This window comes from Pholcus phalangioides, unplaced genomic scaffold, assembly GCF_987345545.1.
Source record: "Pholcus phalangioides strain wild (caught in Gottingen) unplaced genomic scaffold, Ppha-v1.0 ptg000008l_1, whole genome shotgun sequence".
NCBI classification, from domain to species: Eukaryota; Metazoa; Arthropoda; class Arachnida; order Araneae; family Pholcidae; genus Pholcus; species Pholcus phalangioides.
This window is the reverse complement of record NW_028301601.1, coordinates 51,486,814-51,547,761: the sequence shown is the minus strand read 5'-3', so window position 1 is coordinate 51,547,761 and position 60,948 is coordinate 51,486,814. Positions and strand designations below refer to the sequence as shown.

Here is a 60,948-nt window from a genome sequence, read left to right as displayed (position 1 = left end):
TAAATTTGTATATATTAAACCACGTAGTGTATTCGTTGTTGAAATGCAAAATATTTTCAGGGTTGAGAGAGGAATAGAATCACCAAAGACAGTACTTCGTATTGCAGTATATTTATCGCAGGTTATAATGATGTATCTCCAGGATTCACACTCTCCACAAGTGCAATGTATTCAAGTTCGCTCGGGTGAAAAATATGGGGCCTCACTCTCCCTCCAAAATAAATACATCGCTCTGGAATCTCAACTGAATAAGAACTCTTTTTATGCGTAGGTCAAGGTTAAAATTTAAATATTCCTCCAAAGCTGTATTTGTTTTTATATTTTTATAGTGAGGGGAAACGAACGGAATCATTTTAATTCGAGATGAAACATGCTGAGCATCTTGATCCTTACTGGTGAGATTATGAGATGGTTGCGACAGGTGGGAAAAGATAACGACATTGGGACGTTTGCATAATTTGTATCAGCCACATAAATATTCATAAGGAACGCCATTCGGATATCATAGTGTTGTTCCCACTGCATCAAGTGCCATGGTGTCTTCGGTGTTCGCGTTGCTTTTGTTCGGATATGCTACGTGTGTCCCTCTTGTGGACAGTGAGTTTCTTGACGTATTATTCATTGTAAATTTTTTTGTTAAATTTTAATTACTTCAAAGTAATTAAAATATCAATTACTTCAAGTCGAGATCAAGATAATTGTAATCAAACTTAACAACAAACTAAACCATGACGCGAAAAATAACTCTGATCGCTCTTGGAAATTTAAAAACTAAAATGATCTTATCTACTCGAAACTGAAAATATTATTATGATCAAAACCTTCTATTTATATGGTCATCTGATCTGCATCAAGAAAAATACTTGAAATCGAGTCACCAAGTGCGAGGGAAAGTACGGGATAACGTTAATTTTCTCCAGAAATATCGCCATCTGTGATTAATATCGCCGAAAAATTAGTGATGCAGGGAAATGGACGAATATACTAAAAGGCGTAGCGAGTGAAAATGTATTTCATGAAGAAAATGGTTGAATATATATGAGAAATGTATGAGGTGAAAATCTACGTCTGTAGTTATAATTACGATATGTTATAACTTTTTATAAGTTATGAAAACCATTTTCATTCAGGATTTAAATAAAGATTACAAATTCAAGTAAACTTCATCAAGATAACGGGACATATTTATAAAAAACTCTTGATGGTAAAAACGCGTAAAATACTGGAACTTCCTATAAAATACGGTTGATATGGTACACTCGTTCATTTATCTTATGAATATCCCCTTCACGTAAAAGCTTTTGTAAAAGTGAAGTAAAGTGAACGAAAAGTAAGAAAGAAAAGGCAAAACCACACAGTATAATAGGTAGATAAGAGGGTATACAGTAGATTTCTCTTTTCCCCCTCAACCTACACACACACTCCCCTATTTCGCTCTTACATATATATAGTAGAAAGATGCACAGATGTCTGCAAAAAACCACTAACTGAAGTATATAAAAAAGCAACTTCGGATCATACGGTTACAATGGAGCTTCGTGATGGCGAGGAGAATGGAAAGAAAACATGGTGAACTAGACTGAATGAATTTCACTGACGTTATGGGCGAAATATTTAGTTCGTGATTGCAAGGGGGGGGGGGGCTGAATCACTGGCTAATTAATATATCAAACATTCGACTAATCGATCAGAATTAATTGTGTAAAGTCCCTAAAACTACAGATTTTTGAAACCAATGAAAACTTGCAAACAAAACGATAAGAAAAATCGCCAGACAATAATGATATTTCATCTTTAATCGACCAATAAACATTGCATTTGAAAATCTGAACTCTCTCCTCAGTATGTTCTGTATTTCCCCAATTTGAAATTTCACCTCAAAGGATCCAGGGTAAAGTTATTTTTTGTATTTTATGAAATACGTGTCAGAAACTTTTTTGGAACTTTAAGTAACCGCAAGCCATTCGAAAATTGTCAGCCAAGTTGCCAAATATTGCTTATATACGATACTCGGCGGAGAAAGCAGTGCGCACACAACAGCTAAAGTCCGCGGTTTATTTAAATTTCATTTCACCGAGAAAAAAAAATTGAGTGAAATATGCAAATGACCCTGACTCTAGTACAGATTGGGAATTAAAGTACGCTTTTAGTTGAAAAAATTAGGGGAAAAAAACGGGATTTTTCCTATTAGAATAAAAGAGTAGTGAACAGGACTGGACAAATAAATTTATTGCCCGACATGCCCGTGGCAAGTGTCCTGACTACGATTTTTTGCTGCGCGGGCAACCATGATTTTGCCACCCCCCACAACTTTAAAATTTGACAATTTTATATCAGTGTTATTTGTTCCCACCTAAAACTGCCAGTCCCTTAAATTTTGCCACCCTGGTCAGTTGAGAATCTTGTATCCCCCTGGTTCCGGCTTTGGCCGCGACAAACGAAAATTTGACCAATCATGTATTTTTTTACTACATGCCCGGGACGAGCATATTGTTTTGACCTCTCCGGGACTTCTGCTGCTTCCTATTGAGTAAAAAAACCGAACTATCTGCTATAATTCTTGAAATAAAATTATTGTTGATTTCGAAGCGATGTGCAACAAAAAAAATTGGAAACATGCGGTAGGAAGTAATTTTTAATTTTATTTTCATGCTTCATACCGGTGGGAATTTTCTATTTTTCCACCTGCTTCCTGAAAAGAACCAGCTTATATCCCATGGGAGGGTCACGGTTGGTCTTGTGGAGGAGTGAATTTTATGCTCCAATATATCGGTTTTGCTACGCACTCGTATGTAGGGGTGCCGTAGATGAGGAAATTAACAGCTAATAAACCCTTCCATCATGACTGCCTATGCCAATTGAATGCGGTAGTGCATCGAAGCCATGGTTGGTATAAAAGAATCAGGATGATTACAATTTAAGAGTCATCTCTAAGATGGCGGAAAACTTAGAAATGTGGCTCTGTGAGTACATCTTCACCCCGGGAATTACCAGCCACCTCCACAGGAACTAATGGATAACTTATATTGATGATAATTAATGCTAACTAATTATATGCGATAATATCAAGTAGTTTGAATAAATGGTAATGAAGTCATCACATGATGAGCAAGATACTGAAGATGCAACATATCAATAGTGATGCGATTTATGCTATATGAATATGATAATCTAGATAAAAATCATAATGATGAATAGCATTTTATTTATATAAGGTAAAAATTCGGAATATAATATGTGTAATCATCAATTATTTACAATGACATATATGCAGTGTATATATTCAAGCAGTACTAAAATGAGAAGAGATTGAGTCAAATATACAACTACATGTTAAAGACCTTGGACATTGGGTCTGGACATCTGAAGAAAATATTTTGACTTTTTGAGTCTAAAAGTATCAGTGCAATTTTAATTGGGGATTTGTCGAAGATGTCTATAGTCAGAGTTGAGTGGCGAATCATAGCAGTTTCTAGAGAACCTTTTAGAAAATAATTCATGGTTGTTTCAATCGTGATATCTCTGCCGTGTATGCTTATTTCTGATGAACGAAAGAGGGACCTGGTAAAACTTCGGAGTGGTACGTTCAAGAGGGATATTATTAGGATTTCTAGCGTACATTCCAGGCAGGAGCATCGTAAAGTAATATAGAACGTAAATGCCATGCATTTTCTACTTTAAGCAATATTTTTGCAAATGGTTCTGTTGTATAAAAAACTGTTTTGCTGAAAGAAAAAATTTTGTTACAACTCAAAAATAAAGTGACCGATACTATATCGCATCGAATTTATACCAAAAAAAACCTGTCATTTAATTTTACACGTTGATCATTTACCTGCTGCACTAGAGTTTGAATCCAACAAAAATTTTATTTTAAGATATATATCATATAGTTTATTTAAATTCGATAAATAGCAGAAGTCCTAGCTTCACTGGGTTAGTCTATTTATAATTGCAAGGCGCTGTGTAAACGTAAAATGCTAGCTGTTACACGCGGCTTCGCTCGCGTGGATTTGGTGATCTCAAAATTGCTGAACGATGATTTCCTAATATAACATTTGAACTCATCATGACCCCCCCCCCCTTGGGGGATGAATTTTCAGAAATCCTAGCTTAGTGGGTATATGCATGATATATATACATGTAGTTGTATAATATATTTTCTGGCTGGCAGATTCATCATCGTCGAGCCGAAACCTTTGAAGGTTACACAAATATCAAATTTTATCAGTAGTTCCGTATCATAAGTGTAGACTCACTAAGAAGGAATTTTTTGAAATTCGACCCCTAAGGGGTGGGGGGGGAGGTAATAAAGGGAGGGGTTCAAAGGTACCAGATAAATCACACTGATCCGAATCTGCTGGAATTCATGAAATTTGCTCAGAAGTTTCGATTCATGACGTAAAGACTATGTAAAAAGGGATTTTTTTTAAATTCGACCCCTAAGTGGGGGTCATACGGGAGGGGGTGGGGGTTTATAGGTAACATAGGGAAATCACGCCAAGCAAAAACCGCTGAATCTATATAAAATTGACACTATTATGAAATATAATAATAACAACGTTTCATATTTATGGCGTCAGAGTGATTTCGGCTCAGTGATGATTATTCCGTACAACCTTTGAACAACCCCAGTTAGGGCGATAAATTTTAAAAATCCTTCTCAGTGAGTCTTTACATAACAATAAAAAAATACTGCCCAAATTTTCTATTTATAGCTTCAATGGTTTCGGCTCGGCGTGATTTCTCCATATGATTCCTTATTGGACCCTCTTATGACTTTCTCACGGGTCAAATTTCTAAAAAAGACCCCTTCTTAGTTAGTCTTTACGTCATTAAATAAAACTTCTATCCGAATTTCATGAATTTCAGCAGTTTCAGCTCGGCGTGATTCCTCTATGTTGTTTTGACCCTTGTGACCCCTCATGGGTACCAAATTTAAAAAAAAAAAACCTTCCAAGTCAGTCTTTACGTTATGAAACAAAACCTTTGTACGAATTTCAATCAATAGGATTATAGATTGAACGGTTTGAACTTGGTGTGATTTCTACATGCTACCTTTGAACTATCTTATGATCCTCTTAGGTGTCGAATTTGAAAAAAACCTTCTTACTTGGTCTTTACGTCGTGAAACAACTTCTGGCCAAATTTCATGTTTATAGCTTCAGTTATCGGTTGATTCGGATCGGTTTGATTTCTCTGTTACCTTTGAATTCCCTTTTGGCCTTCTTAGGCATCGAATTGCGTAAAACCCTTTCTTAGTGAGTCTCCAAGCCATGAAACCAACTTCTTCTTTTGATATCCATAGCTTCGGCTCGGCGAGGCGGAATCAGTCAAGACATGTTATTCTATATGCACGGAGAATAAAGTCTGAAGGTTACAGATATACAAAATTTCCTTCATAATATTTTTTCTCATCGGTAAGCAAACAATTTCTCGCATTTATACCGGTACGTGAAAATTTTCACTTTATTTCGGTGATCTGCAATGAGAAAAAGTTAGAAGAACACTGAACTAAACCGTACGAGACCCAGGCTTTACAGCCAATAAATTATTTTAGACATAGCCGTGCAATACGGAATCTTTCATTTCTAAAGATATCCCGGTTATTATCAGTGAATTTGCGTTATTGTTCAGTAGTTGTCCCGATTTCTCAGTCACATGATCTGGCTACCCTATCCTGACTTACGAAAGCCTGCTCCCATTCTGTAAATTCACTGTGATTCTATAAGCGATGTGAATCGTAAGTTGGTGACTTCTTTTCCGACGGCAACAACGTGGACAATTATAATTATCGGTGTGACTAATTTTAGATCTTTGATTGATGACCATTGTCTTAACGTAACCACACGTTAGGAATAGGAAAAAGAATCCGAAGACAAAAAAAAGTAGAAGAGGGAAGAAAAAAAATCACAAAAAAGAAAGAGAGAAAACCGTATTATAGATAAGTTGATAAGAGGATATGTACGAAATAGATTTCTTTTTTCTATCCTCACCCCATTAACCGAATTTGATTGCGTATATTTCTTCTCTTCCAGAGGATGATTTCGATGAATCGGCCATGTTCAATCCCGATCTGTTTGAAGGTGACATCTTGGGAATCGATCCAGAAGCGGTGAGTTTTGATGCTTGAATTGATATTCCTAATTTCGAATAGGTGAGAATATTTACAAGTAATCGTCATTTACTGTGCTTTCGGTGGATCACTTGGTGACTCAAATGATGTCTCATTTATTAGGACCGAAATGCAATGACGACGTTGGCGACAAGATGGCCAAACAACATTATCCCTTACAGCATCATGCCGGAATTAGGTAAAGATACAAATCCATTCAGTTGATGTAATATCTGAAGTTTTATGATATGTGTCCAATGTGCGTTCGTCATGTTGATGATTAATATATTATACTTTGGATGCTAGCCAATTGGGCACCATTGATCAGAGGTGCAATGAAACACATCTCGGACAGGGTGTGTGTATCCGTTTCAGACCAGCGACTCGACACGACGTTCACTACCTTCGAATTTTCGCAGGACAAGGGTAATTTTTCAAGATTATATAGTGAAGATTTTGTTTCTATCATTATATAATTATATGAAATCAAATTTGACGTTCTGTGGTGAAACCATTCGTCATAATTGAAATATTCTAAAGATATACAAATATAGAGCGGAATACAGAATCAATTTAGTTTCAAATCCTTATACTAGAAGATGCCATTGAAATTCTTGGCTATTGTCTGAAGGCAGCAATGCACTAACTCCAGGCTCTAGAAGCACGCATATTTAATCACTTGGTTTGGCATGTTTGACCATCTGTAGAAGATTTTGAGTGTGCAAGCCGTTTGAAACTTGAATGAATTTTGATTATGCATGCTTGATCTACATCGAGAAACACCGCCAGTAAACCCAAAGTACGAAGAGAACAATAGATATTTCGGTGTACTGACGTTTTTCGTGTTTCCCTATGTATATGATCTAACCCAAAATGTAATTTATCTATACTTATGGTTGGGCAAGCCGCGCTTGCGCAAGCATATTTTTTTAAATTTGTGACGAAAGCAATATTGAGCATGCTTATGTAAAAGATTGATTAAGGCTTGTCTAGCTTATAGTTGCGTGTGTAACCGCCTTAACACTCAAGTTTCTAGCACAGTGATTTCAAACGTGGGCGTTAACGCCCCCCCCCCCCCCCAGGGCGATGGAATGTTCCAAGGGCCGGTAGAAGCTATGGGTAAGATTGCGTTGGGTGGCGATGGGAGAACAAAATTACTGAAGAAGGGTATGATTGGACAAAAGAGGTTGCTTTGGCCTAAAGGGGAGGGGGGGGGGGTAACACACGCAACTACAAGCTTAGCAAATATGCAGTCTTGGTCTTTTTGTACGAACATGCTCAAGCAGGGCCGCAACTAGATGTTTGGTCACACGGGGCAAGTGTGCATTTTGGCGCCCTCTTGTAATGTTGAAGATAACGTTTGAGAAAGAAATTTGCGCCCCCTCTGGTCCAGTGCCCGGGGCACGAGACCCACCTGCTCCCTCCTAGTTGCGGCCCTGCGTTCAAGCGTCTGCAGGATAATTTTGCGCAATCATTTTGAGAGTAGAAGCCATTCGAAAATTAGATGGATTTTGATTATGCATGATTTGGCAAGCCGCGATTGCGCAATCGTATTTTCAACGAGCAGCAGCGAAAGAGATATTGTGTGTGACCATGCTTATGCGAAAGATTAATGCATGCTTGCAAAGCTTGCAGTTGCGTGCGTAGCCGCCTTTGCACGCACTCATTTTTTAGGCGGTAACACACGTAACTGCAAGCTTGACATGCATGCAAACTCAATCTTATTTTCCAATATGATTGAGCGTCTGTAAGAAACTTTTGCGCAAGTATTTTAATTGTGAAAGTCGTTTTAAAGTTGAATGAATACTTATTACGCATGCTCGCACGAGCCATGCCCGAGCAAGCGAAATGTAAGGTGCGTACCCAGCTTGTACCAGTTTTGGTCCTTCAGTAAGATCTGCTTGATGGTGATATTTTTTGTTGGCGTTTTTCTTTTTTGTACACGAGCACAAAGACGGCCAAAGAGAGCGCTTCATCTCGCCGAAGCTCGACATAATCCAAGCAATTGGGGGTGTTTGGGACAAACCCATTGAACATGCTCACAAATCAAGCTTACAGTTAGGTCTGCAGCCGCCTTTAACGAAGTAGCAAAGAAATAACAGGTTCATTGTGCCGTATTTTTTTTGCGTATAATATACAGATTGTACGTTGTCACAGGGAAGAATTGGGGACGCTAAAATGAATACTTGCCCCCAGGCAACAATGTAAAATTTTGTTTTCAGTTGCGGCCCTGAGCTAAAGTGGATTATTCGTGGGTAATTAAGGTAGCACTCTTGAAATCACGTTACACATTGCAGTAGGTCTTCACGTTATGCATGTAACGTGTTGAGGTGGCACTAATCGCACTCACATTTCACACTAAGAAAACCAACATCAGCCAGCCCTTGGTTTTAACTTTCTAAAAATAAACTTTATTCCAAATATATATATATTTATGCAAATATTGAATTGTTCTAGTTGTGTTGAATGTTCTCTGTCTCAGGTGCTACAGCTACATCGGCCGGGCAATGTGAGCACAACCTCTTTCACTTGGTGCTGGGTGTTACGTGCACTCGACCGTGGTTCACGAATTGATGCACGCAGTGGGATTCTACCACGAACATTCGAGATCCGACAGAGATAATTACATCAATATCCACTGGAACAACATTACTCCAAGTAAGCAGTTATCGTGATAATTAATTTGATATAAAATGAATTGTATGTTTCTTTTATTCACTGTTACCTTAACTATCACATTTTAAAAGCTTATATCGTACTGTGGCTATTATCTCGATCTCGAAATCAAGGGTTTTGAAAGCAAAATCCCAGGGGCCACATAGGGCTCTAGAAGCTTTTAGAAGTTCCCGCCGTCGAAAATGCTTACGTAGTTATAGAATGCATAGGAATGCTGCTTAAAAACTTTCAATGAAAAAATGCATTCCAGAATTACATACTGATAGAATACATACTAGTAGACCGTCTATGCGTACATATGCGTACGTGATTTCTGAGCTCCTGAGGATAGTTGTTATTTTGTGAAAATACTGGTAATTATTCAGGATTATGAATTATTAGTGTTCGTGAACAGCACAAGAGTGATACGTGAGAGTTTCAGCGTATGAAAACCATCCATATTTAGGATAATTGGAAATTAGTGCAACGGGGCGTAGACCTCGTGAAGAAGTGTGTTGTGTGGCGTGGAAAGCCATACCATCGGGCTTACCCCCTAGTTCAGGGGTCCACAGAAGCGCCAGGTGTCAAGCGCAGACCGGTGAGTCAAGGAATCGATTAATATCTATTGTCAAGCATATGGAACTGAATTATTGATATTAGTAAGAATTGATGTCCCTTTGTTTACATCCATTGTTTGTAAACAAACACTTGGCCGAGGAATATCGATATAGTGACAGAGAAAATTGTTGACCATATTCTAAAATTGAAATATCGAGACATGCGCTTATATGAGAGCCTAGGTCCCAGAGAACACAATTACGTTTGACCATATCTGACAAAAAAAAAAATTTAAGCAGGACAAAATACGGGACATTGTTCAGAGATAGGGGCAAAACGTTAAAATGAATGACAGTCAGTGTCAAACCGATGAAATTGAGGCGATAGACACCATTGGTAGGAAAATGGAAACATGCCAACTTAGGGTAAAGGAAATACTGAGTAACCTAATTACAAAAATTGAGAAATCAAGGCAGGGTGGAGCCAGCGAAACAGCGGCACAACTCAAATTGGTCAACGACCTGGTGGAAAGGCAACAGGAAATGCTCAGCTCTTGGCTTAGAGAAAAGAGACTAGAATCAACAATATGCCAACAAAGTGTTGAAACAAATAGATTGAGAAAAGAATTTGACGAATTAAAGAGGAATGTTCAAAGCCAGTTTGGGAAAACTTACGCAGATAAGGTTAAGGACGGAGACGCAGAAAAGGGCATTCAGAAAGTAAAAAATATAGGAACCAAAAGCAAACCCACAACTACAACTAGACACCTGATAAACCTCTCACCAAAAGAGGATGTGACACCAGAATTTACGAGAAACGTTATAAGAGAAAATCTCAAACTTCAGGACCTAAAGATGCCTATAAAACAGACATGGACGACTAAGAAAGGAGGCATGTTTGTGGAGTTAACAAAAGACAATGATATTGATAGATTAATAGACCACTTCTCCAGACAGGATGTACTTACAGAAAAATATACGTGTACGAAACCCCAGCGTAAGAAACCCCAACTGATAATTTATGGGGTGGACAACACCATTAATGAATCGAATATAACACAGTGTATTAAAATACAAAATGACCTAAAGGAGGATGCAGTGATCAACGTTAAATATAGTTATCCAAACAGAAACAGAGACGGTACATCTAATTGGATAGTAGAAATGGATCCGGGAAATTTTCGAACCCTAACTAATATGAATAGGGTTTTCCTGGGATGGACCTCAGTGACATGCAGGGAATACTTGAGAATACAACACTGCTTTCGCTGTTTAGCGTTTGGACACATAAGCAAGTACTGTCGAGGGCCAGAAAGGTGTGACAACTGTGGTGGAACAGACCATAAAAGTGACAAATGTACAACAGAAGAAACCTGCTGCAACTGCAAAAGACAGAACGACAAATTAGGTACAAAGATCGATAATAATCACCCAGTAAGAGATAGGAATTGTCCAACATATATTAAAGAGACCCAGAGATTAAGAGAACGCATAGACTATGCCTAACACACCGGAAATGAAGATAAAGTGTGGTCACTTGAACTTGAATCACTGTATCGCAGCAACAGACCAACTTAATAGAGACATAATCTCACAAGGATTGAAATTAGTGAGCATAAATGACCCATATATACTCGACAATAAAATAAATGGCTTCGATGAAGAAATAGAAATTGTGAGCGCAAGCTCAACTCCTAGAGCGGGAATTTTATTGTACAACTTGACAGAAAATGTTTTCGTGGTGAGGAGTGATGCAAATCTGGTGGCTATAGAGATGAGGGATAACATGAGATCACTTGTTTTTATCTCTGTCTACTGTGACCCCACCACGGACATACATATTTACCTAAATGTCATTAGAACAATTATATATAACTATGATCAATCAGAGATCATCATAAATGGCGATTTTAATGCAAAATCCCCTATGTGGAGCCCAAGACCAACAGACCCTAGAGGGGAAGCGGTGGAAGAATTGATAAACCAGTTAGGACTCATAGTTATTAATGACCAAAACAGTCTGCCGACTTTCCGAAGTACCAGAGGTGAAAGTTGGATAGATCTGACAATAATAAAGAACATGAATAGAAAAAAAATTGTGGAATGGAAGGTGTTGGACCAGGTAACCCTGAGTGACCACATGATTATCACCTATGAAATTACAACGGGCCTGACTAGAAATTACATAAAGAAAAATTTTAAAATTGGAGAACTCGATTTATTAAAACTGCGATCGGGTCTCTACGAATTAACTAGAAAAGATGAGAACAAGCCAAGTAATAATATAGACATGAACGTATTGATTGAGCGACTGCAGGGGGAAATCTATGGATTGGCTAGGACTTGTAGGAAAAAATGGACAAGGATAAAGAAGGACGCACCGTGGTGGAATGATAGACTGCAGGTGCAGAGAAGTTATGTAAGGGCTCTTCGGAGACTACACCAAAAGGAAAGAGATGATGAATTACGGCGGTTGAAAAAACAGAGGTTTATCATTGAGAGGAGTAGGTATAGGAGCATGCTACGTAAGGAAAAAATAGAGAACTTTCGAGGATATCTGGGAAGGCTAACGGAAAAAGACTCTCATGGAGTAAAAGATAGAATAATCCATAACAAACTGGAGAGAAACACCGCCAGGAGAGGAATATTTAAACCTGATGGGGGCCTGACTAACAACTATGAAGATACAGTTACAACCTTAATTAGACATCACTTTAGAATCGTAGAGAACATGGAATATAATATGGGAACTTCTTTAAATGAAGCAAACAATGAAGAAGAGTTTCATGAGATTACGCTTGAAGAGATCAAGCTGGCCTTGCAGCAAACTGGAAAAGACAAGGCTCCAGGTCCGGATGGCATCACAGCCGGAATAGTGGAAGAACTGTTCATATCGAATGAAACATGGTTTAAAGACATATATAATAAGTGTCTTGAGGAGGGGTCCTTCCCAACAGTCTGGAAAAGGGCAAGAGTAGCATTTATACCCAAGGAAGACAAAGATAGTAGATTACCGGGATCATATAGACCTATATGCTTGCTTTCAGTTTGGGGGAAACTATATGATAAAATTATAACGAATAGATTGATCTGCTTTTTAGAAAAACATGGTTTAACTTCAGAGAAACAATTTGGATTCAGAAGAGGAAGGAACGCGCTCTTGGCACTAGATCAATTGGTAGGAACCATAATGACCAACATTGAACAAAAAGGTAAACCGAATTACACTTGTGTCATTGGACTAGATATGAAAAATGCCTTCAACAGTGTCTCGACAGAACAAACTGGATATATACTTACGAATATGGGTCTTGATAAATACTCAAGAGGTGTAATAATGGACTTCTTGAGTAACAGAAGTATATTAAATGAGACCAATGGAACTATACATCACTACAATATGGGGGTCCCACAGGGATCATCCATGGGACCGATATTGTGGTCACTATATGTAAATGAACTATTACAAATGGAACTAAACGAACAAGAAACAATTCAGGCTTTTGCAGATGACCTAGTGGTAACAATGACTTCAAAAAGTTATAGCTCTTTTCAGCGATACAGTGAGGATATTCTTGAAAGGATATATCGATGGACAATAAAATACCAACTCGAAATAAATTATGAAAAGAGTAACTATTGCATATTCAAATATGGTAAAGAGGTGGAGAGAAAGCCACCAATTTATATGCATGGACGTAGACTGCAATATAGCAATAACATCAGATACCTCGGAATAAGACTTGATTATAACATGAACTTCACTGGTCACCTAAGGGAGGTACACAAAAAGGTCATTGGAATGACATACAAAATTAGAAGAATAATCTCAAATGATTGGGGTATATCCCCAAAGATTATGAAGGAAATATATCTAACTTGTATTCAAAAAACCATATTATATGGTTGCGAAATCTAGTATCGAGATCTGCTATACCTGAAAACTAAACTAACCCAAATACAAAGAAAACCACTATTGGCAATTACAAAGTGCTATAAATCCGTATCGGACGATGCTTTAGAAGTACTAGCAGGATGTATACCATTGTATTTAATAGCACAAAGTAATAAGAAAATTTTTTTGTTGTATACGCGAAGAGAAAATATTCGGGTACATGGAGAAGAAATATCCCCTAATGACATTTATCACGGGCCAATTCACTTTGAAGAGCCATGGAAAATGCGAAGCTTAACATGGAATAGTAAGATCAATAGAGAACAAGGATGGGAAGTATTCACGGATGGCTCGAGAATGGAGGAGAGAACTGCTTGCGCTTTTGTAATCCTTAAAGATGGAATAATATTTGAGGAAGAAGTAAAACGACTATCAGATAACACCACGGTGTATAGAGCTGAATTATTAGCAATTAAAATGGCTTTGGAAAGAATAGAATCGATGAGAATCGAAGAAGTAGACCTTTATACCGACTCCATGTCGTGTCTGAATACGTTGAAAAGACCAGACAGGTATGAAGAAGAAACTAAAATAATTAAAGAGATATGTCTCCAAAGGGTAGTAAATTTGCATTGGGTCAAGGCCCACACGGGTAACAAACATAACGAATATGTGGACAAATTGGCAAAATCTGGAACACTACATAGCCAAATTGATCTTGCAACCAAATATAGTAAAGCACAGATCAAGACTAAACTGAAGAAGGAAAACATCAGGGAATGGCAAAGGAAATGGGACACAACAACAAAAGGACGCTCTGTATATGCAATTTATCCAGGGGTTGGAACGAAAAGAACACTGGGCGACTTTTACATTAATCAACTCTTAACAGAACACGGTGCACTTGGTTATTACCAAGGTTGGCACCATGGGAGAAGTAGCTTATGTGTATTTTGTGGAGACACAAATACACGAAGAAGACACTATATTTACGAGTGTCAATACTGGAAAGAGGAGAGAGAGAAGACAATTCCTAGAAACATGAGAGACTTGGAACTGAAAATTTTGTTGAAAAACAGAAGAATAAAAGAATTACTGACCAGAATCATTAAAGAATCAATGATCATATATTGTGAGTACTGGCAGTGAATTCACACCAGCGCCACTTGTGTGATCGATTCGCAAATAATAAAAGTGACTGGACACGATCATGGAAGATTCAGGAGCAGCTCGAGTAAGGAAGAGGGAGAGGGGTGGGACAGTATGGATGGTATATATAGAGGATCAAGATGTCTGTTTGCTCTGTGACAAATGTCTGTGAATAATAATGTGATTGACAATTGTTCTCTCGATAATAATTTTTTTACATTTTGTAATTTTGTAGAATTTTATAATTTCAATAATTTGAATATGAATAATATTTAGCAGTAATTACTGTAAAATGATAATTGAACTGATGGAATCGTTATTTAAATGACTTAGGTATTGTGGTAACGACTTTCTGGGAAAGAAAATATGTGTGTTTTGAAGGATGTAATATATGTAAAACATTTTGTGAGCATTGACAATAACTTGTATTTCTTTGGTAAGAAACATGATTGATTGGTAGAAGATTACTAAGGTAACAAGGACTGGTAGAACCACCAGTAGATGAATGTCGGAAGATGATTAATGGATACTTTTAATGCACACAGATAGAAACTAACGGATGATTGTATTTATAAATTTAATATGTGAACTATATAAGGTAAATAATATTTGTGCTTTTAACATCTAACAAAAGAATGTTTAGATAGCAATGGTTGTAAAACAACTATTGCGACTACATATTTGAATACTGAATGGATTTGTTGCGACCATGTCATCATTGTCTTTGAGAATTGTGTCTGTATGATCTATGATATAATATGCAAATATGTATAACACAGGATATGTTCATAACATGTAAAGACCTTTAAAAGGATCGCTGGTGAAATGGTATAAATAACCACTAATACCTTGTTGCCCTTCATGGGTAGTCTTTGGGAAAGAAAATGGGTTTTTGCCCTATTCTGACCCTACAAACTGATGCAAGGTCTTTGATAGATCGATCATATATCTGGTATGTGGAGATCCTTAGTATAATTAACCGTCCCGCAACTTGTCTGAGAATGTGTTGTTGTGTTGGATAGTTTGTAACACCTTGTTCTTAATTGTTTGGAGAGACATTCTAATACATGATAATAGAACATTGCCAACCAGGTTAGATTCCAATTGTTGATCATAAATAGTAACGATTTTATGGGTTACATGAGTCTGACCTAGAATTAACAGGGAATTTTATCAACTTGGAACCAATTATAATTTTTGATAGTGAAAATGATTGTATCACTGTTTTAACATAGTCCCACTGATGAGTTGGTTCTCTGGGACGATGTTTATTTATTGCCTACTGAGATATGTTGTTTATAGGCGATTAAGCACCAGTATTGGCTGATTTGTGGCTTGGCGCCTGGGGAATATCACCCCGCACTAACACGTTTTACCAATTTGGGAGCCGAAAAAAAGGGAAAAGGAAAAAAAAAAAGGAATTTTATTGATTCCATTCGCTCAGTTAATCCGCTAAGGATTGCTCTCTCGACGTCTGATCTACAGTGACCGTATATCCTAATGGATGGGTCGGGCGTATCATGTTTCGTATACTGATAGAATTACAATTCAAAAATACTTTCAGAACTAATGAGAGAAATAATTTCAGGATCAATGAGAGATAATTTCAGGATCAATGAGATATAATTTCAGAATCATCAGAAGAGATAATTTCAGAATCAATGAGCGATAATTTCAGAATCATCAGAAAAAATCATTTCAGAATCAATGAGCGATAATTTCAGAATCATCAGAAAAAATCATTTCAGAATTTTCGGAAAAAATAATTTCGATATCAATGAGAGATAATTTCAGAATTATCAGAAGAAATAATTTCATAATTGTGTGGGAAAAACGTATTCCGTGATTAATAAAATTTAATGATCAATGAAAAACATTTGCAGAATTATTAGAAGTATTTTCAGAATGAACTAAAAATATTAGAGCATTTCCAGAAATTTTATATTTTGAGAAAAACTTCACTCAGAGAGTACGTTAACTCTAATTGTAGGCAAACTGTACATAAACGCAAACGAATATGAACTTTACTTCATCTTTCAGACGCCGTATCTCAGTTCGGGAAACTGCAGCCTCATCAGAACAGATTGTACGACAGGTTCGACTTCGATTCGGTCATGTTGTACGGTGAGACCTTCTTCAGTAAGAATCAACGAGCAGGTTGGAAGACGATGACTTCAAAGATACCAGGCAGACCAATTCCTAATGCATACTGGAAACATGGACTCAGCAGGAGTGATATCTATCGAGCTAGGCAGCTGTACGGATGTAGAAACTGAATACGATCTTTGGTCTATAGAATAAAAATGTGTTTTTACCTTTGGATGTTTTTACTTATTTCATTGTAATCAAAATACATCTTAACCGAACGGTGACCCCAACCCAAGTAATAGAAATACAGTAAAAAAAACCCTCTTTTGCGGACACTCGCTCGCGGGACAAAAAAAAAAGTCTAGCAAAGCGGGGTGGCCGTATCGGACTCTGGGGGGGGGGGGTTCACGTTTAAATATACTGTATAGAATTAACAATAACTTAAATAACTCTTTATTTGAATATCAATGGAATTCTGGCAATATGAAATACATTTAAAGTCGTGAAAATACATAGTTATTGCATAGATACGCATTCAAAAGAACAAAAGAAATATGTATTATACAAAGTTACTGAATTTACGTGTTTTGGAAATACTGATGTTTGGTGGATTTCGGTGAGTGTTTCGACTTCTTCAAAATGTATTTTAAGCTGAAATACAATTATCCAATGACTTTTTCGTCATTCCGTTCACAGGAAAATGTATTTAACCAATGCATGCATTTATTTGCAAGAGCACGAAATACAATTTCACGTTTTTCATTGTATTCGAGACACCAAATTTTTCTCTCAGTGATAGAGAGTCTCGATTAATTCGCCTATTTTGTACCACTCCTTGGTGTTTTAAAGAAACGTATATTTAAATTTTGGGCTATACCTGGAACGAACTAAAGGATTTTCCATAGAAACCTATAGGAAATCACGTTTCAGCTAACGAACATGAATCCGGAATGAATTATCTTCGTTAGCCGAGGTATAACTGCACTTAGAATAAAAGAAAACTTACACAAGAGGGAGGAAAAAAAGCAAGAACGTGATGATGGTGTGGGTATGGAGCTCCTATTTATCTTTTTTGACTGAACCGAAATGTATACAGTATAATAGTAATTATCAAACAGATCAGTTCATTCGTGACGATTGAAAGTCCCCGATCCTATCGATGAAAGATGGGGCGCGGGACAATACTAGAGTGACGGGAAGGGGTCCGTGTGACCCCCCTCACCCATTGCTTTATCCTGAAATTTTCGAACATTTTAATATTTTAAAGCAGGGTATAATATTTTTATTATAGAATAGAGTTATAACAGAAATGATTAGTGCGTGAGAAAACATTGATCTATTATAATATACTTTTATTATTATTTAGCATTTGAAGTATTCTGAGCAAACGACCTCTCTCGATGGGCGTCTCTTCACGTCATCACCAAACATACTCCCGCTGGGAGATATAAGCCGGGTACCCCAAGGGGTGTGAGTGCTCTGGACGAACCGGGCAATGTTTAAGCCCGAAGAGCGTACCAAGCAGGGTATTACAGGCACGGACACTCCTCGCAACGACATCTCCGAGTTTTGTGCTTCAAGAAAATCGCTAAACCCCTACCATCACCGGCGGGTGTGATAATCACAACAATAATATTATTCAACATGGGCCTGTGCCATACAATAGACGCATCTCCTGTAATTCCAGCTGAGAAGCACTAAATACTATAAATAGGTGCAAATATAATATACACAAAAATGTGCAAATATATGGTATTAAATTACCATATTAACAAGATGAATTCTTCTATTACCGCATTGGTCATAATCACAGGTGGGTTCTCTCTCGGCCGTCTGCCTGGGAGTCACTCCCACCTGGACGATGAAGATGACGTCAGGAATATCGAGACTAGGAGAATTTGTATTTTCTATATTCCCGATATGATTACATCCGGGATCCGGAAATTTCGCCCTTGGAGGAACGTTTCGTCCCCGTCACATTTCATCCCCGGAAATTTCGCCTCGGTACATTTGGCCTTCTGGGACGTTTCGCCCCCGAAATTTTCGCACCTGATATTTCACCTGCCCCGCAAGCATGAGTGACTAACTGTGTGAGTGACCATATAAGTGGATAAGTGACCATGTGAGGGACCAAGTGTGTGTGAATGTGAAATCGGCCTTAAGAGTGAGTGGGTGACCGTACAAATGAACTAAGTGAGTGACAGAATGACTGACCACGTGAGCGACAGTATCTATGAGCGTGGGATTGACTGTATGAGTGAGTGACAGTATGGGTGTCCAAGTGAGTGACCGATTGATTGAGCATATGAACGATTGTATGAGTGACCAAGTGTGTGGCGGTACCAGTATCCAAGCGAGTAATTGAGTGGTTGACCGTATGAGTGAACAAGTGTGTGACCGACTGAATGCTTATAAGAGTTTCCAAGTAAGTGACTGATTAATTAAGCGTATGAGTGACCAAGAGAATGACTAAGTGATTGATCGTATGTGCGACCAAGTGATTGATCACATGAGTGACCGAGTGATTGCTTGTACGAGTTCCAAAGTGAGTGATTGAGTGATTGCTTGTACGAGTTTCAAAGTGAGTGATTGACCGTATCAGTGACTAAGTGATTAACCACACGAGTGAACGAGTGATTCACTGCATGAGTGATCAAGTAAGTAACCGAGTGATTGCTTGTACGAGTTCCAAAGTGAGTGATTGAGTGATTGCTTCTACGAGTTTCAAAGTGAGTGATTGAGTGATTGCTTCTACGAGTTTCAAAGTGAGTGATTGAGTGATTGCTTCTACGAGATTCAAAGTGAGTGATTGACCGTATCAGTGACTAAGTGATTAACCACACGAGTGAACGAGTGATTCACTGCATGAGTGATCAAGTAAGTAACCGAGTGATTGACCGTGTAAGTGTCAAAGTGAGTGAGCGAGTGATTAGCCATATGAGTAATTGTATGATTGACCAAGTGAGTGATTGTAGGAGTGACAAAATGAGTGACCAAGTGATTGACCATATGATTGATTGTATGAGTAACCAGGTGAGTGACGATATGAGTGTCCATGGGGAGTTACTGAGTGATTGACCATATGGGTGACCGAATGAGTGACCGAGTGAGTGTTTCTTTGAGTTTCCAAGTGAGTAACTGTGTAGTTCACTGTATGAGTGATATAGTTAGTGACCATATGAGTAACCGAAATGATGACCAAGTGAGTGACCGTAATAATGAACAAGTGCGTGATGGAATGAGTGACCAAGTGAATGATCGCATGAGTGACCGGAGGCAAAATGTCGGGGGCAAAGATTCCGTGAACCATTACATCGTAGGTGTTACATCGCCTCTAACTGATCAACGAGTGTGATGTTGCTTCAATTTTTTCGCAGCTGTAAGCAACTGAACATATTCTTACCGAAGGGTTTCATCCAAACTTGTCAATTTAGATAAGAAAAAACAATTCACATGATCCCAGTGATGTGAGATCAGTATCAAAGTAAGCAATGAGTTTCTCGTAATATATTTCGGAATTGTTGATGAGGAATGTCTCACAATATTTCATATACAGGGTGATTATAAAAAAACTATCCCGACATATGGGCCCCTAACTATCATACCATTCACAGAAACTGAATGAAATTTTGGCATAAGGTATTTTGAGGTATGTGCTCAAGAATGATATGGAAAACAACAGTGTCACTCTAACAGTTACGGTTACAGTGAGAAAATTTCGAAAATATCAAATGGCAACACCAAGTTTTTTGTATTGGAATGTGATCTCCATTGTGAAAAACCCTAAATAGCGATTGCTACCGCAGGGAGTCCCCCATCGAGGGGTTAGCGCACCAACCTCTCGACTAGTATAAAAAATGAGCCTGCCGTTCGGAATCGGCAATAAATTGTAGGTCCCGGTCTAATTAGCCCTCGTGCAGAAAATGACCGTGGTGCGACAAAAATGATCAAATGATCAACCCTAAATAGCGTTCGAACGGCAACTGTAGCATGAAAATCACCGGCGGTAGATAGGCTAAAAGTGAGGACAACCAATAAGGACAGAGAAGCAGCATAAAATAAAGCATTTTATTGTGTTTCACAAATTTTCCACATGACCATGTGGAGGCTGGGATCTCACCCGAAGAAACGGTGTGGACATTAATGCTCTGGTGCACGACAAAGTCCTTTTTCCTTGCCTGGCTCCGGGGATTTTCGTGCTACAGGTGCCATTCCAACGCTATTTAGTGTTTTTCAGTATGGAGATCGTATTCAAATATAAAAAAATTTGGTGTTGCCATTTGATATTTTTGAAATTTTCTCACTGTAACCGTAACTGTTAGAGTGACGCTGTTGTTTTCCATATCATTCTTGAGCGCATACCTCAAAATACCTTATGCCAAAATTTCATTCAGTTTCTGTGAATGGTATGATAGTTAGGGGCCCATATGTCGGGATAGTTTTTTTATAATCACCCCGTACTTTCATTCGCAGCAGTTTCATTCCAACCGATTATGGAAATCAGTTGACGTTTGGGTGTAGGACAAGGTTTTCATTGATGGCTTCAATGTGGTGTGCGATTACTGTTTCTAGTAGCATTTCATTTTGCATCATCTGAAGCATTATTCGAGGTGTAATTCCATTCTAATTCGCATATCCATCCTCGATACCGTTTCTTACTTCACAAATATTTTTTCCTGGGAATTTTGAAATCTTATCATCAGCGTCACTACTTCTGGATTTTTCTCACGAAATCTTCGCCAACTTTTGATAAGTTTTCTCTTCGGTGAATGTGCGGGTTTTTTTTTTTCAGTTTCTACTACAGTTATATAAGCACGCGTGGATACTTCTACTTTTGTAGAGCCCACAAGTTATCGGACAAAATGACAAAAGTACTTCTCAACAACAGCTGAAACTCGTGCTGAGCGGCATATGAAGTGCAGACAAGAATAAAAGTAAAACAAGTCTCACGAATGGGAATTAGATGCACAAAGAAACTATCAGAAGAATTTTTTCTTTGCAAAATCAATTGTGACAACGTTGGTAGTGTTGTCGATGTATTGTGGTCGCACCACTAATAACTATATGTTGTGATGTAACTTACGATATTTTAGATATTGCATGGGAAATACCTCATGTCTACGACGCGGCCGGAGATGTAAACGAACTAGTTTCGTAGCACGACATATTATATATTACTAGTGACATTATGAACATTGCAAAAATAATAATAACCTATCCAATTAGAGAATTACAATTTAATTTTATTCATTCATTGAAAATACTTCGGCACGGTGAATTACACTAAACTCGATACAATTTACATTCAACGTGGACACTCTCACTCCACCAAATTAAACACACAATAATTATATATAGTTTGAATCACTCACCGTCATCTCGGGGCAAGGTTTCTTGCGTCCCCTACATTGAGGGATCCCGACCCGGGGTTAGGGGAGAGAGAGAGAGAGTAAATTAACGACTCTTCAAGCGCGACATGTTGGTCGTCCAACCTCCAGCAATACTCTCTGGCAAAAGCCTCGTGTGTTCCCAAACCAAGTTGGTGAAGACCTCTGCTATTGGTCAAAGTCCAATCGCCTGATTTCTGTAAGGGGTTTCATTGGCCCAGAGGTACAATGTCTGTCTGCAGAGTTGTGATTGTGTTATGTAATACATACTTATTCGGTGCTCAAGTGCGTCTTAGAGAAGCGATTCGATTCTCAGATGAGACACGAGAGGAGAAGCACGTTTCTCTGTGCTCTGATGATCGTTTACTAACTGATCTAACCTAGCGGCATGAAGCTAGACACCTATCCGTACTCAGTCGGATATCATTGAATGAAAAATATGTCAGGGATTCATAACTTAAATAACTAATTCCCACAAACGACTTTGAAAAATTCCCAGAAATAACATGGCACCAAGAAATAACTTAGCTCCACAACCAGTCTGTTTCTTACACGAAGTGATTCTTGATGAGGACAGCGAAAATGCAGAATGGGCCAAGCTGCTAGCGGTCTATAGCAGATGGAAAGCACGTAACGCTGACCTGAACAAGGCTGCCATCGCATACCTCGGGACCATCAGGGACCACTTCAACAGCTGGAACGAGTCACATCCCAGAAACAGACGCCCGGACACGGAAGTGTTCTACTGCACGGGCGATGATTTTCTAAGGAAGGCCATGGAAGACTACAAAACAATTATGGGAAGTCCAGATGACCCGGAAGTGCCGCTGTTCAAGCAATCACTACGGTGGAACTTGCAACAAATTATCATCATCGGTACAGATTGCTTCTTTGACGAAGAAGAAAACGAGGGCATCTGGACGGACTATTACAACGAAATAAACAAACATATCTGGAAGCGGGCCAAGAAGTGGGACGAGATCCCGATATTTATGCGGAAGAAACCCGTCCCGGATTCTGAAGCCCAGCCGGATCCCGATGGAACCCCACCAAACTCGGGCCCAGCCGAGCCCCCGGAAGAGGGAAGCAACTCCCAGTGTAATGACAACTCCCAACCGCTACTACAGGAACCGGCAACTCCGGGAGAAATCCAGGAAAAACTGGAAAATGACGTGGGCGAACAGACCAAAGATGAGGTCTTCACCGCCGCCGACGGTAAGGGAAGCCCCGCCCCGACGAGCGAACCAGCAGCAGCGGACCAATCGCGTGGAAGGAGAGATGATGAAGCCCCGCCCACACTGGTATCGATCGACGGGGAAACCGGCAGTGAACAGCCGGAGCCCCCCCCGTACCCAAGACGGCGAGAAAGAACCCCACACCGCTATCATCGGCACCCAGGAGGATCACGCACCACAAGATGGGTTAGCGTCGGCTTATCAGTCGTGTGCTAGCGACGATGAAATGGATGTACCCGTTCCAAGTGAACCCGAGCCAGGCAGTGAACAGCCAGTAACAAGCGGGTCGAACGGCGTCACTTACACCATTGTAGCTCGCGCGGACCGTCAGTGGCGTAGTATATCCCAAATGATAAAAGATCAATGTTGTGCCCCAGTGAAAACAAAAATAGTGCGGGACGAATTCAAAATGGACTTCTGCAGTCTTAAGGACTACGAGTCAATCCTCAGTCACATAGAAAATAGTGATGCGATAATTACTAGACGATCAGCCTCAGACGATCCTACCCTCAGCGTCCTTATACGAGGACTAACTGCCGCGATCCCAGCAGAGGATATCTCAAAGGAACTATGTGAAGAAGGATTCTCACCCCTAGACGTCACTCAGCTCAAATCACAGAGGAAAAGAATAAGAGGGAAACCGCTACCCCTCTGGAAGGTCGATTTGAAGGACGACCCAGAATCAAGGAGAATCCTTGAACTTAAAAAACTTCTCCTCATCGATTACGAAATATCGCAGGAACCCCAATCGAAAATCGATTAATATTTGTTATCGATGCCAAATCTGGGGTCATAGAGGAGACGAGTGCGAGCGACCGCAGAAATGTATGGTTTGTTCGGGGAACCATGACGTGAAATGTTGCGGTAACATCAAAGGGGTCGACACCCCGACATGCTCAAATTGTGGGAAAGGCCACACGAGCAACTTTCGTGGCTGCGAAGCCTACAAAAAATTGTTTGCAAAATCCCAGGAGCAAGCGTCACCCCCAACGGTAGAACAAAATGATGAATTCATTAATCCCAAAGAATTTCGAAGATCACAAAAAAACTATACGAACACTTCGTTTCTCCCACGAAGCGTACTACGTAAATTCTATGAGCGGAAAAAGAAAATTTCGCTGGACGAAAACAAGACGGAGAAAAAGAATGCGATTGGCCGAGCCAGCTCTACGGACCTCCCAACGGAACTTGAAGATCAGCGTGCATCAGCTGAAAAATACAAGTCCCGATCTACGGACTTCCAACGCAGTACTGAAGTGAAACGCAAGGCCCATCCTAAGGCGACAGACGGGGCGAGTAAGCAGTCCCGACCGAACGACGCCCACCCACGGCGCAGCCTGAGCCCATCGCATGCCGTAAGCAAGACAGGCGAAGCCAGCGCACTACCCGCGGAAGGAATCATCAACAAGAAACCCGGACTAGGCCAACGTGATCTAGTGGCAAAGGACCCGGACTCTGACGCGATGGATGCTAGTGATAGCCCCGCAAATGAAATCTTCCAAATAGCGCAATTATACATGAAAAGTATAATAAGAAAAACATCACGCAAAGACAAGCGTGAACTAATCCAGGAATTTAGGAAAGAAGCTGGACAGTATCTCGCCCACTAGAGAATTCCTGAGCAGCTTGCAGAGTAGCAGCAAGCACCCCACGAGCAATTAAATGCTCATAACAGCCGGAATTAATTAACCGGCATTTTTTCCTATCTTTTTCTCCATTTCCCTTACCCATCTTTCCAAGAACATTTTCTCCAAAAATATATAAAAACTTAAAAATCGAGGCATTCCTGAAATTAATCAGAAATGGCTCCGAAAAATAATTAAAAAATATCTTCTTCATCCTTTTTTCCTTGCTTTTTAAAAATACTAATTCTCTTTTCTCTTCACCTTAAAACTAATTTATTTTTTACTCACAAAATTGCATATCATGTGACATTTTTCGTCCAATTAGGTACATGAACGCAACCGACGAATGAGGTGCGACCATGGCGCAAGATGATGACGTCAAAGGAGCGATCACTTTTCCTCCGAAATATTAATAAGTAATATGACTAACAGAGCTCGTCCAGACATGTTTGATTCAAATTCCTGGTTAATTAATTAATTAATTAACCGTGGGTCCCCCACTAGACAGTGCTCCCAATTTCGGACTGACATACATGCATTTTCACATACACACACAATGCTCCTTTGCCTTACTCTTCACAACGGTCCCCCGCGGGCCGGCATGAGGGCAGCTAGTGTCAACTGACAGGTACTGCCAGAAATCTCCATTCGTATATTTCGCGAAGTGCGTCTTAGAAATACCTGGTGAGGGAAATGAGAGCACACGTGGTGCATCCCTGTATGTATGTATGTATGTATGTATGATGTGTGGTTTCTCTATGAGAAGGCGAGAGGGGGGAGAGAGAGTGTGTAAGGTGCACTCGTGACAGTAGTACAGTATTATACAATGAAAGTGTTGTAATATGAGAGAATCAGTGCGAACCACTACATCCGTTCGCATCTCCATCGCTAAGAAAGATAATGAAAAACCGTTTCAATGTACAATAAGAACATGATAATGCGGGAAAAGTCGAGAAATTTCTAACCTTTTAGTTCAGTGGTGCCCAACCTTTTGAAGCCCGCGTACCCCCAGCTGGCTCGGTTACTTTCCACGTATCCTCACCCCCCGAATCCTCCAGGGATCTCCCCGCCCCCGATTTGTTTGACTATTACAGATTCCGAAAACTCCAAAAAAGGCACGTGTTGAATTGAATTAAATGGCCTATTTTTTTTTTTCATTTTATAGTTTTTTAATTTTGAAGAACGCAAGCACATTAATTCAAAGACTGGAAAAACAAAACTAATGTGATATTTGGGACTGCATTGAATTACAACGTTTTGAAAAATTTGACTCAAAAGAGGATAAATACAATCTCAAATCCGGAGCTGCATTCAATTTTCTTTTGTATTTATTTTTTTATATAAGTATACTTTGTATACGAAGAAAACGCCCGTTCGACAAGCTCAAAATCATTATAGCCTGTCTAGAAAGTTCACTTTATTCGTCACCGCGATGAGCCCAAAAACAGACTAGGCTCACTATCGTGCCATTAAAGAGATTCTCCAGAGTGGTATCTGATGCGAGCTCTAGCAATTTTTCCTTTTACTGCAGTCAACAATGAACCCACAGTTCAAAATACTCTTCTTTGAAAGGATTAGGTATTCATCGGCGGTCATCCATTTCTCGGCTCTGAAAAATATTTTTAAAACAAAGATTTTAATCCTTCCATGTGCTCAGTTATATCATCACAGGCTGTTAAATTTAGCTCCTTGTGAAAAGAAATCGTTAATCGATTTCGTTATCGATCGTTAATCGAAACATCGAAATGTTTCGAACACTCCAGGTTGTCCTTTTTTAATGCACGTTGCCAAAAATCATGTTATTTTTCCATGGATTCAATTTTGTCGACAACTTCAGAAATCTTAAATTTTTTTGAAGTGAAAGTTAAATTATATAATCTGGTGGAAATATCACTCAGGTATGCAAGGCTCTGTAGCCATTCAAAATCCAGTCAGCTTCTGCTCCATCACGGATGCAGTTTTTAGCGACTTATCCATAGCGAATAGTAGGTAGTTGGTAGAAAAATTGGTTTAAACACACGGTAGGAATAACACGCGCACGCCCCAATGCAAACACCCACAACACGAATTACTTTACTCTTTGTCTTTATGCACAGCCCAGAATGCGTCAAAAATCAAATCTAAAAGAATGAGCCCCAATCCTCATTGCTGGTTGGGCACGGACGGGAGGTGGGCAGACCGATTCTTTCAGCGGACGCAACCCCTCTTTCACGGAAGATTCTATTGATAAGGAGGTCAATATTAAAACTGTCAATATTATTAACAAAAACTACGTAGTTTATAAAATTCTTTTAAATATTTTTTTTAATTTTTTGTTCTTTTTTTAGTTGGGTGGCCACAGTTACCATTTTCTTTCCGCGTACCCCTACGGCCTCTCTTACCCCTTGGTGTACGCGAATCCTCGGTCAGGAACCAGTGTTTTAGTTAATTTTTACTTGAGATATGGGGAGCTGCGACGTCACACGGGCCCCATCCGTCTTTCTAGTATGGCCCTTCCACACACAGTGTGTCCGTCCCTCTAGTAATTAAAACTTGAAATTCATAACTGCGAAGTATTATGAGGATAATTCAGAACTGAGAAAGATGACATTGTTACACTATCAGACAGATATTTTTGAGACAAATCTAATGATAGTCGAAGAAAAAAGCTCTGAATTTCACTCGGATCAGGCCGAAAAATTTAAGGTGACAAAACTTTCGAAATCTGGGAACTTTTATTTTATTTTAATTTTTTTTTTATAACGTGATCCGCACGCATTCCCAAGGGATCAGCATGATCCGTCCAGGGAATTTGTTAGTGTTAGTAAACATCCATGCCCGAACCCAGAACTGCACAGTGAGAGGCTACACTGCTCAAAACAATTAGGGGAGCAAGCAAAAAAGTGAAGAAAACCGTGCGAGACAGCCACGTATTGGCATACAATGGATAGTACACGCGTATCAATGCGCAATACAGAAAAAAGACGTAAAAAAAATTTGGAATTAAGCTTTAATTCTTTGAAAATATGGAAAAAACATGAAAAGATGATTTAGGGCAACAATTTGGTTACATGTAAACGATAAAAAAAAGTACTGTTTAGACATGATGCATGAGTTTTAATAGGGCGTGTGGTCTCGTCGAACAGCTACGACTGCTGCACACCTGTTTGCCATGGATGCGATGAGGTTATCGATCAGACTTTGGGGAATACTGTTCCACTCCTCAAGTCTCGGACAGTAACAGGCGGCCTTGGTCGCGCAGCAATACGTCGTTTCAGGTCAGGAGAGCACGCTGGCCATTCCATACGCTGTATTGTTTCAGCTTCAAGCATGTTCTCCACCAGACGAGCTCTATGCGGTCGGGCATTATCATCCTGGAAAACAAAGGAATCTCCAATGACTCCAGCGTAAGGGATGACATGAGGTCGCAGTATCTCGTCTGCATACCTTCGGGCCGTCAAAGTGCCATTCCGAATGATATGCAGGTCCGTACGTCCGCCTATGCTGATTCCACCCCATACCATCCAACCAGCTCGTCTGTATCGTGACCTTTCACGAACGAATGCGGAGTTATTTCGAGTGTCCCTGTCCCTCCATACCAGAACACGTCGGGTGTCACACTCCAGACTCGTCTGTAAACAGCACTTGGCTCCAATCATGTTGCTCCCAATCTCGATGTTCAGCAGCCCATCTTCTTCGGGCCGCACGGTGGCGTGGGGTCAACGGAATGCAGACCATTGGCCTACGTGCATAGAGCCCTCCCTCACGAAGCCGATTACGTACTGTTTGGCTGGACACCCTTCGTCCTGTTGCCAAGAGCAACCGTCTTTGCAGCTGCGTAGCATTCTCTGTTCTGTTTCGACGGGCTGTTAACCGTGCATACCGGTCATCAGTTGCTGTAGTGGCGCGTGGCCGACCTTGCCCTGGTCGACGTCTAACATTTCCTGTTTCTTGGAATCGATTCCACAGCCTTGCAACAACACTTCTAGCGACTCCAACAGCGTCCGCGACACTACGTTGTGTTTGCCCGGATTCCAGTCTGCCTATAACACGCCATGCCATGGATTCCGGTAAATCACGCTGTTGAGACATCCTCAAGTCACCTTGTCTCAAAAAAAAATACTGCGCAATCGAATTTCACAGTTACGGCAGTAAAACAGACGTTTCTGCAACATCCCGATTTCTGCCCTTATCTCCTTTTTCTGGTTTTCGACGTCATGAACTTTGATTTGCATATGAAGTTTTCTTCTTCCGTTTCCTGCTAGGCTTTAAATTATGGATGATTCATTTTATGTTACTTATCGGTATACATCTTTGCGTAATTTTGTTAAAACCATGTGCTCCCCTAATTGTTTTGAGCAGTGTAGTTCCCTAACCACTCGACTTTCAGAGGTCATTTTGGATGAAATGAATGTGGTTTGGCTTTTTGATATTGGGTAAAATTAGAATAACGAATGTTGCTTTATGAATAACTTAGCAAAAAAAAAAATCATATTGCCAATTTATACGTAAAAATGGGAATATATATTTTCAGTATTTCTAGTAGACCAGTGTTTCTCAACTTGGGAACATATGGCCCCCTTGTATCTCAAAAGGACTACTGGATAAACAAGAGTTGAAGGAGGAGCCATAACAGGCTGGTAAAGGAGCCCTAAGGAGTTGCGTTACCATGCAAATAATATTTTTTTCTGCATTTTTGTAAATAAAAGTTTTTTAGCAATAACTTAAGCTTATTGCTCAGATCCTATTGAACACCATGCTATGCCAACTTATCCCAGGGTATGCGCCAACTATCCTCACATCTGGGGTAAGTTGTCATAGTTTCTAACAATTTTTGTAAACAGATATGATGAAATGAGCATACATTTTAAGTATAATTTTCATTATTAATTTGTAGCCGAGGAGTACCACTATCCGCAGCATCGGTCACATTTGCTGGAAGTGTTACAAGAAAAAATAGCAAAATCAATATGTAAAACTATGCCAATTCTCCCCGATCTCCCCTACTTACTCTGGCCTTCAGTATTTTCATAATAAATAAAAATTTACAGCAACATTATAATTATGGTAAAATAGTGCTAAGTACACAGTACTTATCCTGTTCAGATGTGATAAACAAAGCTTTTTTGAACGCTTTTTTGATTAATTTTAATTGCACAGGTATTTCATTGGCAAATGCATCTTCTCTTCTAACACAAAAAAATACAAATTTGATTAATTTTAAAATCACTCTTTATTTTTTTCCCGTGTGTTTAACTATCAGTATGTTTATTGATAGCTGTTATCACAAACATTTAAAAGGTTATTTTTCTGCGATGGATGATTTCGATATTTCTCAATACTATCAGGAGTTATGAGAAAATGAGCCGTAAATATTTATCAGTAATGATAAAATTTGTATAGACAGGTGTTTATTATAACTTATTGTTGGGGTTTGATACAATCCACCGACTACATCGCCAAATTTCACGATGAGATTTCCTACACATGTAAGCGTGAGAGGGTTGAAATGCTAGGGGATTTCCATTACCCCGGTATCGATTGGGAGAACCTATCACCTAGAGATCAATATGAAAGAGACTTTCTGAAGTTGGTGCTCGATAATTTTTTGTATCCGCATGCATTAGAAGCCCTAGGGTTTTTTTATAGCGTGTAAGATGAGAGAAAGAAGCCTCCCCCGACCTTGGAGAGCAAGGAGAGAGAGAGATGGTTATGGGAAAAACTGAAGCCCTGTGCCCTTAGGGGGAAAGAAGAGAAAAAGGGCAGTTGGTGTCAGAATCTGGCAAAGGGACAGACGTGGACAAACGAGAGAGAAGCAAGTGGAAGTGGCGAATGAATAGGAAAAGCTGTTTTAATGAAGTGATTGCAAAATGCGTTGGTAGTTTTTTTTGTACATACGAATTTTCATCAACGTGTTGACAGAATTATTAAAATCCAAGAAAACAAAAAGGTGTAGGGAATCTAGTGTGGAAATTGAGCGATGTTTTTTTCTGAAGAAAGGGTATCGCCGACGAGCAACAGCGGAGCCGAATCCGTTATTTTCATGAAATTCGGTCCGTAGTTTTATTTCATGACGTAAAGATGCACCAAGTGGGTTTTTTTTAATTTTAATTCGGCCCCTAAAATGGTCATGAGGGGCTCAAAATTCATATGGGACAAAATAAACTTTCCCCCGACTTCCTATCGGTCGTAGGTCCTCGGCTGTACCTCCACTACGATTCCAGGACGAAATAACTGGATTTCTAGACTCCCAAAAGAAGAAAACAACACTTTATTTAATTTATTATCCAACACCTCCAACGAAACCGTGCTGTCTCTTCGGTACAAACTTTTTCACTTTTCTCTCTTTTTCGAAAATCTCCAATCGTTCTCGTTTCTCCCTCTCGCGACTCCTGTTTCTCCTCGGCCTTTTTCCAACCTCTTTTCTCCTGAACCTTACACGTCCCATCATCGAAAAGCACATCCATCATTTTAAATGATTATGATGCTTCAAGAGCGTAACTCGGTTTCTCACGGCTACCGTGACATGGCGTCGGCATTACCTTGCATATCCCCCTTCCGAGTTCCCCAGGCCAACGCATGACGCTATCCGGTAGGCGAGCGTTGTATCGTGCAGCAGCAGCTATTTTGGCGGCGGCGGCCATACCATCCTTCAATATCAAATAACGGTTGTTCATCCAACAGTTCATGGGGTGGTGCTCACCACCGGCATAAGAGAAGGATGGCCTTTCCCTGCCCTGATTCCTGGGCACGCCGTTGTTGGCGATTGAAGATTTAGCCATTTGGCTTCTGGTTTTCTCGGTCCCTTTGGCAAATGGACACGAAAACAATCACCAGTTCGATTGCTTGGACGTTTCCTGACTAGCCGAGGATCGGTTCGGTGCCGATCTTGTCCCTTTGATAGCATGACCATCGTCGTATCGTTTCGAGTTCATCATCTTGAGCTGCGAGGCCTTGCCCTCGGATGCGGACGCGACCCGATTGGTCTTGCACTTGATGAGGGCGAACGTCCTCTTCACCATGTTCCCGTTGACATAGAGACAGCGCCTCGTACAGACATCCGGTATCTTAGATCCTCGATTGACGACTGCCACGTCGACGACTTCTCCGTGTTCTGATATAAACAGCGACACTGACTCGGGTGTCATTTCCTCGAACGGCATGTTGCAGACCAGGATCATTTTTGCGCATCTGGTCTCGAAAGCCGGTACGGGCACAATCCGGCGCACTTTAGTGCCTCCTCCGTTGACTTGGAGTTTGTTCGAGTTCCTGAGACAGTACCGGACGACCCTCCAGTCCTTGGTCAGGGTCTTGACCTTCCTGAAAGATGAGACCAACCTCAGGCTGATGTAGCCCTAATTGTTCTTCTGGATTTGTTTCAGCAGAAAGTTGTTCTTCATGATGTTGAAGTCGGTGAAGCAGCTCTCGACTTGGGATATGATCCTCTCTTCAAATTCTTCGTTAGGTATGCAAAAATCGTTGTTATTGCCGTTGTTGGCCTTCTGTTTGCCATCGGCAGATGAAGTACACACACCGTCCTTATGGCTTGGCTCATTGATCGGACTTGGAACTAGTACATTCCCCAAGAGTGCGTCGTACGCCGTCGGACATATTAACATTTCATTTATCAAGCGACTCGACACTGCGCAAGAAATCGGCACGTACCCGTGTTTGCCGTCGCTGATCTTCATCATACATATTTTCAGAGGGGCTATCTCACTTTCGCCAAATGCGGACTTGATCCTTATTCTCCCCTCGACTTCACTGTCGTCGATCTCAAACAAATCTGATCTAACGACTGAGATCTGGGTCCCAGAATCGACTACGCCTCTTATTGTCTTCTGACCACATTTCAAACTCACGGTCTGCGGTGTGTCAATGTCCGCACCGACACCAGCTGCCGGCACCGTGATATGTGCTGTTAGGACTGTGGTTTCTTCAATCATGTCCCCCTCTTCTGTCTGGACAGAGTTCGCCTGGGCCCGACTCAAAGGCTTCTGCTGGACTCTTGCAGGACAAAACCTTGCTATATGGCCTTCTGCTCCACACGCATAACAAGTGACTGCGGCTCTCTCTCTCTGGTATTCGAACCCATCGTCGCTTTAGGTGGGAAGGACTCACCCTGAAGTCTCTGGTTTTCGCTGGCTTTCCATCTCGGATTTTGATGACAGGTCTTGGGGTTCTCGTTCTGTCACTAGGGAAGGGTGCCTTCAGAGTCCTCTTCACATCATTGAACCTATCTAGTTTCTCCGATAGCTCACTTGGAGACACCATATTACTCCATTCGTCCAGATAGTGTTCTTTAAATTCTACTGGGACGTGTTTTTTCATTTGATCGGTGATGATTAAATCTCTTAGTCGCTCAAACGTCGTGACCCCCAAAGCCGCCGTCCATCCATCAAAATAGGTACACAGCTCGTGGTAGAAGTCTCTCCAGGTGCCCTCTTGATTCTTGTGGCGCGAAAAAAACATCTGTTGGAACTTCTCTGGGTTGAGTTTGAACCTTCGCAATAATAATTCTTTAACTTGATTATAGTCCTGTACTTGCTCTTCCGGTTCGCGGGCAATTAGCTGGCTCATCTCGTAGGGAAGAAGTCCCAAGAGCTCAGCTAACCAATCTTCCCGTGCCAGGGCCGCGCGACGAGCTTGCCGCTCGAACATCACGAGGTACAGACTTATGTCTTCTTCCATTCTGAACTTTTGCATCATGTTCTGGAAATCCCGGCTGGGGGTTCTGCTGCGCCCAGCTTGATTATTCTCTTCTCTTCTGACTCCTGTCTCGATCCTCAGTCTTTCGAGTTCATGTTCCATCCCCTTTTCTCTACGCCTCTCCTCCATCTCCATCTCTTTCTCTCTCTTCCCTATTGCCTATGATCGTTTTCAGCATTTCTCTGCACGTCGCTTCGTTGTACAGTTCACTTTCCTGTAAATTATTATTTTAGTGTAAAACACATTGATATGATTCCAAACATTACACAGATCTACGATGTTTCAGACATCTACAAATACAAATACAAATACAACGTCACAACAGGCAAATTGCCCAACGAGGTGGCTGACTTAAGAACATCATGGATCCCCGAGCCATTTTTTGGAGTCCCTACCTACTACTGCTACACCACACATGCACCCCCCCCCCCCGCGGAACCCCCCAACGAATCGGTACATGCGGGAATGTGCGTGTACGTGTAGTGCAACCTGACGTAAAGTTTGTTTCGGTGTAATGCTTGTTATGTGTAGTGCTGTCATCTGCCCAAAGTTTTTCTAACTATGAGTGAAGTGTTATGGTTGAATGATTTACCGTTGTAGGACTGTTGCTCTCTGTGGCGAGACTTTTTAACGGGGAGATCGGCTCGCATTTGCGCCTTGAAGTTGGGAACCACAGAAAACCAACTTCAGCCGACCACCACTGTGGGGTTCGAACCCGGATCCTCGCATCACGAGTCCGGCACTAATGAAGAATTATTTGAAATGAAATCGCGCGATTCTATAGAAACACCGGATTCACCACGTCATCATTGCTAGTAGTTTGTAATATGTAACATTTGTGAAGAACTCTTCAATCACGGATATTATCAAAATAGAAACAAGTTGATAACACTTGTTGAAATGTCAAGTTTCTATACTCTCACACACACACACACATGGATGGGAAAAGTGTATACCATCTCGTAATAAGTGCATTATCGAAAATACATATGATTACTTCCACTCTAGTGAGATTATGAGATACATTTGAGACAGGTGGGAAAAGATAATGAAAAAATCGAGGGCGTTAACATGATTTATGTTATTCCCTCGGCCACAAATATCAATGGGAAACGACATTCTCGGATGTCATAGTGTTCCCACTGCATCAAGTACCATGTTTTCTCTGGTGTTCGTGCTGCTTTTGTTCGGATATGCGACGTGTGTCCCTCTAGTGGACGGTGAGCCCGTGACATAACATTCATTATAAATTTTTTTAATTAAATTTTAATTACTTCAGGAACAAACGAGATCAAGCCGATTGTAATCAAACTTTGGAAGTTATAAATCCATATTTACCCAAAATTGAAAATAATGGAACGATCAGAATCTTCTATTGATATGCTCATTTCATTTACATCAAGAAAAATATTTCAAGTCTAGTCACTAAGTGCGGGAAGGTACGGGGCCCTGGCAGGAACAGCGGAATATTTTACAGCGCGACCCAACCCGCAAGGGTAAAAGGCTTATATCCCTGGAGGGACAGAGCCTGGGCCGCGACTGGTTTGTCGGAAGGTACGGGATAACATTAGTTTTCACCAGAGATAACGCTGAAAAATCAAAACCGTGGTCAAAAATTGAACTCTTTTTCTTTTTTTTTTTAAATTTTGATTCTTTATTTTCCTCACAGTTCATATATCCTATATACAGTTGAATCTCGTTTTAACGAATACCGTTATAGTGAAAATCTCGTTATAGCGAACACTTTTCTCATCTCTCAGATATGTTTACATAGGAACAATGCTAAAACCTGCAATTCCTTTATAACGAAATTCCGTTAGAACGAAGTGATTTCTCCCGTCTCTTGGACTTCGTTATAACGGGATTCGACAGTACCAAGTTTCATCAAGATACCTCCATCAGATACGTACGTCTGAGTAGTCATATTATTCATAACCACCCTGTATATAAGAAATTTCTTCCTAATATTTTTGTTCACCAATTCGCAAATCATTTCTTCTATTTATGCCGGTTCGCGAAAATTTTCACCTGATTTCAGTTGTCTGCAATGAGGTTGAAAAACGCTAAATTAAATCATACGAGGCCCGGGCTTTATAGCCAACAGGTAATTTTGGACATTGTCTTGCGGATTTTTTTTTCTAAAGACGTCCCGGTTTTTATCAGTATTTGGCCCAGTTTCTCGGTCACATGATCTGGTCAACATGTCTTGACCTCCGCAAGTTAGGTCCCACTCTGTAAATTGGCTATGATTCCATAAGTGATGTGAATTGTAACATGGTAGCTTCTTTTCCGACACCAACAACGTGGGAAATAATTAGCGGTTTGACTAATTCAAGATTTTCAATCGATGGCCATATTCGTTTTGAATTTTCGCATTTATTCCGAAATTGCCATTTAACTCCTTCGCTTACAAGCTGTTGGCAAGAAATTAGGATAATCTATATTTGACGAATCGGCGATAAACATGGAAACCTTGTTCTAACCTAATCGCACGTTAGAAAAAGGAAAAGATGAAGGAGGGGAAAAAAAAGTGGAAGGGGAAAAACTACAAATGAAAGGAAAACGGTATAACAGATAAGTTGATGACAGAGTATATACGAAGCAGATTTCTCTTTTAACTGTACCTGTTCCCTTTCGCTCTTATATGCACATAATATAAAGATACATCACACAGGGGAAAAAAAATTACCAATAGAAGTATAGAAATAAACGGAGGTTAAAAGCGCAGCTTTGTTTCGGGAGAGTTGAAACAAGTCTTCACGAGGAAAAAGGAAAAACAAAAACAGAGAAGACATTTGAATTCAATCCACTGTCACTTGGACGCAATATTACGTCCTTTGCTCGTAAAGTTGTTAAAAAAAAGTACCGTAATTTCACACAACTATGGTCCATAATAACACCAATTTCTACATTAATCATCAGAAATTTGTATTCAAGCTGTTCAAAAAACTTTTTTTGCTGATATTGCCTGTAGAAAGATCAAGCATTAATGTTAAAAAAAAATTATATTCCTTATTTTGCTCAAATATGGATTTTTTAAAATTAAATTTTGAATCATAGCTGTACTACGAACACCCAACTATGTGTCCATCAAATATATTTTGTGTTATAAATTACTTACAAACCATATTTGAAAAGAATATTACTACAATTATATCATATATCTATCTCTATCCTTTTTGCTGGAAGAAGATGAGAAGGTTTTTTTTCTAAATTCGAAACCTAAGGGGGTCGTAAAGGTGAGTTCATAGAGAAGTCACACCGAGCCAAAACACTAAAGCTATCACCGTGAAATTTGGTCAGTAGTTCCGTTTCATGACGTAACTATGAAAGGGTTTTTCGAAATTCGACCGCTAAGGCGGTCATAAGAGGCGTTCAATGGGGGGGGGGGGGACGTAGGAGAAATCAGCAGAGATAAAACCGTTGAAACCAAAATTGAACCCCTAAGAGAGGTGGAGGGGGGGGGGGGGTTCAACGGTTATATGGAGCAATCATCATTGAGCCGAGATCACTGAAGTCATAAATATGAAAATTTATAGTCAATAATATATTTTATAAAGTATACACCCACTAAGACAGGATTTCTGAAAATTCATCCCCCACGGGGGCCATGAGGGGGTTCAAATGTTACATGGGGGAATCATCGACGAGTGAGTCTCAGATTACCAAATCCACGCGAGCGAAGCTGCGTAACAGCTTGTTGTCCATAAAAATGGTTGGACCATAGTTGAGAGAGCAAAGTACAATTTTCCATCGTTTTTCCTATAAATATTCTTATACGCACGCAACAGTAAAATGTTTATTAAATATATGTAAGTACCAATTGTAATACAGAACGTCAATAGCGCAGAACAGCTTGTTGTGGTAACTTGTAGCTGAGGAAGTTTGCAGCTGACAAGATAACATGAAAAACATAACCCCCAAGAAAACAGCTGATTCCCGGGAAAGTATCAGAGAGAGGGCATCATCCTAACCAAACATCTCCACCTTACACTATGCTTGCTCTTTGCTTCAGTAATTGAATAGTCCGTTAGACCAGTGGTTCTCAACCGGGAGCCATATGACCTCAGGGGGCCCTAGGATATTGCACAGGGGCCATGGATGAAAATCTGGCAAAAGGGGAGCCACGGCTACTGATACGGGGGCCACGAAGAAGTTTGTGGAATTAAATTTTTTTAGTCACTCTGACTAAAAAAGGTTTAATTTCAAACAAAAAATGCATAGAAAATATTTTTCGCAATTTTTCCGCTATTCAAGTAACATTAACATGAAGAAGAAAATAAAAAAATCGTTGCATGTAATCTCGGTGGGTTTACAACTTGGGGGTGACAGTAGGCCTTGACACAAACTATAGAAGAGGTTTAAAGCAAAATGGAGTAACTGTAGAGACAGAAAGTGTTGTGTGTGTTCGAAGACTTTTCATTCAAAGAGGGCTGCCATAAAGAAAGCAGACAAAGATTTGTTGACCATTCATTGAAATTTTTTTGAGTGCTGGTAGTAAATGCAATCCAAGAAGTAAATGGGTGAGAAATGAAAGCTTGTGTGTAAAGAAAAACCCATCGTTTTCATGCAATTACAGACGGATAGCCATCTAGTTTAGCTCATAGCTATATTCAACCGGCACTGAGTGGTCTGATCATTGATCATTTTCGTCGCACCACGGTCATTTTCTTCACGCGAGGGCTAGTTAGACCCCGGGACCTACAATTTATTGCCGATTCCGAAAGGCAGGCTTGTTTCTTATACTCACCGAGAGGTTGGTGCGCTAACCCCTCGATGGGGGACTCGGAGCGGTAGCAATTTTTTGCTGCGGTCAAGTCGCCATTTTTTTGTTGTACCCCTGTGTCAGGAAAGTTTTCTGACAAGGACGAACCGGGTATCGAACTCACGACACCTCTAAACCTGAGTGGTCCGATGGGGAATATATTTATAAAAATCGAATAAAGAACGATTGCTCTGGGGTATTTTTTCAATGAATTTTTGGGGAGGGGTGTGCCAACACCCATTGCCTCCACTGAAAAGAAACAAAGTCGAATTCAGTTATAACGAACTCCAAGAGACCAAATCATACACGAGAAAAAATACCCGCGAAATTAAATTTTTTAAAACTACATTGCTGTATAACTTAAGAAACTGTAATTGCATAAATTTGCTGTTGCTTCAAAATCGCAAGTGTTCATATGCCATTCATTTCAGTTTAACAGGAAAAACGTGATTTTAAACATATTGTTACGAAGGGTAGAATTTGAAAAGGCTTGGTTAACGCATGCAAGGTTCGCGTGGCATGCGATTGTGATAATAGAAGAACGAGATTCAAAATGGACTCGAAAAGTAGAATGCGAAGGGAGAAGACGTTCGGAAGGCTGCTCTAGTTTAGCAGTAGTTTTAGCAGCTCATGTAAATAAAAGCGAGTATTTGTTCTCGAATCCTCGTTCGTATGATTGTCTACCCATGTTCAAGTCCTCGGCGAAGAACCCTGGAGAGATCCGCGCGACGGGACGGGTCTGGTGAGAAGAGGTTCGACGAGTGACCCGGCGGCGCGACGTAACAATATTTACGACGATCTTAACGTCATTTGGTTTGCTGATTGGTTTCTATATGCAATCCAAGCAGATAATGTATTGGTCTGTATCTGTCAAACTAAAATTTGTGGTTGTTAGTGTTGATAATACGCATGCAAAACCAATTCAGCGACGCATTTTTCACAATCTTCAGAAACCTCGTTTTATTTGATAGTTGGAAATGATGTCTAAATGCCAAAGATTTGGAGTTCGAGTCAAAATGAAAATGCCAAATAATTGAAATTGTGCTTCGTATAAATGAAATATTTTAATATTGAAAGCTATATATATATAGAGGTTAATCGTAACCGTAGTCAAACGTCTCATAAATGTAAAATTTTGTCACAAAACTGAGTGTAAGGCCCGAATCCCCTTTCACACAAGTGGAATTTCAAGGCATTTACGCACAACCGAGCCCCTCTTGGCCATTTTTCTTTTTTTCTCCCCACCCTTTCTTTCTTTTGTTCCTTTCTAAAATTTTATAAAAGTAAAATGACATAATCATTATAAAAAGGACTGCTTTCACATCAAAAATTATGCAAGAACTGCTTTCACATCAACCCCATTATAATGAACTCCAAGACACCGGAGTAATAAAGAAATTTCGTTAAATTTCAGATTTTTTTATTGTTCCTATGTAAACTAATCCGGGGGGATTAGAAAAGTTTTCGTTAAAACGATATTTTTTCCGTTATAACGGTATTGGTTAAAAATAGAGTCGACTGTATTTTTTTACGTGTATATGTAGACTGCATGGGTAACATGGAGTATGGTACTACTTGCGAGCCGTTAGTCTTAAAGACATACCCAACTAGAAAAAGTATACAAATCACGTGTCCAACTCAGATATATCATTCATGTCGTAAGGGGTTGTATAGTTATAAAATAAAAAAACCAACTTTTTATACCATCCTCGTGTGCCAAAGAACCCAATTAAGAAGTTGTTGCTCTGTCTTTTCCGATGGCAACTAAAATAATTTCACGTTTCTAAGAGCAATATTCATCGAAATATGCGAATTCGAAAAATTGAGGAAATTTGGGGGGAAAAAAACAGCATTAAATGCGGGTAAAATGGTTTCCTCGCATTTAATGATGGGTTTTTTTTTTCAACTTTCTTCGAATATCTCAGTGAATATTGCACTTAGAAACGATGAATTTTTTTGTTGGAGACCGGGAACCAAATTTCCAACTGAGTTTTGGGGGCACAGGGTGTCCCCATAAAAAGTTAACATTTTTATTTTAATAAATAAGTAACCCCTGGCAATATGAATGAAATATCTGTATACTGCATATTATTCGGGTACTTTTTCCAATTGGAAGTATGCTTCTAGGACCAATGGTTCACCAGTAAAATGCCATATGCCCCGTTACCTATGCACCTTGTATATTAAATATAGTACAGACTATTATGTGAAGTATTGTGTTGTGTTTAAGCCAACTCGCACGTTGCTTCGTTCGCCTGCGAGAGAGCGGCCACATTATGAACCAAAAAGCCACTTGAAGGTAGCTTGTCACATCCAACGAAATATATCAGATCTTCACCGTATCGAAATTGAAGTCAACAAACTGATAATTTTCTTATTTGAAAATCTGATTAGGGGTCATTCAAGTATTACGTCAGAATCGAGGGGAGGGAGGGGGTTTCGGATTTGCTGACTTTTGATGATGGGGGGGGGGGGTTGAAGGTTGCTTACGTCGTCATCAACGACCCCTTTTTGAAGATATGAAATATTCTAAGCTGCTGACGAAATTTTGCTGACGGGGAAGGGGGGGGGGTCAGTGTTTTGCGGACAACGCGGGGGGGGGGGGTCAAAAATGGCTGAAAATCTGCTTATGTAATACTTGAATCGCCCCTTATTTATATTTGCCGACGGGCTTGAAATCCTGATAATGAATCATTATTATGTTCACATGAACAGTTTTGTCACTGCGTTACGCAATGACAAAATCCGTATATACCGGGTGACTCGAAATGTTACGCCGTCCGCGAAATAGAAATTTTTTTTTTTTTTTGCCTTGTAGCAGCATTTGCCGCGAATTCACAATGGCACCAACAATTTTAAAAGGGAATTAAAATTGATTTAATGCTCTAGAATACTTTAAGAAATTCATTTTTAAACATATTGTTGGTGCTGCTACCTACTTTCAAAATCAGAAGTGCCTTATGTGGTGATGACGAGAAGCTCAGGCATAAAAAATTAAAGTTCAGCTACGCTCCTTATAAACAAAGCTTATAAACTGACCTGAAAGATCAAAATTCCAGTTCGGTAATTTTTTCAAGACCCAAAGAGACATCCAAAACAAAGATCCTCCACACAAGCAAACGACAGGTAAGATCGTAAAAAGTGAATTTTTCAACTCTCCCCGTTATAGTAATGTGCTGCCATCTAATGTCAAATTTAAAAGTGACTCATGTGGTGACGATGAAGTTCAAAGTGAAAAAAACTATATGCTTTATTCCGCTCAGTTCCTTGTAAACAAAACTCGTGAACTGAACTGGGAATTCAAACTGAAAGTTCGATTATTTTATTTGAGCATAAGGAGACGTCCAAAACAAAGAGCCTCTTAATGAGCAGACGACAGACGGTTTGTTCGGTTCCCTACAAGCTAAACTCACAAACAGAACTGGAAGTTCGAACTACCAGTTCGGTTATTTTTTAAGGACACAAGGAGAAGTCCAAAACAAGTAACCTGGAGAGAAGCAGACGACATTACTGGTGGGACATTACCGGAGGGAGAATCCAGCCACCGCGACTGCAGCGACATCAAATGCAAGGAAATCGCGTGACTCGGTCAAAACAAACTTCTCGCCTGGCAATTTTCCCATAGAAATGTACAGTTCGGTCTCTAAATATTGGGTTTTAAAGATTTAAAAGAAGGATAGAGAGAACTCATCTAAAGAGAGATGAAAAAATTTTAAATTATTTTTATTTCATACTGGAATCATTTCTTTCATAATTTCTTGAATTTTCCTTCATCAATTCTGGATTTTCCTTCATTATTTTCTGAATATTCTTTCATTAATTCTGGAATTTTATTTCCTTCATTAATTATTATTTCTTTCATTACTTCTGAAATAATTGCTTTCATCAATTCTGGATTTGTTTCTTTCATTAATGCTGGAATTATTTCTTTCATTGATTCTGAAATTATATCTCATGAATTCTGGAATTGTCTCCATTAATTTTGGAATTATCTCTTTTTCATTAATTTTGGAATTATCTCTTTTTCATTAATTTTGGAATTATCTCTTTCATTAATTTTGGAATTATCTCTTTCATTAATTTTATTGTTATATCTTTCATTAATTTTATTATTATCTCTTTCATTAATTATTTCACTAATTTTCGAATTATCACTTTTATCAATGCTGTAATTCTCTCTTACATGAATTCTACAATAGTTTCTTCCATTAATGCTGAAATTATAACTTTCATTAATTTTGGAATTATCTCATCCAAGCTGAAATTATTTTTCATTGATTGTTTTAAACTCCTATTTATGCCATAAGAAAATAACGTGACGGAGGGGGGGGTTCATGTTTGTTTTCACCGAGTCACGTGATGTTCCGACGGAAGATATTGGGGGACACAGTTCTCAGCACTGCCAAGGCGTAGACCGCCTACTCTCTCCAAAGGCTTGATTTATATACTGTTGGTATACCATTTAATCTCGAAATTTCAGGCAACTCATGAGATGATGAAAGAGGGATAAGAGAGTTCTTTGTCATTTTTTGGCATGAAATTTTTTTATGAGACGAAAATTTCGGTAACAAAATTCGTACATTTGCAACAATCGATTTTCATGTAGAAAAAATAATTATTTCTTTCCACAAAAACATTCGGACAATATGGATGATCGAACAAATAAGTGAAAACACGGATTATGTGGTCTTCGGATGGGGTTACCAGATTCAAAACTAAAGAAGGGGAACGCCTGGTGCGAACCTCAGGCAGTGCCGTCTTAACGCACGCTTCCCCCCCCCGGCCGTGCCCGAAGTGCCTCAAGAGAAGAGGTGCCTCAGAAAAACGAGACGTAGTTGAATTTTTCGAGAATTATCCAGGTAGGGCCTCCAAAAAATCCGTTGGCTCGGGGGGGGGGGCTATGATGCTCTTAAGACGATCCTACCTATCAGCCCCCATCCTTGTGGGGGTCATGGAATTCCAGTACTTGATTCCTTTACTTCTATTAATTTACATTAATTACACAAAAATAGCAATAAAAAATTCGAAAAATGATCAAAGTTATCGAATTGCAACGTATATTTGATAAAGAGATGATGATGAAGCGCTTTAAAAGCATGAAAAACATTTATGTCTGTTGAATATGATTCGAGCCACGATGTCAACAGCTGGACCACGCGCTAATTATTATTAATGATCTACGAATTTTGTAAAATTAATTTAAATGTCATTCTCTCTCAATGGGTCGTGTTTGATTACGATACAGACTATCAACGCATTCATGAAATAATGAAAAAAATTAGAGTAATAAAATGCGTTCTTTCTGGAAAAAAATTTCCCTCCAAGATTTATGTTCGCAACTCGAAAAGTTTGTAAGTCGGGAACAACTACATAAAATTTTTTTAGAGGGAGCCGCGAAAATTTTTTTTTGCATTGGGCCTCGAAATTCTTCCGAGCCCGGACCTGTGTCCGATTTTGAATTTAAATATCTCAGGGAATAATGCAGTTAAAAACATGTGATTTGTTTGTTGGACTCAGAAGAGAAAGAGCAACAACTGTCTCATTAGAAATTAGAAGGGGGGGGGGGGTCGTACAAAAACTTACATTTTTTATTTCGTGTACACTGTATTTTCATCCTCAAAACTCGTACAGGGTGATTTTTGGTCATATTTTTAGAATTTTTAAAATTATAACCATACCGCTACGACGAACGGTTGATGAATAAAGGCTGTACCAACACTCCAAGGAGAAACCATTGAAACTTATAATGGCCATAATATTACCAATAGGCAGGGCCGCAACTGGGGGGGGGGGCAGGCAAGTCTGGTGCCCCGGGCGCATTACAAAAGGGGGCGCAAATTCAACCTGTCCTTCAGCATTACGGGGGGGGGGTGCCTAAATGAGTAGCTGCCCTCGCTAACCAAGTATCCAGTTGCGGCCCTGCCAATAGGTATCTTATTTCTGACAAATCGCCGTTATATTGGGTACTTTTTCTTTTAGATACATTCTCAAGTTTGTAATTTACACCTGGTAGCATTTCTTTTACTTCTATTGATCAAACTACACAGTTGATCCACTAATGACACATAAAAATCACATCCTTATTCTGCAGAACTTGGTTTGCTGCATGGGACCCATCTGGTCACTTCTGACAACCAAGTGACAATTAGATCTGGTTCCGATTTTCAAGAGTAAATATGCAAATAGGTAGGTAGGAATTTTTAGCAAGGTAGTAGTTCCTCTCTCAGAAAAGTCGCTTTGTATGTGGGCGTGTGATAATGTTAAGAGACAGCCCTGGGCGTACTTTATGCAAATTGTGAAAAGCTAATCGAAAAACTTGGCAATAATGTGAAATCTAGTTTGCAACATTATTAGATTCTCATCTTTCGTGCCATCCTTATGATAATGATCTTCAACTATACAATCAAGTGTTCTTACAATTTTAGGATCTTCTATCGGATGATGGATGTTGAAAGAAAATCGTGCATTTAAAAGAAAATACCATATGATATCTTTTTGGTGGTGCCCCTTTAGTACTGATGCCTTAAGCACGTGCTTATTTTGCTTAATGTTTAATCCGGCCCTGTGACTTTCTCTGGAATGAATGTTTCAAACAAATATTTAAAAATTTTTCACACGTGCTTCACACGTATTTTAGTTCATTTTTTTAAGTTCATAGTATGGCTACTACAACATGGACCTATGTATATCCTTGATACATTATTGAAAACGAGTGAAAGGTTGAACTTTTCAATTGTGATTCATTTCTGTGTGGCTACTCCCTCATTACATACCACTTTTATCCGCATGAAGAAAATAAAATTAATAAAACTGCTTGCTACCACATTTGGCGATTTTTATCACTACAAGAATGCGTATTTTGGAAGCTACAACTGACATTTTCTCAACGAAACCATAATAATTTACACAAAAATAAACTAATTTGAAATAATACAAATTTCATCCAGTACAGTAACTTGATGACATTGTACCGTCTTCAAGCGCAGAATTTACATTGATTGAAAATAATTTATTATATATATATTTTTTTTTTACTGTATTCTATTACGTTCATTTTGCTCTTTCGTTATTTCATAAATTAAAAATTAATCAAATTAAATTCAAACATATTTATATACTTCAGACAATTTTTGAATAACTATCTTCTAATGGAAAAACGGCCGGCGGGGGGGGAGGGGTTGAAAATTATTAATGTTCGCAAGAGGGAGCCATAGGAATGAGAAATGGTTGAAAGGGGGCCATGGACAAGAAAAGGTTGAGAACCACTGCGTTAGACCATTAGGACCATAGTTGCGTGAAATTACGGTATATCACTTTCAACAATTTTTATGCAGATGAATCAATTTGTTTCCAAAATTTTACAATTGAGTCCAGTGATAACATTAATTGTCGGGCTTTTAAAATATATATAAATATTTGTGTATATATATATATATATATATATATAATATTCATAATATATATATATATTTGTATATATATAATCAGCAGACTCAATATGATGAACTCTAATTTTAGGAATTTTTTGGGGGAAAATATCATTAACAGGAGCAATTGTGATGAAGATTGTTTCGTTAAATGGGAGGTCAATGGGTTTTCATCCACATTAGAATCATTGATAATATTCTCTATGAAAATCGATTCGTATCACCAATTATTGACATTATAGCCGAGGTGTCTTTATAACCGAATTTCATTGCGTATATTTCTTCTCTTCCAGAGGATGATTTCGATGAATCGGCCATGATGAATCCCGATCTGTTTGAAGGTGACATTTTGGGAATCGATCCAGAAGACGTGAGTTTTTATGCCTGAATTAATATTCATAATTTCGAATAGGTGAAAATATTGAAAAATAAATGGTCACTCAAAATGACCTGTAATCATCATTGACGGTGCTTTTGATGGGTTACTCAAATGATGTCTCATTTATTAAGACCGAAATGCAATGACGATGTTGCATAAAAGATGGCCAAACAATACTATCCCTTACAAAATCATGCCGGAATTAGGTAAAAATGAAAATCCAATCAGTTATGTAATATCTGAAGTTATATAATATGTCTTAACGTGTGTTCGTCAGATTGATATGATTAATATATCATATTTCTTTTGATACTAGCCAGTAGGGAATCACTGATCAAAGGTGCAATGAAACACATCTCAGATAAGACGTGTATCCGTTTTAGACCAGCGACTCCAGACGATGATTACTACCTTAAAATTTTCGTGGGAAAAGGGTAATTTTTCAAGATAATATAATGAAAATTTTGTTTTTATTATTATATGAAATCGACTTTGAAGTCCTGAGGTGAAATCATTCGTCGTAATTGAAATCTTTAGAGGTACATTATAAAGATATACAAAAATCAGCGGAATACGAAATTTAGTTCCAAATCCTTATACTAGCAGATATATGCCATTGTGAAATGTTCGGCTATTGTCTGAAAGCTTGAGAAGAATGCATGTTCAATCTTTTGGTAGAACTATGTTTGAACGTCTGTAGGAGAATTGTACGCAATAATTTTGAGTGTACCGTTCGAAAATCGAATGAATTTTAATTATGCATGCTTTGACAAGCAAATGTGGCGTAGTTGCTTGTCAAAGCATTTTCACCGAGTGGTGGTGACGAAATGAATGTTAACTATGTGCATAGGATTGATGCATGTTTGCAAATCTTGTAGTGGCGTGTGTGGCAGCCTTTGCAATCAAGACTTTAGCTTAAGGGCATTCATTCACGTAACTGCAAGCTTAACATGCATGCAATCTTTTTTGTATAAACATGATTCAGTAAGAGAATTTTACGCAAGCATTTTGATTGCAGAAGTGATTTAAAGATTGAATGAATTTTCATTACGCATGCTGGCACGAGCCATGTCTGAGCAAGTGAAACTGGAGGTGCGCACCTAACTCGTACCAGGTTTCATCGTTGAGTGTGCTCTGTTTGATGTTGATATGTTTTGTTGGCGGTTTTCTTTCGTACACCACAAGGCAGTCAAAGTGAGCTCAGCTCTCTCTCTCTCTCTCTCTCGCCGGACAACATAATCCAAGTACAAACTTATACTTGTGCATGTTTTGAACAAAAACTTTAAACATGCTCACCTGTAAAGCTTGCAGTTAGTTGTGCAGCAGTTATAGAAGTGTCGCATATAGCGCAGAATGGTCTACTGTTGCATGCGCTGGTCCAGAAAACACGCCAAGGTTACTGTTTTTTTTAAAATTAAGAATTGGGAACGCCAAATTGATGCTTGCCCCCAAACAGCACTGTAAAATTTTGTTTTCATTTGCCGCCTTGGGCTAAAGCGGATGATTAAGGTGACAAGAGTGTACACTCTTGAATCTATGTTACATATCAAAGTTGGCCTTCATGTTATGCATATCACTTGCACGACCTGGAGCTAAATCGCATTCACATTTCCAATTAAGAAAGCCAACATCAGTCGGCCCTAGTTTTAACAGTCCAAAAATAAACTTTAATCCAATATCTTCATACAAATATTGCAGTAAAATTTAAGAAATCGTTTCAGACTTGACAAGTTGATTTGAATGTTTTCTCTGTCTCAGGTGCTACTCTTACATCGGCCGGGTCCTAAGACCACAACCTCTTTCACTTGGTAGAGGGTGTTTCCTGCACTCGACCGCAGTACATGAACTGTTGCATGCAGTGGGATTCTACCACGAGCATTCGAGATCCGACAGAGATGATTCTGTCGATATCCTCTGGGACAACATCTCGACAAGGCCAGGTACGTCCACACTCATATACAATATGCGCAACAAATCGCTAAACTTTCTGAGCAACAATTTGCGCAACAAATCGATAATTTTGTCGATAAACAAGTTGCGCAAAATTTTCGAAACACGTCTATCGACTTTATCACATCTCCAGACACATTCGGTCGGTAGAACATCATGAACAGTGAAATTGCTGCCTGTGGCATCGCTGCTTGTGTGTACAATAATTATTTTTAATCAGTATAAAAAGGAAGAAGAAACGTTGGTGGACACGGAATGTGTATTAGCAGATGGTCTTAAATATGGGATCGAATTTCTTGAAAGGTTAAAAGTAGACGATGTCTCAGGTTTTCGAAACTTCACTCGACTAACTCCGGCAGAGTTCGAAGAACTACTACAAATGGTTGGAAGCAGAATATCAAAAGCAGAACGAACACTGTCATAGCTGCAGGTGCGGAATCACAGGGTTCGTAACAAAAGTTTCACAAAGTTTTGAAACCACGTTCTTGCAAAGTCAATGAAAAAAATGACAAAGAAAATGATTCTGTTGCAGGGACACGTGGAAAACACCCAAAGTGGGGGAACGTCGGAAATGTTTTTTTGCATTTAATTTCTTTCCTACTCATTTACCCTCTGGTAGTTTGCATATTTGAATAGAGGGCGCGGTAGCCCAGGTCGATAAAATACTCTACTAAAGCATGTTTAGAGGTTTCGCGAGTTCGATACCCGGTTCGTCCTTGTCAGATAATTTTCCTGACACAGGGTGCAACAGAAATGGGGACATGACAGTAGAAAAAACTGCTACTTCAGGGAGTTTCCCCCCCCCCCAATCGAGGTGTTAGCGCACCAGCCTCTCGATGAGTATAAAAAAACAAGCTTGCCGTTCGGAATCGGCAATAAATTGTAGGTCCCCCGTCTAATTATCCCTCGCGCTTATACTGTACTGTGGCAATCACGTCACCCTCTAAGTTAGGGGTCTTGAACGCATGCCGCGAGGCCACCCTCGAAGCTTTTTGAAGTGGTCCGCCGTTGAAAACGCTTACATAAGTACAGAATTTATAGGAACACTGCAAAGAAGCTTCCCCCAACGAAGAAATGATTTACAGAAAATTAAATGCTGATAGAATTATATTTCAAAACTATTTAAAGGAAAAAAAATTCAGAGCTAATGCCAGAAATAACTTCACAATAATCGAGAAATAATTTCCATATCAATGACATAATTTCAGAATTACAAAAAGAAATAATTTCAGAATTGGTGGAAAAAAAGTATATCGTATTTCATGATTATATGAGAATTCATAATTGACAAAAAATGTTCGCAGAATTATTGGATTAATGATATTATTATTGTATTTTCAGAATAAATGAAAAACATTAAAATTAGGGCTGGGAATCGGCTAAAATTTGTAATTGGTAAATCAAAAAAGATTTAATCGCTTAATTAACCGATTAATCGAATTCTAATCGAATACTTTTGTGACCAAATGATATTAATAGAAGCTGTAAAAATATATTTTATTCATTTCACTCATCTATTCGGTAGATGTAAAGCAATATAGGAATAGGTTGAAAATCAAAACTGCCCATTTCAAGCAACTTAATATGCTGAACATAATTTTTTACTGCGATTGAAAATTTATCGATTAACCGACCCGATTAATCGATTAATCGGCTAGCCAATTGTAATATTTCCAGAATTATTGAAAGAATTTTCAGAATAAATAAAAAATATTAAAACATTTCCAGAACTCTTCAATTTTTTTTAAGGAAAAACTACTCAGAGAGTACGGACACTCTACTTGTAAACACTCTGTATATGAACACAAATAAATATCAATTTTATTTTATCTTTCAGGTGCTGCACGTGCGTTCAGGAAACTCAAGCCTAATCAGAACATATTGTACGACAAGTTCGACTTTGATTCCATCATGTTGTACGGTGACAACTTCTTCAGTAAGGGTTCAGGGGGTCTATTACGCTCATGTCGTTATGCCCGCGTTTCAAACGTGTTTGGGGTTTGCGGTGCATTGTGGGATAGATTTACGTCACCATCGCTAAAGGTTGATTTTTCTCACATCGTTACTAGCGATTTTCGTTATCGACATCGCTACGTGAAACGTTAACTAACGAGAACCGGAGACCACTCGTTATGTTCGCGTTACGGAAATAAACATGGCCGCTCGCGCGTACATTTTTCGATGGTGAGAGCAACGGAGACAAATTAGTTAGAATTGGAAATTATTCATTCATTATTAATTTATCAAGTTGTTCATTATAATTCTCTGAATTACATTACTTAATTTAGTAACATGATTCAGAGACAGCATTATCGTTTAAAATGTTATCTGTACACATACTGATTGGAGAAAATTATTTATAGTGGTAAATCGCTATAAATTATTATACTCGGTACAAAGATAAATCACTCTACAAAACTTTTTTTTTTTTAATCTTGTATGGAAATGTCTTTATTCTAATCTTAAACTCATCTCAATATAAGAATATTATTTAACTGGTAAATCTCTCTATCGCGATGTTTTCAAGACATTTTGAAATTCGCTCAATATTTTTTTTACATCTCGTTCGAAATCGACGTCAATATTTATTTAAACGTCTCCAGATTTTCCCCTTAATTCGTTTAATAACATTGATATTTTGTAATATGAATTAAGTATTGCTACTTTCTGTGCAGTACACAGAAGTGTAATGCAGTAAACACCATTACACACACACACACTATACTCTGTACACTATAAAAAATCGAAGTAAATTTTATTAATCAACAAATAAATGTTTTCTAATCCTTGAGTGCATTTTCTGATCGGAGTATAAAAAAGATGTCAACAACAGTGTAAATTTGGTGGTACTTCATTTTCATGTGTGAAACAAGGAAACCAATTTTCTAATTAATGATGTAAATAAAAGGTTACTTGTTCTTGATTTTGACTTAATATCAAGACGGTAGATAAATGTGTTAAAAACATGGTAAGATATGATGATATTTTTGATAGTCGTTTTGGAAATTCATAACATCATTGAACTTCAACAATAGAAAATCATTTTTTAAACGTAATAATTTAGAAAATTTCCCCGCGCGCCAGTATCATGTGCGTGCATAGCCTACCTTTTTCTCAAATATTTGATGAAAATAAAAATAATCCGGATGAATTTAAAAAAATGCAGCTTAGAAAATTAGGGACAACCAACTAACACTAACGCGTACAAATAATTAAAATAATAATAACGCACGTGCTGCAGCACTCGTTGATAGTGATGATGATTATCAGCAGCGGAGAAAATTATCCGATTGGTCCATCCCTTCCGGAGCTAACGCAACTCTCGGACCAGGGAGTTTTTCGTAAAATAGATAACGACATACCGCTGGTTGCTGAGAAAAATCAAGTTTTTGACGATGGTCGCTGAGATTTGCGTTATGAGGCTCGTTGAGAATTTGCGTTAAGGGCGTGACGTCACTAACGACCTCGCTGTATAACGACGTGAGCGTAATAGACCCCCAGGTTTGGAGACGATGGTTTCCAAGATACCAGGAAAAGTAATCGTTAGTACGCACAAGAAACCTGGACTCAGCGAGAGCGACATCTATCGAGTGAAACAGCTGTACGAATGTAAAAACTAAATACGATGTTGGGTCTGTAGAATAAAAATGTCCGTTTACGTTTGCATGTTTTTACTTATTGCAATAATCGAAGTACAGTAAAACCTTTCTTTTGCGGACTCTCGCGGGACAAAAAAGATGTCTGTAAAAGAGATGTGACCTATCGGAGAAGGGGTTTCCGGTTTAAAATGTATTGTATAGTATCAGCATAATAACTGAAATGGTTTTTATTTGTGTATAAATAGCGAATGAAAATGGTGCCCGTTAAAAAGGGGTTCGATATGCATTATGCAACTGCAGTAATGCAGTTTACTGCATAGATAGCATTTAAATACAGAAGAAATACTGTATTGTACAAAGTTACTGAATTTACATATATTGGAAAAACTGATCAGTCGCACTGTGATGGATTTTGCTGAGTGCTTTTCAACTCCTTCAAAATGTATTTTTAGCTGAACGACTGACTTACTTTCCGTCACTTAGTTTATAGGAAAATGTATTCAATCAATGCATTGAATTCATTTGTAAGAGCACGAAATCTGCTTTTACGTTTTTCATTGTATTCGAGGCATCAAATTTTTATCTTGGGGATAGAGAATGACGATTATATTAGAGCTGGCAATACTAAACAGCGTGGAATAATATGTCAAGGTGGAAAAGTCATGCCACACTTTTCCCCCTCTTTTGACATATGACATAGAGTTTTTGTAATCGAGAGTTATTCATATCATATTTATGTGTCATATTTTTGTGTCAAATAGTAGATATGTGTCATGTGTTTTGTGTTGTAAGAAAATTAGTTTGTTGTAAGTTGGGAAAACGAGTAGCTTGCACACCTATTTTTTGTACACACGGTATGTGTTTTCGAAATTTTTGATTTTCCACACGATGTCGTGGACTTTGAACCGATTTTTCTAAATTAATCCCCTGGAATTATTTTGCTCCTTGGTGTCAACAGTGAACCGATTTTGAGGAATCTTTGTTGGAAAAATTAAGAGTTTGTAAAAATTTAAATTTGTTCCAGGATAGTGAGGCAGGAGATGGCCATTTTTCGAACTTTCGTTTCCGATCTCGAAGGTGACGCGGAGAGAATATTTTTTTTGTTTGTTTGTTTATTTTTGCAGAGGGAAACACACAAAATTACCGCTTTTCGTGTTTGAAACTTTTTGCAACGTCATCAGAATTTTTCTGGAGGATGAGACATACATGCTGATCTATTTTGTGGAATCATTAATTAAGTAATTCATTAATAATTTCTTTTTTTTGAAATGGAAACTTACACACGTGCCGTTGATATTTGTTAACGTTGAATTTGAATAATAATTCTGATTGGAAAATATTTAGATAATTCAAGAAAGTGTATTCTATGTGTCATCTTGAATTTAAAATCATGTGTTAATTAATTTTTTTAATTTTCTCTGTCATATGACGAAATTCTTTCTGTATCATTAATTATGCGTCGAAGTATGTCATGTGACCTATCATTGGAACGCGGAATTAATTTCCCGTCTAATGGTAAAATTTGATTTGTATTTTTTTAATGATGTGTGTGTATAATTAAGCGTTTTCCTTTTTGTATAACATTTAGTGCATTGTCCTTGGGATCAGAAGAATCTCCCCGTAGGAAGAAAGTTTCGTTCAGGGCGTTATTTTGTCCGGATTTTAGACATGCCCTTTCACCTTAATTGGTCAAAATTGATGTCATAAAAATTTACGCCACGAATCAAAGTGTGCGCATTTTCGAGGCCACGCCCACTTTTCATTTTACTTATACCCTCGAAACGTCGGTGGGTTGGTCATTCTTTGGTCAGTTTTTGTTAGTCGTTGGTCAGTCTTGGTGCAGTCTTCCGTGTTTTCTCTCGTCGAGAAAAACGCGGTAAATTTGATGTTTGTAATGTGAAATCGTTCTCGCGAGATGTTGCTTTCGCTACCGCAGTAGTTTCTTCATTTTGTTGCCGAGGCAATCCTGAAGCCTGTCACCATGTCCAGAGCAGAGCCTGTTGTGCCAGCGGAGAAGGATCCGGAGAGTTTTGTCCTATCTTGGATAGACCGCCTGTTTCCCGATGCCCCTAGAACTTGATTCGAGATCCAAGAACTGTGGCAGGAACACTGACCCCTGGATGGCAGAACGTCGAGTCACTCGGAATTTGTGAGTATGTGAGGTATTTCCTCTTTGTTTCTCTCTCTCATTCACCTGTTATTTTGAGTCCATGGCGGTGATCCGAAAATTTGTAAAGTTTTTGTTAATATCATGATTTCTTTGAGGTTAGATCAAACTCCCCCCCGTTGAATTATTCAGTCAAGTAGAAATTTCTTTAATGTGTCTTAATGCTAATGATCGCTATGGCAATGCACCCATTTGTGTTTATTTTAATATGTTTGTTTCGCTGTTTAAAGTAAAGGTTTGTTAAATGTTGATGTTGGAAAAGCATTTATTTTCTGCTATAAGAGACTTTTGAATTTGCTCAATGTCAGTTCTGAAGTATTTTAAATGAAGCTGCTGTATTGTTAAAATATCTCATTGAGGAAGAAAAGTAATTAAAATTTAATTATCTTAACTATTATAAATGGGTATGTGTGACTTGTAGTAATTTGGTTTTTTTTTTCTTGTTTTCATGTGGTAAATGTTAATTAAGATGGAACACTAGCACTCCCCGTTGATAAGGGTTATTTTGTGGTCAAGGTAACCACGCTCTGTATGCCCTATTCGAATCACTGGCCAAAGTGTTGAACGATATTCATATAAGGAGCAAAATGGTCATAGGTCTCGTAAATAAAATTGTTATGGTAAAATATATCTTTTGGGGAGAACACCATAACATATTGGTGCCGTGTTCTCTATAGAAAATCCAACATAACATATATACGAGCATAAAATATACGAACACAACAAGTAACGCGTGTGTGATTTCAGATTCTAATCTGACATCAGAGTTTCCAAACATTAACAAACTTCAAGCCAAAATATCATTCAAGAGTAGCCAAATAGTAAAAAAATTGATCAAATTTGTAAACTTGTGCCACCAACTAGTAAGGATTATTGGAACCAAAATTGCAATTATTTGTGTCCAGACAGGGTACTTGGTGTGATGAAAGTGGTGTCCGTTAAACAAGGGTTCGATGTGCATTATTTAAATTAGCTTTTCGCAGGGAAATTTTTATTTGGCCGTAAAATAGCGTTGAGGGGGTGACCGTCAAGATGGAGTTTTACTGTACCAATACCTGCACACATAATAACAGCAAGATGGGGTTGGCTTCATATTTGAATCAAGTCCATATTCTCTGTTAATAATGGTGAACCTTGGATACCTCCGGTTAAAAAAAAGTATCCAAATAACGTGTGGACCTCACAGATACGCATTAAATAGATACATTTCATTTATACTGCAAGGGGTTGTTGTGACCCTTTATAGTCTCTGGGATAATAATTTCTCACCACTAAAATTTAAATTATTTAATAGAATTTATTCTATATCTTGTGAAATTATATGAAGTTGGGAATGTTGTTCATAGATGCAAAAAGCATTTCATTCATATTAGATTCATCTCCTGCCTTCAATTAATGTTTCTTCATGAAAGTGGGAAGTACAGGGTGATCCAAAAGTCAACAAGCAACCCGTTATAAGAAAATTAATTCTCTCTCTCTCTCTCACACACACACACGCGCGCACACACACACACACACACACACACTGTATATCTCCCAGTTGTTCTGCGTCATCAAACTATATAGTTCGAATAGACAACATTTGTGAATACAAAAACATAGTTCGTTTCAAAATGTTACAAAATATATTCAAATTGTGAGCCTTTTGCGTGAATGCAAGCGAGTGCGCGTTCTTTTTGCCAGGTTTCTGGCCACTTTTCTCAGGGCACTCACGTTTTCAATCTTCAATTGTATAGTTTTTTTTAGTTAATCATTGAAATGGGGGAATTATTCGTTCGTCTTCGGGTGTCTTCACAAGAAAAAATCGTGGGATGACAGTTGATTTTGGTGGCCACAATCCTTTTGAAATAAAGTGATAATCGAAAAGTGTGTGGAGTAATCCATTTTCTTATTAGACGTATGGCAGGTTGCTCCATTCGGTTGCAAAAGGCATGTTAAGACCGCCAAGCTGCGCCATGTGCCAAAACCCTCCCACTGCGTAGGAGTAGAGGGAGTTGCTGCCTTAGCACGAGAGAAAGAGCACGTGCCTTCCGTCGCTCACTTGAGTAATGTTCTAATAGCATAAGAATAAAGTTGTTTAAGTTTTCAAAGCCTTATTCAGATACAGTCCACTTGCTAGAGCAGAGCAAAAACATTTTGGTCAACATCTTCGCCGGAGAATTAAAATTAAGATGGACCAGACAACACTCAACCACACTCGCGGTGCGATCAAAAGGAGGATTACACGAGTCCAGTCGGTATTACAAAACATCGATGAATCGAGTGAAGAAACTGATGTTGTGCTGTTGCTGATGTTGATCTGCTGATGTTGAAACTGATGTTGCTCGCTTGCATTCTTGTTACAACAATTAGTGAAAATTGAGGACATTCGAACGAGCATCGATGAACTCCTAGAGGGATACGCCGCCTTGCCAGCGGACGCACAACTAGACGATGGCTTCGACCAAATCGAGGAGGTGGAGGCGAACGTAGACGCACTAGAGGTACGTTCAAAATGCTTAGTTTCAAAACTGAAAATCAAATCGGAAGATAACCAGGTCACTCAACCTGCAACCGTAAAATTGCCGGAGATTCCTCTGCCGAGTTTTTCGGGAAATCCGGAAGAGTGGAGCTCATTCAAATCGGAGTTCAAATCTTTAATTATAGACAATGAATCATTGAATGAAGCTCATAAACTTCACTACCTTCGAGCCTCGTTAAGAGGGGAAGCGAAACTTGTCGAAACGGTCGACGATACCTTCGACTCGCTTTTCGGAGAATTATAGAAGCGATTTGAGACAAAAGGTTCATCACTGGAACACATATCAACGCTATTCTTAACCTTGAGAAAATACATCATGAATCAGCTAAAGAGCTTCCAAAAATGGTGAATACTATCCTGAGACATCTCAGAGGGCTCAAACTCATGAATCTTGAGATGAATAAGCTAACTGAGATACTGCTTGTTAATGCTATTTTTTTCCTAAGCTAGACTGTAAGTCACGCAAGCAGTACGAAATGTCGCTGAAAAACACGGAATTTCCCGAATGGGAAGAGTTTGTTGACTTTTTGCAAAGAAGGAGTCAAGTGCTTGAAAATACTCAGAGTTTCCTACGCGAAATCTAAATTCGATGCATTTTCAAAACCTAAAAGTCTGATAGCCAAAGCGAATGCAAAGCAAAATTCCTGCCCCATTTGCGGAGAGAATCATCCGATTTATAAGTGTAGAACTTTTCATAGCCTTTCTATTGAAGAGAGAATATACGAAGTAAAAAATAAAAAAACTGTGTTTTTTAACTGTCTGGAATCCCATAGAGTAGTCGAGTGCGGCAGCGATAAGAGATGCCGAATGTGTGGGAAGAAGCATCATTCGTTAATCCATAGAGAGAATGCACAACCACAAAAACCAAAACAAAATGATTCCCCCCCCCCTCCCGAAAGAAAAGAAATCGGGGCTTGTGAGACCAAGAAAGAGAAAACGACAGACTCTTGTGTCGCATCTTCCAGTGTTGACAATTGCTTACATTCGAGCGAGAAAAGGGGATGCGTTCTGTTGTGAACAGCAATAGTTTACATTCAGAGGCCAGCTGGTGGGATGTTTCCAATACGCGCTTTACTCGACGCCGGCTCTCAAGTCAGTTTTGTCAGCAATGGGGTGGTAGACTCTTTACGACTTCGGAGAGACACTAGCGTTCCTATTGCAGGACTGAATGACTCTATTCTGAACATAAAGAAAAAAGTGACAACGCTAATCGCTAACCGCGAAGGGGACTATAGCAAGCCTATAGAAGCCTATCATACTTCAAGCATCTGTGTTTGGTTGGATAGTAACAGGGACATTCCAGAATATGGTAACCTATAACAATCTCCATTGCCATTTAACGAGTTATCGGGATGAGGTTGAAAAGGGTTTGGCAAAGTTCTGGGAGCTGGAGTCAATCGGGATAATGGACGATCCTAAATTCAAGCAAACCGACGAGGCCAAACAGTTGTTTGACAAAACAGTCTGTTTCAAAGACGGACAATATGAAGTTAGCCTACCATGGAAGAGAGATTGGACAGAGCTAAGTGATAACATTGGTGTCGCAGAGAAACGATTACAGAGCCTTCTCAAGAGAATGCGGTACGACCCGACTTTGTTTGCTCAGTACCGTGAAGTACTAGACAATTACTTGGATCAAGGGATTATAGAGAAAATACCAGACGCGGAGAACATTGATGGAAAACCAGTATACTATTCGCCACAACATCGAGCAGTATTTCGAGCAGAAAGCGTCACGACAAAAATGAGAATTTTATTCGATGCAAGCTCTCACAAACCAGGTGAACTGTCCTTAAATGACTGCCTTTGGACAGGTGTTAACTTAAACCCAAACATTTTTCATTTGTTGACGTACTTTCGTCTCAACGAAACCGCGTTTCTTGCAGATGTCGAGAAAGCATTTCTACAGATTTCTCTTGCAGAAAAAGAAAGAGATGCAGTGAGGTTTCTATTCACCAATGCAAGGTGCATCAGCGATCATGCCAACGTGCAAGAGTTTCGATTCAAAAAAGTAGTATTCGGCGTCCATGCCAGTCCATTCTTACTTGCTGCTACGATCAAAACACATATAGAAAAACAACGCGACAATTATCCAGCTGCAACTCAAGTGCTCGACACCTGTGCTTACGTCGATGATCTAGTGGCTGGAGAAGACAGTGTGGCAGAAGCATTGCGAGTCTCTCGTGAAAGTAGAGAGATCATGAGAGGTGCCAACATGAATCTTCGTAAATGGATATCTAACGATCCTATGCTGATTCATCTATGGAAGAAAGAGGGATTTGACGTTAATCCTCAGCATACGGACGGCATCAACATGCACAAAGTTTTGGGAATGTCATGGGATGCTGCTCATGATTGTCTAGCCATGGATATCATCGACCTTGTGGAATTCCTGAAACAAAACAAAAATACGAAACGTTTCTTATTGCAAACAGCAGGTAGAATCTTCGATCCCATTGGGCATCTTAGCCCCTACACGATTAGGCTGAAGTGTCTATTCCAAGAACTGTGGCTTCGAAAATTGCTATGGGACGATGAGCTTCCAGCGGATGTGAAGGAGAAATGGATTCAATGGTGTTCGGAACTTCCCCGCCTATCCGAACTACAAGTGCCGAGGGTCATTCTCGATCTTTCTGAGGATGACTCGAGTGAAATAGAGATTCATAGTTTTTCAGATGCAGTCAAAGAGCGTACGGAGCAGCGGTGCACCTTAGAGTCCGTACCTAGAGACCATATTTCCGTGAACCTGATTGCTTCCAAAAGCAGAGTTGCGCTACTGAAGAACCTTTCTCTACCCAGGTTAGAGTTACTCGGAGCACTGTTCGCGGCAAGATTGAGAAAGTCGTGAGAAGGAAAAGACCACGTAAGACCTACTTCTATTCCGATTCACAGATCGTATTGTTGTGGATAAAGGGTTCAGTAAAAAGATGGAAACCATTCGTCGCAAACCGTGTGAACGAAAATCCAAACTTTGACAGAAAAAAACTGTTGGTTCCACTGCCCTGGGAAGGACAACCCAGCCGATTTGGTTACCAGAGGCATCAGTGCTGACGCTCTTTTGCACAGTGACAGATGGTGGACCGGACCGAGATTTTTGATGAGAGAAAATCTTGCTTATGAGGACTCACCACCTGTGGTTACCGAACTGTTTGAAAGTGAGTACTCCAAAGAACTCAAAAAATATTCGAACAGTAATTTTGAGGACACTAACTTGTCTTTGACTCTAACTACCAAGAGTTCTCTCATTGAATATATCTTAAAAATTAACAGTAGTTACGTCACAATATTACGTATATTGAGTTTTGTATTTAGATTTGCCTATAATTTGAAATCTTGTGAAAAACGAGCAGGTAACTTAATGAGACAGGAAATACAATTTTCTGAAAATCTCCTGATAAGAATCACTCAAGGGTTGGAGTTTAAGGAAGAAATTTAAAGGCTTAAGAGGGGAGAGGCCCTAAAGGGTAACTCCAAGTTAGCTTCCTTGAACTGTTTCTTGGATGATGATGGTATTTTGAGAGTTGGTGGAAGACTTCAGAATTCCGATCTAAATACCAACAGTAAATTTCCCATGTTATTGCCATCTAACCATCCTCTCACCATGATCATTTTGAGATACTACCATTTAAAGTATTTGCATATTGCTGCACAGTCGTTATTATATCATGTGAGACAAAAGTTTTGGCCAATCAATGGTAGAAATCTTTGTAGGAAGTTAGTACATGAGTGTCTTATTTGTTTCAAAAACAAACCTGTACTGCAAAGTCAACTTGGTTAGTGCCAAGAGCACGTGTGGTTCAAAATCATCCCTTCAATACCACGGGCATTGATTTTTGTGGGCCGTTCTATGTGAAATTCAAAAACCAAAGAAAGGGGGTGCTGAACAAAGTGTACGTTTCAGTATTCATGTGTTTTTGCACCAAAGCCATCCATTTGGATTTTGTAACTGATTTAACATCCCAATCATTCATAGCCAGCTTGAAACGTTTTTTCAGTAGGAGAGGAAAATGCTCCACAATTTTCACAGATAATGCCAAAAACTTTGTGGGTGCAAATGCTGAACTGAAACATCTCATGAAAAATCCCGATGAGGCTACCTAACAAACGAGAAAATTGACTGGAGGTTCATTTCCCCCCCCCCCCCAGATCACCCAATTTCGGGTTCCTTTAGGAGGCAGGTGTGAAGTCATTCAAATTTCACCTGAAGAGAATTGTTGGCAATGCAAACTTTACCCTCGAAGAATTTCTTACTATCATCTCAGAAATTGAAGGGGTTCTCAATTCAAGGCCACTAAGACCTTTGTCCTCAGAATTTGACAACTTTGAGACTTTAACTCCAGGTCATTTTCTGATTGGTCGACCCATAACTTCAATTCCTGAGCCTCAACTTATCAATATCAATGAGAATAGACTCAGCCAGAGGGTAACAAAATTTTCCCAACAAATTTGGAAACGAGATTACCTTAATAGCCTACAAGAACGGAACAAGTGGAGGTTCGCAAAGGACAATGTAAAAATCGGTTCACTTGTACTGTTAAAAGATGACAATTTACCAAGCACTTAATGGAGTATTGCCAAGATCACCGAAGTGTTCCATGGCAACGATGGAAAAATAAGAGTTGTAAATACACGTTTGCCCAGTGGCAAAATTTTGAAAACAAGTGTGAGAAATACTTGTGTTTTACATATTGAGTAAGAATTATTTTTGCATTTGTGTATAACGTGTTCTAATGTATTTGTATTGTA

General features: G+C 39.1%; 2 protein-coding genes and 1 pseudogene across 3 annotated transcripts; all 3 read left to right on the top strand.

Moving 5' to 3' along the window:
* Positions 1-491: 491 nt before the first annotated feature.
* Positions 492-16,653, top strand: LOC149084475 (astacin-like metalloprotease toxin 5; annotated as a pseudogene). The gene is made up of 6 exons (XR_016192979.1): positions 492-597; positions 6,039-6,115; positions 6,239-6,314; positions 6,422-6,541; positions 8,598-8,773; positions 16,412-16,653. The product of XR_016192979.1 is annotated as an astacin-like metalloprotease toxin 5 (transcript).
* A 29,448-nt stretch (positions 16,654-46,101) lies between these two features.
* Positions 46,102-50,108, top strand: LOC149084474 (astacin-like metalloprotease toxin 5). Its single transcript, XM_089234887.1, has 4 exons — positions 46,102-46,171; positions 46,282-46,399; positions 47,724-47,905; positions 49,753-50,108. Exons 1-4 carry the CDS (start codon positions 46,108-46,110, stop codon positions 50,019-50,021), a joined length of 633 nt encoding a protein of 210 aa, XP_089091013.1. The 5' UTR covers positions 46,102-46,107; the 3' UTR covers positions 50,022-50,108.
* Positions 50,109-57,508: 7,400 nt separating this feature from the next.
* LOC149084473 (uncharacterized) lies at positions 57,509-59,050 on the top strand. The gene has a single exon (XM_089235318.1). It carries the CDS (start codon positions 57,509-57,511, stop codon positions 59,048-59,050), a length of 1,542 nt encoding a protein of 513 aa, XP_089091444.1.
* Positions 59,051-60,948: the final 1,898 nt, after the last annotated feature.

Bases quoted from the DNA above. Each gene is read 5' to 3' on its own strand.
- LOC149084474 (XM_089234887.1), top strand. From the start codon at position 46,108: ATGACGATGTTGCATAAAAGATGGCCAAACAATACTATCCCTTACAAA. The intron at 46,400-47,723 runs GTAATTTTTCAA...TCTCTGTCTCAG, and splicing joins AAAATTTTCGTGGGAAAAGG to GTGCTACTCTTACATCGGCC. The intron at 47,906-49,752 runs GTACGTCCACAC...TTTATCTTTCAG, and splicing joins CAACATCTCGACAAGGCCAG to GTGCTGCACGTGCGTTCAGG.
- LOC149084473 (XM_089235318.1), top strand. From the start codon at position 57,509: ATGGTAACCTATAACAATCTCCATTGCCATTTAACGAGTTATCGGGAT.